General features: G+C 38.9%; 2 protein-coding genes across 6 annotated transcripts in view; both read right to left on the bottom strand.

The window, feature by feature from the left end:
• Nucleotides 1–2,674: 2,674 nt before the first annotated feature.
• tet3 (tet methylcytosine dioxygenase 3) lies at nt 2,675–59,515 on the bottom strand. 4 transcript variants are annotated; one of them, XM_056457432.1, is made up of 11 exons: nt 58,854–59,515; nt 41,576–41,632; nt 18,357–21,240; nt 17,017–17,107; nt 14,939–15,032; nt 13,504–13,712; nt 12,232–12,382; nt 11,213–11,302; nt 9,893–10,030; nt 8,507–8,855; nt 2,675–7,877 (listed from the first exon to the last, which is right to left on the bottom strand). In XM_056457432.1, exons 1-11 carry the CDS (start codon nt 59,217–59,219, stop codon nt 6,157–6,159), a joined length of 6,150 nt encoding a protein of 2,049 aa, XP_056313407.1. In that variant the 5' UTR covers nt 59,220–59,515; the 3' UTR covers nt 2,675–6,156. The 4 variants fall into 4 exon arrangements, with proteins under 4 accessions (XP_056313407.1, XP_056313410.1, XP_056313408.1 ...); XM_056457435.1 differs by lacking the exon at nt 58,854–59,515 and adding an exon at nt 42,021–42,408; XM_056457433.1 differs by lacking the exon at nt 58,854–59,515 and adding an exon at nt 42,017–42,408.
• Nucleotides 59,516–63,891: 4,376 nt separating this feature from the next.
• Nucleotides 63,892–69,774, bottom strand: part of ap3m2 (adaptor related protein complex 3 subunit mu 2) — an 18,983-nt gene continuing 13,100 nt past the window's right edge. For both annotated transcript variants that reach the window (XM_056457438.1, XM_056457441.1), the window contains exon 9: nt 63,892–64,971. In XM_056457438.1, the coding sequence (XP_056313413.1) occupies nt 64,871–64,971 (101 nt within the window). In that variant the 3' untranslated portion in view covers nt 63,892–64,870. The remainder of the gene's footprint in view (nt 64,972–69,774) is intronic.

The raw sequence follows: 69,774 nt of genomic DNA on the forward strand, positions 1-69,774 counted from the left end.
AGTTTATGTGCATCAAGAATAGTTGGATGAAAACATAGCAATGAGGAATGTAGAAAAACATACTAGAGAATTGCTTTGAGTATAAGGCCATAGAGCAGTAATGATTGTTTTTCCATGGGATTGAATATAATTCTTTAACAACTGTTGCTGATTAGTGTGTCATTTGTTATGACCACGCACTAACTGCTTCTTTTAGTGGTAATGATTACCGATCAACAATTTAATGGATGGGGGTTTAGGTACATTCCACTCAAACACACATCTGTGCACTACTAATCCTGATTGCGCGGAGCTTTGTTGCCATCGTGTGGACTTGGAGCAAAGTACAGCTCAGAGAAGGCTACTTCAGAATATCCTGTTCACACAGATAAGACTTTTTAAAATCTTAAATCAGGGGTCACCAAACTTGTTCCTGGAGGGCCGATGTCCTGCAGATTTTAGCTTCAACCCTAATCAAATTACTAGTTATATTTGAAACACCCAGGCAGGTGTTTTGAGGCAAGTTGGAGCTAAACCCTGGAGGAACAGCGGCCCTGCAGGACCGAGTTTGGTGACCCCTGTCTTAAATGATCAAAGTTTAGCCGTGAATAGAGTGTGAATTCCCTGTCAGAAAGGTGTGTGTTATCCCCGCTTTTACACAAACATGTGTCAGAGCACCTTTGAAAATCAGTTCATTCTGAAATATGCATACAACACTGATTGTAAGCCTCATCCACAGAGATGAAAATAATCATGGTCCCATAGTGGATCACTTTGTTCTGTGGTGTGAGGAGTCGAACTAAAGACATGGTTATTGACTTTAGAAGGAATAATATAGCAGCTGAGGCGACTCGTATCACGGGTCAAACAGTAGAACTACAAATATTTGGGTACCATTGACCTTTTTTAAACTTTGAGGTGAACTGTGTGTAAGAAGGGCATCAGCGCCTTTATTATCTCAGGAAACTATCACGTTTTTACATTGGCCCCAATATGCTTACTCTTTTCTATTGTGCTTTTATTGAGTCTATTCTATTCTTTCTCTGGTGGCATGGTTTGGAAGTCTGTCCTTTAGAAACAGCAATAGACTAAGCCAGGCTATTAGGTGGTCTAGCAGGTTGATTGGTGAATCACAGTTGAGTATTGAATCCCTGTATACTGGGCAGCTTTTATGGATTGGCCAGAACATCAGTAGCTGTAGCTCTCATCCTCTGTTTGAGGAGTTTAACCTACTCCCTTTGGGTCGAAGGTTTTTAGATGCTTTTTAGTAGGTCAAAATGTTACAAGAATAGCTTTGTCCCATCATCAGTTGTCACTCTGAATAAATTGTAATATCTTATACAAGTACTTTTTATGTTTACTTTATATGTACATTATATAGAAATAGTTACAGTATATATAAATATATAAAACAGTTCTGTCTGGTTCTTGAATCTGATTAGCTGCTAGTCGTACAAACTCACGTGTTTTGTCATCACTTTAGACATTAGCTAGAGAATCATTTAAATACTGAATGGTGGAAGAAAGTAGTTCCTCATACAAAGGGATTTTTGGATTCTCTCTGTTTGTTTTTCTTTTTTATATACATGATTATGCCATCAAACTGTTGTGTAAATGCAATATCACATGAGCAGCAGTGCGATATTGCTGTATATCATCACTGGTGGGACACTAAGGCACTAGGCCTGTGACCTCATGCTAATGCACACCTCCTACCAGTGCCGATATACCACACTGCTACTTGTGTGATATTGCTCATATATATATATATATATATATATGTATATATATGTGTGTGTGTGTGTGTGTGTGTGTGTGTGTGTGATTAGATTATTTGGATCAAATGTCAAACTTTTCTGCAAAAAATCTACCTGGGTACCAATAAAGTCAACTGAACTGAATTGAATTCCATATTCAAAGCCAACTAAACCTACCAAGTGTTTGTAGTGCTGAAGATGTCTTTAATGATTAGAATTCACTGTTCACAGTGTAACAATGCTCAATGTTGGTCCCTTTGTACAAACTGAACTGAAAGACTATAACCTCTGTATGTTCAGCTATAGCACATTTAATTGATATTTATGTATTCATTTGACTGCATTTAAATTCGATTTGTAATGTATTTAGTGTGTTAGTGCACATGTAGCGATGTCTGTCTTAGTATGTATTTGCATTTTACACACGGTACATTTTTAGATGCTTCATTGAAAGTTGAAAAATAGTTCATTTATTAATTTTCCTTCGGCTTAATCCCTGCATCAATCAGGGGTCACTACAGTGGAATGAACCGCCAACTTATCCAGCATATGTTTTACACAGCGGATACCCTTCCAGCTGCAACCCAGTATTGGGAAACATCCACTCATTCACACACATACACCACGGCCAACTTAGTTTATTCAATTCACCTATAGCGCATGTCTTTGGACTGTGGGGGAAACCCGAGCACCTGGAGGAAACACACGAACATTGGAAGAACATGCAAAAACTGGATGTGATGCGATGGTGCTAACCACTGAGCCACCATGTCGTCCTGAAAATAATTAGTTTAATTAATCATCAATTTAGTTTATGCTGACTGATACTTCACTTACGTCTGAAAGTCTGAAAATATATTGTACAAAGCAGATTTGACAATGTGTAAAGTCTTCTGTGATCATCAAATCAGTGAGGTGACTAAATTAATAAACGCTGCTTCACAATTTCTTAATTGTTTTTTTTATTTTTTCTTAGTTTAGAACATAAAACAGTATTGTGGATCTTTCCACATACACTATGTATTCACATAATACACCATACACTACAAGGAGAGAGACCAAACAAAAGATAACACTTTTTACATACTGCATACTCAACGTGTAAAATAGAACCAAGAACAATCTTCAACTCAAAGGAATGTAGCTGCCAGTTTTTTTTTCTTTCTTTTTCCTCTTTAGACATTTTGATGTAGAAAACTGGGCATGACTGATACTCTTAAAGGTGAGTGCTGATAAATGGGGCAGATTAGTGTGTGTATGTGAGAAAGTGTTGTGTTTGTGTGTGTGTGTGTGTGTGTGTTTGTATGTGACAGTGTTGCCGAAAGGCAGATGTGAGTAAATAAAAAGAACGAGTATATTCAAAAAAACTCAATTCAGAATGAGTGAAAACGCATCTCTGGGCAGTTCAGCTAGCACCAGAATATTAAAATAACAGTCTATTCACATCAAAAGCATGAGAGTACCTATTTCTCTACCTGCCATCATGATCTTCAAGTACCATCATATAAGGTGATAGCTAAAAAGAGAAACTGGATCAGTTGGAGTGCTTTTTGTTATTGTGATCATCTGAAATGACTAAGTAAATCTTTTATTTTAAATGATCAGCACCATATGTAAGTTTCCTCTCAAAACAAGTTCACATGTCAATTTAAGAGCTCAAAGAACTGCAACAGTGTTTGCCAAGAGTCATTTCCACAGTGAACTCTAGGGGGTAGCACCATGGTTCAAAAGCCATTTAGGTTGAATAAAACTCCGCTGGGCTTCAAGAGTACTCTTAAAACACCACTATTTAAACTTCAGGGGAAAGTCTTGTATCTCCAAGAACAAGTGACAGTGGAGGATAACAACGTCAGTGCAGACTCAGAGTTCTTTCAGACTCACCCCTTGCTATATTTCATGAAATAAAAAGAAGCATTACATTAGTAATGCCACCTAGACTTCTGAACTGAAAGCAGCCACGATTCAAACTGCAAGGTATTCTTTCACGTCTATGGCCAATTTCATGTTAAAATAAAAGATCTTCCAATCCCTTTGAAAACTAATGTTAGTCCTGAATCCTTATGATCTGTATTGGTCAACATGGTCACATTCTTTGTTCTCCATTTGTTAATGGTTTATAAATGTGGATCAGATGCAGGAAAAGGAAGCCGGTGACAATGGTAGCACAGAGGTATTGGTGTAAGTACAGTACTCACAATAGGAAGGACAGCAGTATCTTGAGTTGCCACAAAGCATCCTGCTTTGCGGTCTGTTGTTGACGGCTGGACATACAGACAACTAAAAATTCAGGAATCATTCATGATTAGGCCATCATCCCTCACCAGTTAAATTATCTTACCTAAATATTTAACTATTTACATTTCTATCTCTCCCAATAAAATTCCATTAAAACAAAAACTAGGCTTCAAGTTGTCAATAATCCGTTCTTATTTTTTTTTCCATCATCCTCATTAAAATCAAGATTAAAAGTGCTTTTATAAAATCCTCTCTTCAATATTTACAATTTTTCTAAAATGAACAAACCAAAAAAGAAAGAAAGACAGCAATCACAATAACAATAATCATCATCATTATCATATAATAAATAATAATTACGAGTGTGGATGTAGGCAGCAAGCCTGCAGTATGTAGCGCCCGTGTGTTTGTAGCATGTTGTGACTGGGACCAGTGTCTGTACAACATGAGGTAAAGAGCTTTAGGACCACTTAATGAGCACCAGAATCTGTCCTCTGTGAGTGTCAAGCATCTTACAGCCCTGTGTAAACCAGTGGCAGCCCTGCATTGCTCCCTGTACATTGCTCACAGACAGCCATCACATACATTCTGACCAGGATGCGTGCTAGTTTTGGAATCAAAACACACGCACACGCACACACACACACACACAGCTGAAACTATACAATGCCATTCAGCACCATGAATTCCAGGTGTGGGTGATCTCTGAGGGCAAGAGGGGAGAAAGAGGGCTGCTTACAACAATGAGGGGGTCAACTTTACAGGAGTATAGACTCATAGTAGCACCAACTCCAAAAAAATGTGCTCTGTCCATTAGGCTGGCGAGTTTAACCAGCAGTGGGTGAGAATAGATCCCCAAAATAATAACTTTATCAGTCATACGGGTATATCAGGACATGGAAGACATGTTCAGTTTACACAGGGCCAGTTATTTTGAGAATCCCATTCAAGCACCCTGTGTACACACAAGTCATATTTAAATATCTCTGCAGCTCAACGTCCAACAGTGACCTGAACATATCTAGGGTGATTTAAGCAGAGACTGCAGAATTCCAAGCCAATACAAACTGGTTGATTTTAGAACTCCCTATTTGAGCTTTGAGTCTGGACTGTCTACATGAAAATCACAAGCTTAAGACCCATGGTGGGTTGTCTTGCAGCTTTTTAGGGCAGCTGTATTAAGGTGAATTTTTGATAGCACGATCAGCACCTTAAAGAAGTTTGTTTACATGGTGTCACATGGGTAAAGAAGAATGGCTGCAAATGAGTCAGCACCAATCAGATGACACGATGAAAGGCTAAGCCAATCACAGGGACGTTGAGGTCCCCATCGCTGAACATGACTGACATCTGCTGCTAAAGAGCACCCAAGTCCAGCACCTGCCTCGATATTGTGAAGGCAAAATCAGAGACACTTGAGACTGAAAAAAGCACCATTTGAAGGGATGAGAGACTTTACAGAGTTTTCATTAGAGTGGCACCAAACAGAAAGGCCTAAGTTGGTGTCAGGTCCTTTCTTTCTTGGTCACATGTTCCGTGACTAGCACAATGAGCAAATACTCTATATAGAGTTGCTTTAATGCAGTCACATAAATGTGACTCGCAATGATGTGAAGGTGCATCATTAATTGAAAGGCTGGAGAGGCGAAAAGCGCAACAAAAATGCTGATTAGCTTGTTTTCATTTTCATAATGAACAAGCGAGAATGAAGAAAGGAAGTCCCTCTTAGTAAGAGGAAAAAAATCATAACGTTAAAAACAATGATAAAAAAACAATAACATTCAAATAAAAATAGTCATCTTCATAATATAATAACAATACCTGTAATATCAACATTAACAGTAACAATAGCAATTGTAATAATATTGATAATAGAGCAATAATAATTAGAATCATCAAATTCACTTAAGGAGGGGTAGCTATGGAAATCCCTCCCGCGTTGGAGAGAGAAAGAGCACCATAGACAGCGTGTCCGTTTGGGGAACTCCCAAACTGCTGCCAAAATTTGAGGTAAAAGAAATAAAAGTGAAAAAAGTGCCCCTTCCTCTATTCTCCCTCCCTTGTGGTGGCCAGACAAAGGTCTTGGAGCTAGAAGAAGGTAAGCAAATGGTAAAGGAGTAAGATTCATGATCCTTATCATTTCTATTCCCACCTCTGGCTCCAGGGGGCAACAGTCTACAAGAGTTCACACGAATCGACTGTAAGGACCAGTAAGGTGTGTGGACGGGTAAGGTGAAACTGTGACTATGGTGGTGCTATGCTGTGTTGGGGCCATCCGTGTCACTACACCCTCCCGTTTGTCCTTAGTTTGTCCAGGGGACGGGCTTGCTGACCCAGCCGCCCATTTGCGCTTTTTCCCGTAGGCCTTAATTTCTTCCTGTGAGAGACCCAAAAGAGCAGCTTCTTGTTGCCGTTGTCGCGCTCGCTCTGCCAGGATTTTCATCTTGGATTCCCACAAAGCCAGACCATGGCAGGGCTGGTTCAGGTTCTTGTGCTGGTAGAAGACCAGGGATATGCGGCTTGGGTGAGTGCGGTCAGGCTTTTTAAGCGGTGTGGTGGCATGGAGCTCTCGACGGGCACACTCAATCAAGACACAACCATGAGCAGGTGCAACTGCTACTCCTCCGATGTTGGGATCCAAGAAGTTGTGTTCACTGTCAGACCACACCTCGTCCTCTTCAGGATCTCGTTCACTCTGTGTCTCTGCTCCACTGTCCCAACATGCCTGGCTGTCTGACCTTTGCAGTGCATCGGGAAACAATCGCCCCTCAGGAGCTGGAGATGGCGTGCTACCTGCTGCTGACCCACCACCAGACTTCCAGGCTTTCTCCTGGAGTCCAAGAGGTGCAGAGCCACAATTTACACCTGCCTGGGAAAGCATTTTATCAGGGAAAGCACCAGCAGGGTTGCCTTGCCTGATAACACCAGCACCATAACCCATGGGACCGTATGGACCCCATGCTTTAGGTTGTGGACTAGGGGCAGGGCTTCCCCACTGTCTTGGGGTGGACGGGTGTGGAGAGGGTGCAGGTGATAGGCCTGCTTTTAGGGATGGGGACGGAGATGGGGCAGGAGATGCCATTGGAGTGTTTGGGCAGGAATAGGAATTCCACTGTTGCTGCTGTGGATACTGAGGATGTTCGTGTTGGTGTGGGTGTTGCTGGTGGAGCCTCTGCTTATCTGGTGTGAAGGGTGAATTATTTGAGGCTGCTCTGATGTTTCCATCCCAGCCTTTAGAGACTAGACCGCCGTTTGGTTTGTGCCCAGGCCATCCTTCAGGTTTTGGTGTTGTACTGGGAGTGGTAGGGCAGCTCGGCGCTTGACCATCTGATCTGGCTTTGTACAATGGCACATCCATGGGCTCCTGTTTGACTATGGGTGTTGAGCGGTGTGTCTGCTCAAGAGACATAGATGAAGTACGAGACTGCGAAACATCAGAAGGTTGTGGGTAGCCTTGAATAGATGCATCAGCCATTTGTGCCTGAGACTGCCCATGATGGGGGGGATACGCCTGTGCCAGATTGGCTTGGAGACACTGAACATCCGGCTTCTGTTCAAATGCTGTGGCAGAGGGTTCTCCGTTTTTGGGCCAGGCTCCTTTATCATATCTCAAGAGCTCAGGAGAGAAAAGTGCACTGGAAGGGTAGTTGTAATAACCATACCGTATATCTTGGAGGTTAGGGTGAAAGCCATTGATAGGGCTCTGTGCAGGAGGATGACTGTTGCTAGGGATGCGACCTCTTGCATAGTTACCAGGGTAGGAAAACGAACTGTTCATGTTATGGGGATCAGGGTTTGTCTTGCCATTCCCTAGTGCATGGTAACCATGTATGGCTCCATTGAAGGGCTGGAAGTGGTCGACAGGCTCTTTTTTAATGGTTGGTTTCACCTCCTGTTTTGGAATAGCTACATGACAAAAAACAAAACAGTATTTTAAAACAATTAGTTCATAGTTAATAACTTTTGAATATAGTTCATTCCTACATTTTCATTTCAGCTTAGTCCCTTTATTAATCTGTGGTGGCCACAGCAGAATGATGCAGCAATTTTATGCAGCGGATGCCCTTCCAGCTGCAACCCAACACTGGGAAACATCCACACACACTCATTCACACACATACACTATGGACAATTTTAGCTTACCCAATTCACCTATACCTATATCTTTGGACTTGTGGGGGAAACCGGAGCACCCGGAGGAAACCCACACAAACACGGGGAGAAAATGCAAACTCCACACAGAAATGCCAACTGACCCAGCCTAGGCTTGAACCAGCAACCTTCTTGCTGTGAGGCGATCATGTTACCCACTACCCCACCATGACGCCCCATTGGAACATAGTTCAAAACTTTTTTGTAAAAGCAAATTCCATTTTTAATGTTACCCCAATGTCCAAAGACCACATCTCTAAAATGCCCCTACTCATGGTAGATTAATGATTTGTTGTTTATCGACCAGTAGTTTAAAGAACTCCCTTTGTTCAGAATTGTATATCTGCTGCTTATCATATGAGTAAAATGATTTAACCAATAACCTTTATTGCCTTGCTGAATGTGGGGTGACTCTGCATGGCGTATCTCCATCTTGACAGTCTTCTCTGGAGTTTCTACAAGCTGCAATTTCCTGTTCTTTTTCTCTGATGCAGCCTTTTTGGCCTCCAATCGACGCTGGCGGCATGATTTTGCAGGTTCTGGAAGTTTTCTAACCTCTCGACGGAAGTTAGCGAGCACCTGGATGGCTCCTGTCTGCATTTTGAGACGCTGGTTCTCCTCACTACCAAACTCATCAGTTGTAGCGATCTTGTAGAGCGGAAGCACATGCAGCTGCTCATCTTCTGGGATTGTGCCCACTGTGCGATTGTCCTCTTTCGTGAGAGTGCACACCTATTAGAAAAGAAAAAAAATGAGTGGTGTTGGGCAAGCAACTTGAAAAATGTAGTGAGCTAAGCTATTAGCTACACTAATTAAAATGTAGCTTAACTAAACTAAAAGCTACACCCTGGGAAATGTAGCAAGCTAAGCTAAAAGCTACTTTGCAGAAGTAGCTTAGCTACATTTAAGCTATTTTTGCCATTTTCATTTTTAAATCGAAGCAACTTAAATTATTCATTTCTTAGTGATCACTAAACCTGTCAGTGAATCATGTGAGGCAGAATTGTTCAGTTCAGTAATTTACTGTAAATAATATTGTACCAAACAGAAACAAATGATAGTAAAATCCAATAAAATCATTATAATAAAGAGAAATATTTACGAATAAGCATTAAATTACACTAACTTGCGAGAGGTGGTAGTAACGCACTAAAAAGTTTGTTGTCAACCATCGTAAAACAGGTAGAAGAAGAAATTGTTATTCTCGCCATCATATGGATTTACCTTCATCGGCTAGCTCTGTGAATGTTGGTGCTGTCACTTATTGAACTGCGATCGGTAATTGTAACTTGTGTGGACGCTACTGCGCTACTTGACTAAAAAAATAACTTTGCTACTGAAAAGCTATTGGTTTTATAAAGTAGCAACGTCACCACCATGCTACTGAGAAATGTAGTTAAGCTAGCAAGTAGCGACGTCACTGCCCAACACTGAAAATGAGGAAGTTGAAGGCTAAAGTAACTACTTCAACCATTCTGATCTCTAACATCTACTGCACACAGAAACGTTCACAAAAAATTTTAATCTAAACTCGACAAATGAATCATTTAGTGAATGACATTTATTTGTACAGGAACAATTCACAATGCATGTATTACAGCTGACATTGTCATGCAGTGATCACAGCACATTCTTGCATAATTGTTTGTATGACAAGAAAAACACCTGCTCTTCATTACATAAGATTTTTACAATTGGCTTAACAGAGAAAATATATAACTCTTTATAGCCACATTTTTATGCACATGCATGTACACAAAGTAACTTACCACAGTGCAGCCATTGTGGAGGTTATGCTGGTCTTTGTGAGCATGAGCACAGAAATCCATGCATGCAGTGATTCCTGAAAATGGACGTCCTTCCTTCAATCCCAACCGACAGTCTGAAGCAATATCCTCATGTAAACACTAAATAAAACAGAAAAAAAATTACAAATTCAGTATTTGTTAACACTTTCAGAATGCATTATCCTCTGTATATTTATAACATACTCAAACAGGATAATTCTAAGCATCCTAATTACATAAAACTCCAACAAACCTTCAAGTCAACATTCCAGTTAGAGGTTTAAATCTGAAAGTAGTGTTTAAAACTATTGATTCTTTAACGAAATAGTCGACTCAGAGTCAAATAAATGAATCGTGTTGGGTTTGGATCTTTTGCTTGAATGCATCAAGGTTGATACGGTACATCAACAAATATGAAGTGTCGGTTCCGGTAAAAACGTGAACGCGCCTTTCCCCTTAGACACTAGCCAAGCGCAAGGGGTCACAGGACTGATCATGACAAGAAAATGACAATCACTGACAGATAGAGACTCGGTTGTGGGGTATAAAGGGTTAAAGTTCATTTTCACATCAATACCACAGTATAGCCAACCGCGGACTGTGTTTGTTCCTGTCATTTTCAGGTTTTTAATACATTGCACCTATGCTGCAATGCAGGATTTGCCGGCCGTTTGCTTTTAAAGGAAGGAGCAGCAGAGACTATTATGTATGGGACTTTGTCAGAGTTTGACAGGGACTTTGTCAGTAACTGTTACAGTTCATATGCACCTGTTTCTTCTTCCTCGGGATCATAACATGTAAGTGTAATTAAAATTGTTGCCTCATTTTGTGTAGTTTGCAAAATATGTGTTTAATTGTGTGTTATAGGTTGTATTCGCCCTGCGCGGTTTGTAATCATTTATCTATTACATTCCTGGATTGGGCTCTCACATACTCTGTGTGATGCTACATAGCTGTGGTGGGCGTTTCTCTCTGTCTCGCGCTGAACCAATCACACCAGACTGGGTCATTAGACCAATCGACGCAGATTAGCTTTGCGATAAGGAGTGGTTTAGGATCAAATGAATCGCTGAACAAATCATATGGCAGTTGCTGGGATAATTAGGTAAAAATAATCGCATATTATGAGACATTGAAAGTGTTGTTTTTTTTTTTACCATGCATGCATATCAGCCTGTTGTTAAAGACCCCCAAAACCAAAATAGGACCATTTATAATGCTAAATAGGGGCTCTTAAATGTGCCTGAATGGTCTAAAATCAGTTTAGTGACTATACTGACCACTTTTAATAATAAAACAAACCTGGTTGCTGTAGGCCTGGGGAGCTAGTTTCTTATAGAGAGGGGCCACATGTGTGGCCAAGTTTTGGAAGTTATCCCTGAGATTGTCCTCCTATACAAAAAAAAAGGAATTGTAAATAGCATGCACAGTAAATGGCTGTTTACACAGTAAATGGTTGTGACTGACACATTTATCTACTAACATTTGTGACAAAATTGTCCTGTTCAAGCAACAGCTTAGTTCACACTGCACAATTTTCCACCTAATTATTCTCTCGCAGACAGGTTTTTGTGAAATTTCTGACAAACGCCTGAAATCCGAACCAAATTGGTGCTTGTTAATATGAGTGAGAGTCACAGAGAGTGAATTATCAAAGATGTGATCAGAAAGACTTGCTTACGTGCCACTGACACATGTGAAAAATTTGGCATGCTAAACATCTGAACCTGTCTGTGATTCACAGTCCTGCTGTGTGAAAAGAGTTCTGATGAAAAAACACATTGCAGCTGACCTACAGCCAATAAGAGAGTAAGATACAGGGGAGCAGGGAGTTCAGAGAGGAGTATAAGACCACGAGTTCAGGAAACATGGCTTCAGTTATATTCTGGACCAGATAAATGGAGGACAGTTTGGGAAAAGGATTAAGGCTAAGCTTATTAGCTGCATTTTGTTTTTAAATCATTTAGCAGTGTGAACTCCGCATAACATGGATGAAACAGATAACTAAAGTCAGAAACTCAAACAGGTTTGAAACAAGTGAAGGGTGCATATATAGTATCCATTTAAACAGCACAATGTTATTTATCTGTCAATTAATAATAACAGAAACTCATATCTCATTCAGTAACCAAATTGCAACACAATATGTTTAATTATATATCATTAATTCATCAATGTAGTTTGGAATGGTTTCCTTCACATTTCAATATTTATTTTTTTTGCTAGTTAGGGTAATGTAAAAATATATTTGAGTATTTGATTTAGTTTATTAAAAAAACACAAGTAAAATTAAAGTATGCCTTTATTTATATGTAACTAACCTCTTTGGGGTGGTCTCCCTGCAGTCTGAACTTACGAGGGATCTTGCTTCGAGCATACTTGCATCCATTGAAATACATGCTCCAGGAACAGCCAAAAGAGAATGAAGCTCCACAGGTCTCTGGGTCCTTCCCTTGACATGCACAGGTTCGACTGCAAAATGCATCCAACATGGATTTAATTAGAGGTCACAATAAATGCAGACAACGAGTTGATCTGACAAACTAAGAATTGAAAGTGTAACGAAACATGATTTAAGAGATTGAACATGGCATGGTTGTTGGTGGCAATGGCTAGAGGGTTTATTTAAAATACTTTAAGATCACTGGAATATTGACATGCATAGATCAATAGGGTTTACAGAAAACCTGAAAATGGGGAATTATCTAATGAAGATCAGTTCTGTGGGCAAAAAAATGTCTTGTTGATCCCAGAGGGGAAAGGAGAGTGTACAAACTGGTTTGAGGTTATAGACAAGGCAAAAGTAACTGAAATATCTGCAGAACAGCATTTTTAATGGACACAATTCAATTCATCTTTATTTCTATAGCGCTTTTACAATGTAGATTGTGTCAAAGCAGCTTAACATAGAAGTTAAGTAAAGCTAGTAAATTGAAACTGTCAGTCCAGTTTTCAGAGTTGAAGTTCAGTTTAGTTCAGTTCAGAGTGGTTTTAAATGTCACTGCTGAGAGTCCAAACACAAGAGCAAATCCATCAATGCGCAGCTCCACAAGTCCCAAACCAAGCAAGCCAGTGGTGACAGTGGCGAGGAACAAACTTCACCAATTGACGAAAGTTAAGGAAACACGACATATCAAACTTTGAAGTAGATGAGCTTTAGCAGCAGAGCTGGGTGCCACTCCTATCAGTAACATCCTGTGATGGCTATTTCCAGCAGACTTAATTGAATTACATCTTTTGGATGTGGATTCTTGAATATGACACTGAGTTCATCAAACTCAAATGGTCTCACTGTTACCAGATCCCAGTCCAACAGAGCACTTTTGCAATGTGGTGAAACATGATATTTGTATCACAGATGTGCAAACAACTCATTTGCATGCTTTATGGTCAGCACTGATGTAAATCTCTGAAGAATATTTACAGCATCTTGTTGAATCTAGGCCACGAAGATTAAAGGAGTTCTGTGGATAAAACTGTGTCTAACCTGGTACTAGGAAGGTGTTCCTCAAAGTTGTTGGCTAGTGTCATTTCATGTCAGCTTTTTATTATTTAACCTTCAAGGACAACTATCTGTTGTGTTCAAAACTTACTCCTCATTGAGTCCACAGCGACGGCTGGTGGGATTGCCATATTTGGTGATGGTTTCTGTGACTTCTCTGTACAGTTTATCGCCAAGACCACGGGGCACACCTTCCCAGGCCAGGATGACAATGATGATGACAGTGTTGGCACAGTGGTGCCCAGGCCGTTGCTTGACAACACACAACACTTTCTCCTTTTCACTGCTGCGACGTAACACCTATGAAGAGAACATTACAGTCTGTAATGATGAAGGCATACGAGTGATCTTAAAGGTGCAGTATGTACGTTTGATACCCAGTGGTTGAACTAGGTATTGCACTCCTGGGTCAAAATAAACCCAAGCACAGGTTGCCAGATTGAGGACAGGAGCGAGTGATTTAAACCGTGTTCTAAATAAAAGCAACAGCACGCTATAGAAGGAATATTTTCCATATTAAAAGGAGTTTTTGTCCTAACCAACACCTTGAATTGATTTCTTAGAAACAGCTTCTATTTCTTACAGGTGAACAACAGAAAACTGACAATGATCACCTCAGGTACACATCATGTCTTTTATTCAGTGTTAAATGCTAAAAATGTGAGTTTGAATGGCATTTTACATGACATATATTGCCATATACTGAAAGCAGCAGCAGATAGTTCACCTCTGATCTTGAAAATAAACCATTTGAAATTGAACTTTAGAACTAAAGACATATCAGTGATTCTGCATGTACATTTAATAATGTTAAAGAGGTTTAATATGTATTAAAATTTCTGTCGTGTTTCATCTGGCGCAAACAGCCAAATTCCTTATCACTGTGTATCTCGCCATGAAGCATGTTGTTAGGACACACTGTTACAATGCAATCTGCTCACCTAATGTTTACGCTCATAATATTTATATCGTTTGCTAATTAATAACCTAATGTGGAAAAGTGTGGAGTCTGCTACTGTCCACTGGAGGTCGCATTTCGGTCACGGATGCATGCTTTCAGAGCCTTTCTGAATGAATGGATGGAATATGCAGTTTTCCACCAAGGCAACACGGGGTGCTGAAACATAGTTGACCAAACTGGCATTGGGCAGGTGAAACTGACCAGAACAAAGACAGCGTTCCGGCACAGAAAACACATTTTCAAAGCAGAATATCTGACTTCAGCATTGTTTTCCAGATAAACAAGTATGTTTACTTGGCATGTTTCTTAAATATCTACAAACATATTATGGCATTTTTATGATTTAGAAGAGTCAAAAACGTACATACAGCACATTTAAGTTGTAGGTGTGTTTAAGTTCCAAAATATCCTACAGTCTAATCCAACTAGCTCTTAGGAAACATGTTTGGGTAAACTGAACTCTACATCTGCCTAATTATGAAGAACTTGAGCTTGATTATTCATCTGATCATTCAGGTAAGCATGCGACTAACTGATTTTAGATATGTGTAGATTGCAAACTTACCCACTTAGCAATAGGACATCCCTGAGAGCTCTTTCCTTCTCGCCCTGTGTAAACCACCTTTTCAATGCGAACGGCTTCCCCCTTTTCCCCATACCTATAAAAATGAGGGACAAAACTTGAGCAACACACTTAAATTGCAAAGTTTACATGAATATGACAGCCCACCTCAATTCTAAAGAAGACACAGAGCGCAAGTCTTTTTAACAATTACATATATATGCAATGCGATGTATAGCATGTATTAAAGTAGCTTATTATATACTCAGTTTGGAGTTTACACATATTCGTGTGTGATGACATGTACTCTGTCAACAATTGCTTGTCTCCTCAAATGAAACTAACATGACAACATGTGGTAAGTAGAAGTACCTGTTCAGTTATAACTGCACAGTCAGGCGGAGAAGCCTGAAAAATCCACAGGGGTGGGCTATGAGGTCAAAGGCCACAAAAGGGTCAGCTTTAGGCTTAAGAAGGCTATAGTCAGTGTCTGACAGACAAACAAAGGGGAGGTTCTTCCTCTACCCACCAGCTCCCCCTTTATCTCTCAGGAGATGACACAGGCTATAGAAATACAAGCACTTTACCCCCAAATCACTCTCTAATAAAGCAATGAGAGTGGACAAGTGTAACAGAGGTCCGCAAAGGTGGAGATACCCTATCCAAACTGTGTGCTTACAGGGTAAAGGTGGGGGCAAAAGCCTGTGGAGCTGTTCATATTCTTTCTTACATCGAACAAATCACAGGATCAAGAAATACCCAGTAAATACGGTTTCCAACCTTGATTTACTTCAAATTAGATTGGAGATTTTGGAGATACAGACCCTACATGACATCACTGCTGTAAAGCAATGCTTGTACCTTTAAAAAAAAGCTATAGTATACTCATTGCTTAAATCTTTAATATGTTTCTTTTATATATGCCCCAACCTTCTCCTCACTTTAGCTCGTGCTTCAATTCTACTTTAATTTCCTTTAAATTCTTTCTCTCATCCCTTAAGTTTCATTGTCTTGGTCTCCTTGTCTTTCCCTTATGTGGATCTGCTGATGCCAATATTTCCTGTTACTCCTGTTGGATTCTGGGTCAGGATTACCCTGGGGACAAGATCATAGAGAAGGAAGGTGGGAGGAAGGGGTGAAGGGAGAGCAAACTGCAGAAAAAAAGAGATGCTTATCCTCAGCTGGTTGAGAATCTGTTGCCAGGATCCAACCGCCAGAGCTTTTTCTTGCAGAACAATGACAGGGTCACTATGAAACTCTTAAAGCAAATGACATGGGGTCAGCAGTATTCTTCTGTGGTCTCTTAAGTAACCTTCCATTTTAAACAAGAAAAACGTAATTCAATCTATAAATGGAAATTAATTTAGATTAACTGATATTTATTAAATGTGTATGAGAAAACACTACTCCATCTACTATTTTTGGTAATGTTAGAGGACACTAGAGAAAAGGCAGATGCTAAATAAAATGCAAGCATACTGACCTTTCAGTTCAACCTTAAAAATGTTCTCCAGGTAATGATATTGTTTTAAGAAAGCAAGAAGCATGGAGTTATTTTTTGACTTCCCAAAATTAAACGCTTTCAGGGTAGTATTTTAATGTATGATCCCACATTAACCTTTTATTTGTTGTCGGTTGACATGCTCACAAAATAAATTGTGGCATGTTCACAAAAAAATTGTCAAATGAAGTCATTATGGATTGCATTCATTCATTTTCCTTCAGCTTAGTCTCTTTTTCCATCAGGGGTCGCCACAGCAGAATAAACCACCAACTTATCCAGCTGCAACCCAGTACTGGGAAACACACATATACACTCATACACTATGGCCATTTTCATTTATTCAATTCACTTTTAGCGCATTTCTTCGGACTGTGGGGGAAACCAGAGCACCCAGATGAAACCCACGCCAACACGGGGAAAACATGCTAACTCCACACACAAATGGCAACTGACCCAGTCGGGACACAAACCAGCAACCTTCTTGCTGTGAGGTGACAGTGCTTACAACTGAGCCATGTCGCCATTATGGATTACAATTTGAGTCAATTATTATTTTGAAATCTGCCTGGCATCTCACCTCTCTTCCATCAGTTGTCTGACTGAAGGTATGTCTCGTCCAGATCCCAAATGATTGTAATATGGACCTTCATCCTTTTCAAGAACTTGGTCTAAGGGAGTCAGAGAGAAAAAAAGAATGCAGGTTAAAGCATTGACACACTCTTATACAATAATGGCTAATTTAGACTGTTGATGCGTAATAAATGATAGTATGAATCAGTCGTGTGTGGGCTAGCAAAAAAAAAAGGAAATGGACGGAGAGCTTTTCTGTAGAAGAGGCAATCTAAGGTCACTTTCTGCTCAGGGTGTACTCAGGGATATGGGCATGACTAAAGTCAGGAAATTGTTTGTGGGAACTTCCTACACAAGTCTTGTGTGAGAAAAAATAATAATCTACTAGCTGCTTTCCACCTATCCTAACATTATGACCGTAGATCTGCTAAATTTACCTCATAGAGACTATCAAATGACAATGGGTGTTCTCTGTGGCATTGACAGAATGATATACTATGGATTCACTATGGAAATCTTCCTTCTATTGTCCACTTCTATTGTAGCAGTCAAGCTCCAACAAGTGTTTGGCAGTTTACTACACTTCAATTAACACTTTATTTATTTTATTTCATATTTGCCAAACAAATACTGACTTTTCCAGATCAGTATCCATAGGACAAATAGAGGACACCTTATTAGAATACCTTCTAACAAGGTTAAAATGCAATCATACAATGTAACTGTTTCTCACACTTCACAACCTCTAAAATGACAAAATAAGAGCTATGAGGGCTGAGCTGAAAGGTTGCAGTCCATCCCTTCTCACCCTGTCCTCCCTATTCCCTCCCTTCTTTGATGTCTGGCCACAGTATAGCTTATGATATATGAGCAGCCTCTATTCATTGTGACTGCCTCCTTTGCAGAAACTATCTGTACTCACTGTGCCAAGAATCTGAACATAGACAGAAGTTGTTGCACTGCACTAGCCCAAAGAGCTACAATGGGCTCCTTTCTTCAAAACAATTGTTCCTCCGCAACAGACACAGAGAACGGCTACAGAGCAATGCACAGGCCCCTGGTAGAACATGCATTCTCAGACATGGCCCAACACTACCCTGTGAAATGTGCTGATGCAGAAATTATGTGATGAAAGAGAAACACAGGAGCCTTGAATTCAGTCTATACTATAATGGTTGGTTAATAAACAAAGAAGTTCCGTTGTCTAATTAGTAGAATGTTAGGGGATGCTGGGTGGTGTGCTGTGTGATATTGTTACAAAATCCCAATGTCAGTTTATCTTCTTTTTATTCTGTATTGCTATTGTGAATGATATTGTATTTTGCTATTTTGTATTATCTCACTTACCTACGCAATCACAGATTGGAAAATCAGGCTGAGCATCTTTCCCAGGTGTATCAAGCAGGTTCTTGGTGGGAGTGTCCAGGTAGAGCAATGGGGACTCAAGAAAACCTTTAAGTGAAGGTGAAGAGGGAAAGACATCCTTGGTGGGAGTATTGAAATCATCACCCTCCCTGTCTGCAGAGAAACATGCAGTTGTGGAGAGCACGGTCACACCATTAGATGATTCAATCTTTATACGCTTATTTGGAGGAGAAAAAGGTGCAACGAAGGGGTTCTGTTGCTTCAGAAATCCAGACAGGAGCTCCCCTGAAGGTTTCACATCCAATGCACATTCCTCACTTTCCTGTTTGACAGTACAGAGATCCTCAGGTGGCAATGGTGTTTTTTCCTTCTGTCTTTCAGCTATGTCCTTTTGACCTTCGTTCATGGGCTCAGACTCATTTGTGGGAACAGGAGGGCAGTTGTTTGGCTGCTTTAGGGATGGCGACTCGAGTCTCGTTTGTCCTGAGTTTGGGTGCGACTCAGTCACCACTGGTTGAACAGGGCCATTCTCTGGGGTCTCTGCTGCAGAAGCTGCAGTGTCCCCAAACTCCTCCTCAAACTGCCGAATCAGCTCTTCAAATTTTGGATCTAGGTTACTGAGGCCAGCCAGTGAAGGAGATGGCTGTGTTGTAGATGTTTGAGGTGTGATACTGGTTGTTGGGATGCTGTCATTTGACCCAGCTGGGCCTGGGCATGCTATTACCTTCTGGGTTGATGGTGCTAGGACTGACACAGGGTTAGTAGAAGAATGACTATTTTCAGAGATGGGTGCACTACTGCAATTAATAATGGATTCCTGAGATTGAGCTGGAGCTGGGTGGCTCTCAGCCACCTGAGTGGAGGGAAGCCCAGCATCCATGCCTGGCAGAGATGGAACAAGCTGAGCTAGGGATGGTGCATAACCTGGAGAAATGAGAGGTGGTTTTGATATTGTAATCTGGATCTGTGGTAGAAAAGTTGGCTGGGAAGCTTTTTGTTTATGCTTCTTGATAACAATCGGTTTGGGTTTTGGAAGAGGTGTACCCAGTGGACCAAACGGCCGACCAGCTGGCTGCTTTAGAAGAGGAGAACTTTGAGCACCCTTTTTCTTTTTAGGTTCCTTGTGCTCCTGTTTGATGTTAACGAGATTCTCTGGAATAGTCTGAGGCCACCATTTACGAAGGTTCTGACAAGCCATGTGGGCTAATGGACCATATGTTGGGGAATTAGAGAAGAGATTACGTTTATGATGAAGGTGCTGCTGTAGTGCTGCCTGAGTTGAGTGCCTAATGGTGGTGGATAACTGCTGACCATTTAGCATCCCTTCCTGGCCCATGACTGAGCATTCTGATTCCAGGTATTCTTTTGTTTCGACCTCCTGCTTTATGTGAGGCACCCCAGTAAAGCTGCCCTTATGAACATCCTGTAAGCTGGGGTGAGGGAATGAGAACTTGAATGGGTGTTTTTCACCAGTGTCTCCAAGAAGTTGCTTCAGCTCAGACACTGGGTCACTGCTCTCATGGGATGGCTTTGCAAAATGTTGTTTAGAGTCTGTGTTTGCCATCATCCATGCATTGCGAGGGGAGTTTTTCTCACAGCTACCAGCTGTGCCCTGGTTCCACTGCTGAGGTCGAAGATTGGGGATTGATGCGTGCATATTTGTAAATGGGGGCTTGGAAGATGGGTATGAGGAAGCATAATGAGAAGAGCCAGGCAAAATGTTCGGTGTAGGGGCCTCACCCTGAGAATGAGGTCTCTGTTGCTCCCAAGATGTAAGCTCTTGTTGAGGGTAATGGTTTGACTGTGGAATAGCAGAGGTGGCAGAGGAGGACAACAGAGGACCAGGTGATGAAGAAACAACTTGTGGCATGCTCTGGTGGTAGGAGGTTGGCAGATGCTGATGGTGATTTGCAGGTGAAGACTCACCTGGAGGTACAACAGTTTGTGGGACAGTGGCAGACAACTGGGTCAGAGCCTCAATTGCAATGGCTGTTTGCAAACTAACATTTCTTTCCTTGGCTATGGACAGAACACTAGGGGAGCAGGGAATAGGTGCTGGTGGGCCAAAGGGTCGAGGAGTAGAAGGCTGGTTAACAAGGGGCTGTGAATTTGTGTCTTGCACACACAATGGTTTACCTCCACATTGTTGAGGTTGGGATTGGGAATAATGATGCTGTTCAAGTGGCTGTTGAGCAGTAGCCGAAAGCTTACAGGAAGTTTTATTCTGACAGTTAGTCACCAATTTTATTTGCTTCTCCAGCCACTCCAGATAATCAGGGCAGTCTGGGCCATCACAATCACAATTAGGTGGCTTGTGGCCATGACGGGCCTTGCTCAGTGCTGCCTGAAGAGTGTTTAGATCTTCAGGGGGGCAAAACACGCCATCAACAGCTTTCTTTCTGGCCTGCTCACCTCCATTAGACATTTCCTGATTGAATCTTTCATACAGCTGAGCTGTAGGGGTCGGTGAAGGTTGGTGGTTGGTGTAAGGTGGCAGTGAGCCAACAGAAAAGGCCACCAGAGTTTGTGCATCCTCCATATCCACATCATTTACTGTTGTGCTGGCATTTTGACCACTCCAAACACCTTGTTGAGATTCAGGATTTGACAACTTCCCGGTATGCTCAAGGACCCAGCCTGGTGTCTGGGAAATACTTCCAGCCCCCTCATGATAGTTATGCTGGTGTTGCTCCTTGGTTGCATCTCTGTCTTCGTTATCACAAACATTTTCTTCATTAGATGCATGTTTGCTAAGCCCATTAGAGAGTTCCTGGTTTAACACGCCTTCTTCCAGGCATTCATGGGACCCAATTTCCATCTGGCCTTTTCCTCTGGGGCCATCCACTGAACCCACCACAGAAACAGTCTGTAGAAGAGCAGAAGAAAACATACGAATTACTTCACAATGGTTTGGCAAAGTTACAGTTTAAATGCATGATTTCAGTCATTATATTTGTAGCTGTGATTTGATGCATTTATTACACCATACAAAAATAATGGGCAAATACTATAATACTGCATTAATTACAGGCTAATTCAAACAAACATTGTTATAAAATTTTCTCCAGAAACAAAGAGATACTGTTGACCTCTACTAACTAACATCAATGGCAGTTTTGGAAAACTTAACACATTAGCTGATGGATAAATCTTAAGTCATCTTATATTCTGCTTGATTTCAGTCTGTCCACTCAAGCAAAAACATTCCATGATGACAGCATAATAGGGCTACTGGTTATCATGTTGTCACGTGTCTAATTTATATGATAATGGAGAGATACTAACTCTGAATATAATCAAACTAAAATAATCTTAACCTCTACCTGTACATTTTTAAGAGTACAATGGAGAACCAATTGGAACCAGTTCAACTGTCCCATGCCAGTACAAACCCATATTTACAATTATAATACAACTCGCAATGCCCAAGCAAACATACTAAAAATCACTTCCTGGTTCCCAGTTTTCAAAAATCATCTTGGCTGTTCTTTGCAATCAAGTGCTTAGCCAAGGGCTTTTTTAGGCAAAAGACTTAGACTTCAGGAAACTGTGAACTGGTACCAGATTAATGTGAAAGGTCAATAGCTACATGAGTCTTTCTGGCATATACAATGATGCATCTTTAACATAAAAAAATATATAACCATATGCTGATGTAAGTGAAGACTTTATTCGTCTTCTCTGCAAAGAATGGATAAAAACCTCTTTGCTCTTCACAAGACAAATACAAGGCCATGTCCATGATGAGGACATTTTACAAAAGAGGACCTTGTGGTTTCATCATGTTCACCTTATAGGAGGAAACCACTCCTTTAAAAGTAGTATGCATAACTCTTATCTACTCAGATATTTAAGCAGTAACAAAGTGTCTTCAATATTATAACATACACTATGTGACAAAAGTCTTATCGCCTATCCAAGTTTTAGGAACAACAAATAATAACTTTACTTCTAGTTGATCATTTGGTATCAGAAGTGGCTTATATGAAAGGCAAAGGCCTCCAGATTACGCTTATTTTACCAAAATAAAATATGATCATGCCTTGATTTTTAATTATTTAATTAGGACAGTAAGGTCTGACTTTGCTTAGACAAAAGTCTTGTCCCTTAACAGAATTAATGTACAGTATAGAATATAAAGTCATGCTGCAGTGGGAAAAGAATGAATATTGTGTATAACTCCCATGAGCTTAGAGGACTGCATCCTTACATCTCTGCAATGACTCAAATAACTTATTAATAAAGTCATCTGGGATGGCAAAGAAAGCGTTCTTGCAGGAGACTTCATCAAGATTCTTTGGATTCATCTTCAATGCCTCATTCTTCATCTTACCCCACACATGCTCAATAATGTTAATTTCTGGTGACTGGGCTGGCCAATCTTGGAGCACCTTGACCTTCTTTGCTTTCAGGAATTTGATGTGGAGGCTGATGTGCTTTCAGCAACTTTGATGTGGAGACTTTAGTCAGGTAGTGTAGTATAAGAACTCTTCTGCGTAAACCCAAAGTTGTTAAGACACCCAAGACAATATGCACATGTTGAAGAGTACCTAACTAACCCAAAAGCATTGCAACTGAATGACTGTTATTGTGCCTTCATTGGGATGGGTTATTGAGCTTATTCTTCACGAACAAGTGGATTGGACAGCCATTGGAATCTTTTTGGCACAAGACTGCCGGTCTCACTTCCATTGATTTCTAGATGTTGAAAACAGCTTGAATGTTGCTTGATGTTGCAAACGGATATTTTCTTATAGTATTATTCTACTGTATAGTCATTAGCACACTTGTTTGTAGAGTTAGTAGTTTGACCGTTTTCAGCCATTTATTATTCCTAGTCATTTCTCTTATAGGCAAGTGAATTGAAAGTTCTAAAACAATCGCAAAAAAACGAGCGCCCTTTTGCATCGCAGAATAAGAACAATACTAATGGGCAAATTGTCCAGACACTTTGAATTCATCTTCTGTGTTGGTGTCTGGTTAGACCCCCAATGGGGGTGTGTGCCAGCCACAGAGCAGACTAATTGTGTGTGTATGTATGTTTCAAAACATGCGTCAGACAATGAATGTGAGCTTACACTCTACTTGCCAACACAGGTCACACTTCAACTCTTCAAAAAAGCTGAACCACACAGTTGTTAGAACAGGAGCCTTTTTCCTCTTTTCAGTGATGCAATAAAAACTCACGTGCACCCCGTCACGCAGAAAACTTTCACAATACAGTCTCAGTGTCACCACTGGGATCAGAAAAATTCCAAACACATGCAAAAAAAAACACTTGACAGTTTGTATTCCAAACCTTTGAAAGCGTTCATGTGCCATGCAAGACAGCTATCAGATCAGTGACACACACACACATATATATATATCCTCTACACCTGCAAATAAATACCTGTCTGACAGCAGAAACACGTGCTTGGGCAATTATCTGAGGCGTGCCAGAGCTTTCATTGCTGCCAAAACTCTCCCCCTCTTTATACATACACACAGCTACTACTACTACTACAGCACATTAACACACCCAACCAGAATAGACTGTAAAACCGGTTTAACTCTGTATTATAAGGTGCCCTTTAAACTCAGGCTATAATATGCCTCAGAAATAATAGACAATTAACAGTCTTCTCAGAGGTTGACAGCACAAAGCAATAGATAAAAGAAACTGCAGATTGGGTTAAAAGCTTAGTAGTAGACAGCTGAACATGGTGAGACCCCCCCCCCCCCCCAGTACTCCTGTATCTACCACCATCAAAATACAAAGCATACAGAGAGAAATTAACAGAACGGTGTCTACTCACAGTGGTCTAGCTGTCCCAATAACGTTGCTGAAGAGACAAAGGTGGGAAATGTGGGCAGGAAAGTGCATGGAATACAGCGTTTACAAAAAGTGCCTAATAATAAAAAAAGAAGCCAGCAGGTGAAAAAATCCACTATGGGTTCCTTTCTCGTCTCTTTCTTTCTCTCTCTCTCTCTTTCTCCCTCTCTTCTAAGGCAGCCAGGCAGTGCGGCACACGGACGGACGCACACACACTCACGCACGCACGCACACACTCTGTCATACACACCTCCCCCACGCACTCACTGTTTCTCTTCCTATCGCCACTGTCGTTTCTCTCTTTCTCCCTCTTTCATTATGTCTCTCTGCTCCTCCCTTCCCTTTTTCTAAATTCTTCTTTTTCTTTCTGCTTTTCGCATTCGCCGTCTGCTTACAGACCCCCCCTCTCTTTCTCTCGTTCGTTCGCTTACTCCCTCCCCCTCCCTATTTTTCTCCCTCCCTTCATTTTCCTCCTCCCCCTCCTTTTTTCTGTGTGTGCAGAGTGAGAGAGGCCATTATCTGAGCCACACTGGGCACGTACGATGGAATGGTGGAGCGCACAGGAAATACAGCCGCTGCAAAGCATCGAGAGAGAGAGAGAGAGCAATTGGCAGACTGGCTGGCTACTGCGCTAAATAAAGGACTGTATAAACAAAGATCTATGGCTCATATCGCAGCATAGATCCATACAAAACAAAAACGCTCAGCTGTTTGTTTTTTTAAAAGGGTTTGGTGTCATGTTTTGATGTTCAGTCTGGGCTGTGAATTCTGAGACACTCCATAAGATGGAGGCTGCAGCAGTAAATGCAGTCATCTATTGAAACACTAAATGGCAGCTGCAAGAATAACACAAACAAAAAAACAAGGAAATGGAAATGACTGGCTCCGATGTATGCTCATGTCATTGATGTGTTTCTTGGACAGTTGGAATCTTTATTGCTGTGCATTTAACATTGTAAACATCATAACATTCTGATTTTGAACAGATGATAGCTAGGACAAGATTCTTACAGGCACAACATGCGCATGTGCTAATACCTAACCGAATCTAGACACTTTGAAAGGAATGGCAGTCGTCTACAATATATATGAAGAATATACATGGGTGTGCTTATAGAGATGTGTGCTTTTGTCTAGCAGCAGAAAAGAGTCTCGAATCCGAGGAACACAGGATGTGAGGGGGAAAGCACAGCAACTCTAAGAAGCAACCACAAGGTACAGCGAGGTTAAGAGGAACCGCAGAGAGAAAGGAAGCACTACGTTTTGAGGGAAAATACAGCAAATAAAACAACACATGTGCATTTATGCTAGTCTGACTTGTCGATGACGTTTGTTCTGTTCGCAAGCGAAGCAGGGCAACAAGGTGGTTGTGCATTGGTACAGAAGAGCCGATGTTTGAGTGAGGGACTCCAGGGTAGGGAATAGCAGAAGACAGAGACCACGATGGTAAGCAACTGTTCAATCTGAAGGAGAAATTCGTGATCGTTCTCGTAGTCCTAATCATTTTCTGCTTTGGCATTTCTCCGCTTTCTTTCCTGCTTAAAGACTTTATTTAATGCCAACCCATCTCTTCGAAGCTTCTCAGCTGGGTCTCGCATACTCGCTCTTTTGTTGCCATCTTTTCTATCTCTAGCTCTCCCTTTTCTCAATGAGCTTATTTTTGTACTTGCCCTGTTCAGTAAGTGCGATGGCAATCTTCTTTGATAGTTGCTGGAAAGCCCCTCTGTAGAATCATTTTAGCATTATGAGGATGTGATCGCAGACTGCATAATGCGCAATTTGTATAAACCCACATAACCTCTTGTCATCTTCGCGACTCTTGTCGTCTTTCCGTCTGATCAGTGTTTTTCTCTCCCGCTCGCTCTCTCTGTTGAGTCCTGCCAGTTGGATCACCACCGTCAACACAGGGAAGGCAAGGCAACCCCACGGACTAAGCACACAGAACCAAAGCCTGAGCAGCGAGGTAAAGTGCACTGTCACTGGCGGAGAAACGAGTGAATGAGAGCGAGGGAGAATGGAGAGTGGGAACCGTTATGACGTTGCAGTTACGTCACCACAGTCATTTAATGCTCTCGGTTGGCGATAGACGGCCAGGCAGATGTGTCATAACACATATTGTGGATGTGCCTCCCCTTACACACATTCGCACTGGCACTGAAGTGTGGTCCCTCACTCATTAGAGCATGATGCAGCAGTTCTTGTGCCCTGTAGTTACCTCACCCGTCTGTTGCAAGTTACGGCACATAAAAGCTAAGACGAGTGAAACCAGGGTGCTAACAAAATATGCAGCAATGCGAAGCTGACATAACGCCAGTTACAATAAAGGAATACCACGAGACGTCTTTTGTTCAGAAGGTGACTTATGGACATTACATTTGACAATATTAACGAACAATACACCTTAAATACCACAGCTCAGAAGCAATAGACCTCACTACTTCCCAGTGAATTAACAACAATAACAACAACAAAAGACAGAATTGAATATATTAGGTATGCTGTACCTTAAAAAAACTCTCTAGCAAAACGACACTAGGTAGTTGCTAATACTAGAAGACAAAATGTATACATACCTGGTCTATATAATCAGTCCTAGCAAGCCATACAAGAAACTCTTGATTCACGTATATGAACAGGAGATCTGAGATGTCTTGTGTCTTTTTTCTTAATTCTCAGACATTTTAACCAAAGGAGTCACAAGCATCCTCAATGTCACACAACACTAAAGAAAGTGGGGATGTGAAACTGAACAGGTCTCAGAAAGACCTCTGTAATGGAAAGATTTGGCATTTGAAAACCACCCCAAAGGTCAACACCAAATGCTCTTCTAATCATGTTATAACTCATCAGATTTGTTGCACTTTGAACTACTCTTAAAAGACATGCAAGGTCATGCTTGAGATTTCAAAGCTGTTGACCAACTACTACTAGACAGGAAAGAAATTGAAATTTGATGCGAGGCAGATATAACTAGCTGAGACACTTCCCCTGTAAAAACCATGGACAGCCACTGTGTGACTGTAACACAACTGGGACTAGTGACATGAGTGGTATATATTGATTTACTGACCAGGTTTTGGAGAATATTGACCGGTAATAGTTACAAGTTTGCATTCCATTTAAAATTCCAGTCTTAAATGTGCAATAGGTGATTGTCATCAGAAACTTTTTGTTATGCTGGTTGTAAGTCACTTCTTGATAGCATTGATTACATTAAGTGGTCCAAATGATTTTTTATGTATTTTAAAATTCTGTGGAAGGTGTAGGATTAAGAAAAGTTTGTCCAAACAAAATGTTCAGTCTGAACATTATGATGGGCGATGCGGTGGCACAGTAGGTAGTGCTGTCGCCTCACAGCAAGAAGGTCGCTGGTTTGAGCCTCGGCTGGGTCAGCTGGCATTTCTGTGTGGAGTTTGCATGTTCTCCCCGTGTTTACGTGGATTTCCTCCGGGTGCTCCGGTTTACCCCACAAGCCAAAAGAAATGTGGTAGAAAGGTGTATTAGGTAAGCTAAATTGTCTTTATTGTATATGTGTGAATGAGAGTGCATGGGTGTTTCCCATTGATGAGTTGCAGCTGAAAGGGCATCCGCTGCATAAAACATGTGCTGGATGAGTTGGCGGTTCTTTCCGCTGTGGCGACCCCAGATAAACAGGGACTAAAAAGGGACTAAGCCGAAAAGAAAATGAATGAACATTACAATAGGTTGTCCTACCTGCCAGTCAAAATATATAATTGCATACCTCTGCGCACCCTGTTTGCACGGAAAGTATTATATCATTGGTGCATTTACAGACAGAAAATGGCAGGCAAACAACCAACAACCAACCTTCTAACATTAGTATTGTAATTACTAACTATACCAGGGGTTCTCAAACTCGGTCCTGGAGGTCTGGTGTTCTGCAGATTTTAGCTCCTACTTGCCTCAACACACCTGCAAGGAGGTTTCTAGAAAGCCTAGTACAGGGGTGCCCAAACTCGGTCCTGGAGGGCCGATGTCCTGTGGATTTTAATACCAACTTGCCTCAAAACACCTGCAAGGAGGTTTCTAGAAAGCCTAGTAAGAGCTTGATTAGCTAACCAGGGTGTGTCTGATTGGGGTTGAAACTAAACTTTGCACCGGCCCTCCAGGACTGAGTTTGGGCACCCCTGGCCTAGTAAGAGCTTGATTCGCTTGCCCAGGTATGTCTGATTGAGGTTGGAGCTAAAATCTGCTAGACACCAGACTTTTGGGAGATTGAGAACCCCTGAAGTATACTATACATTTTTCCTACTGATGAATGTTATGTGACTTATTGTAGTGATGTTGTCTAGTCCGCGGTCATGCATGGCTTTGGATGCTGATTTGCAGTATGGGACATAAGCTTCCAATGCATTCAAGCTGAAGTTAGTGTTTTCCAAAGATATCCTATATTCAACTTTTAATACAAAAATTATTAATAGTTTTAAGATGCCATGTAAATTACTTAATCTGACTGAAATGGTACTGGGCGTCACGGTGGCTCAGTGATTAGCACTGTTGCCATACAGCAAGATGATCGCTGGTTCGAGTCCCCGTTGGCATTTCTGTGTGGAGTTTGCATGTTCTCTTCGTGTTGGCATGGGTTTCCTCCGGGTGCTGTGGTTTCCCCCATAGTCCAAAGACATGCGCTATAGGTGAATTGAATAAACTAAATTGGCAGTAGTGTATGTGTGTGTGTGTGTGTGTGTGTGTGTGTGTGTGTGTGTGTGTGTGTGTGTGTGTGTGAATGAGTGTGTATGGATGGTTCATTCCACTGTTGCGGGACTAAGGGACTAAGCCAAAAGAAAATGAATGAATTAAATGATAATTAGTTAATGAATAAAATGATACAGTATGTTTCAAATGTATAATCTGACTACATTTCATAGATGACACACAACCTTAATAGGGTTGTCAAAATTAATTGTTTCTTCGGTGCACCACGATGCAGACGTGGACAATTCAGTACTGGTTCAGTAATAATCCTAACCGGTTATTATGTACTGGCATCGTTTATCTCACATGCGCTATGTCTCCATAGCTTACTATGGCGAGGGAGGCAAGCGCAAGTATTTACAACACTACAACGCAGAAACTGTGCATAATTTCACTGAGTGTGTGTTTGCTGGACAGTCTTTCACTGACACAGCAGAAGCCCCTTTTTCACTGCGTTTGAGAGAATGAAAGTAAACTCTATTTCTCTCTCTCACTATAGCCCATTTGACAGTGTTACAGACACAAGTGCGTGTCTACAGAGCGAGTTATGGATCAGCTGTGATCGCTGCTGCCATTTATCAGTGTCACTCCTTGATGAACAGCGCCAGAGCATTAGAGCCACTCGCAGCCCTTTCTGTTGAGCGCGTGACCAATCAAAGGGGTGACAGAAAGCGCATGGGATATTTATATTTGTTTATTTGCTATAAATGCTCATGTTGCTCTGTACTTGAGTTTTTAAAGGTACAATTAATATATCTGACTGTTTGTATTAAATGACAAAATTGTATTGCAAATAGTTTATAAAAATATTTATACATTTTAATACAAGAATTGCTAGGCTGTGAAGAAAATATAAAACTGTGTATGGAAAGCATCGTCAATGCACCGTGATGCACCAAGATATCGAATTGAACCAAATTGATGGCATGATAATCGGAACCGAACCGTGAAACCAGTATAGGTTTACACCTCTACACCTTAATATATTGTGCATTTGTCGTGATCACTCTACACTGTTTGATTAAGAACTCTCATTATTAGAATTTTACTTCTCAGGTTCACAAATTCAGAGAAAAACTGTGTCAGTCACGGATTTGATTTTTCTTCTTCTTCTGGTTAATCACTGTTGTGCGATTCATTGGTTGCTCATCTCAATTCTCAAACACCCACAAAAAAGCCCCCACCCACACAAAAACAGAAAGCTAAACAGAAAAAAAGCCATTGGAATCATGTGAATGCATAAACACTAAAGAAATAACTCATCAGAGGTAAAACATATGATAAGATGAACAATTCTAGTGGAATGCATAGATTTTAAACACAGAGTTTTATATAACCCATATAGTGTGCATTTTAAACAGCTTTAATGTTTTTCCTACATGAAACTACAATCTACACCCCATAATTATGAAGCAAAAAAAAAACTGATTTGTTAGAAAGGAAAAACTTAATTTCATTACACAATTAGACCTACAGCCTGATAATTTTTAGGTTTGCCATGACAAGCTTTGCAAATGTTCTCAAGTTTCTCGCAATCAGGGACTTTTGTTTTGTTCAAACGGGTTTTTAAAATTCCAAATTGGTTTTATGTGTCTTCACTCATAACAAATATGATCATGGACCTTGACCAGAGTGACCAATAATTACTTAATTTCACTTACTAAGGCTTTTTCTCAGTTTGGCTTGGAGGCCAGCTCTAGTTTTGCTTGTTTGAAAAGTCTTCAATTCAGGATTTGGAGTTCACATGCTCTTGTGTTCCTTCAATGCAGCAGCAATGTTTGTGGTGCACCCCAAAAACTATTAAGACTGGGGTCTATGAAATGTACATTTATGTGTGGGAGGAAGTAATTTGAAGCAGTTTAACAATGTGAAGAAAATAATGGTATAAATATAAATAATAAATATACAATAAATTAATATAAATATTAATAAATAATGTGCAAAGCTTAATATATAGTGAACAAACAGCAGGAGAACATAAAGAAAATATGAATCCTGACAGTTTAGATTGTGATTAATTTAAATGCAATGTTTAAAAAAAATGAAGAACATTTCACTAATCCTAATAAGTTATTTACTTCGAATAATGTATTTTAGCTTTGAAAAATGAAGATGCAGGCAGTGGAATGGGAATAAAAGTTATATGAGATTAATTAAAATTCTTTGAACTCTAAAATGTGTAATACTGAGAAACTGAAAATCCTGAGAAACATGAACGCAACGAACAAACATATCTGTCAATTGCATGTTTACATATAAACAGACCTACTTTATACTAAATATTTAATGTTTGCATGATGACAGCATGCTGAATGGTGTCATTTTTTGTTTAGTTTTAACAAACACTACCTGACAAAAGTCTTGTCGTGGACCCCAGTTGTAAGAGCAAAAAAATAATAATAATAAAATAGTTGATTATTTGGAAAAGTGGCAGAAGGTAGATTTTTCAGATGAATCATCACAAATACTGCAGAAGACCTACTGGAACCCACATGGACCCAAGATTCTCACAGGATCAGTCAAGTTTGCTGAAGAAAAAAATCATGGTTTGGGGTTACATTCAGTATGGGGGCGCGCGAGAGATCTGCAGAGTGGATGGGAACATCAATACCCTGAGGTATCAAGACATTTGTGCTGCCCATTACATTACAAACCACAGGAGAGGGCAAATTCTCCAGCAGGATAGCACGCCTTCTCATACTTCAGCCTCCACATCAAAGTTCCTGAAAGCAAAAAAGGTCAAGGTGCTCCAGGATTGGCCAGCCCAGTGACCAGACATGAACATTATTGAGCATGTCTGGGGTAAGACGGAGGAGGAGGCATTGAAGATGAATCCAAAGAGTCTTGATGAACTCTGGGAGTCCTGCTAGAACAGTTTCTTTGCCATTCTAGATGACTTTATTAATAAGTCATTGCAGAGATGTATGGATGCAGTCCTCCAAGCTCATGGGAGTCATACACAATATTCATTCTGTTTCCACTGCACCATGACTTTATATTCTCTACTGTACATTATTTCTGTTGTTTACTGACAAGACTTTTATCTAAGCAAGGTCAGACCTTACTGTCCTAATTAAATAATTAATAATCAAGGCATGATCATATTTTATTTTGGTAAAATAAGCGTAATCTAGAGGTCTTTGCCTTTCATATACTCCACTTCTGATACCAAATGATCAACTAGAAGTTATTATTTGTTGTCCCCAAAAATTGGATTCACAAGTCATTTGTTTTACATTCATGACCACATTTTATGACCACAGCACTTGGAATAGTACTAACCAGAACTTAGACACAGCTGTCTTTCTTCCTATTACAAGTCAGTCCACACTACATTTTTATCTCTCTCCCACCCTCCCTTTCATTCTCTATATCTGTTTACCGAACCTCTCCCTTCAGTCCAGAGCCGAAACACTTTCACATGTACAGATAAAACAACCGTCCTCTGAACTAGGGACCCAACAACAGGCTAAACCCCAAACTTGCTTTCTAAGAAGTGTATACGGCTGCGTGTATGGGCACACGCACACACTGATGCAAATAAGCCTGGGTCACTGAGTGCATTAGGTCTGGGGCACATCATGAATGGTGCAGACAGTCATTGAGACTATCAAGACATCCAGTTTCACCCATTTTCTCTGTAATCCTCATATCTCTAGTTGAACAATTACCCTTTATTTTGCCACATTTTACTTACAACCTCTCTCCTTCCAAACCTGGTCCTCTTTCTTTTTGCTTGCAGCTTATTTTTGGCATCTCCTAAACTAATGCTTCTTACTTTATGGCAATGTGTGTAGGTCTGTGTGTGTGGTGTAGGATTTCGAGTGTAAATGTCTGTGTGTGCGTGTCATAATTCGTCCTTGCCTGACACATGGCACATGCAAGTCACCACGCACAACTCAGCTGAGAGCCCCCTCCTCATTTTAACCCAGCAACACTCACAAAGAGAAAGGGAGAGACAGACCAAGGGAAAGAGACAGAGAGAAAGTGAGGGGAAGCAAAGCAGAAAAGACATAAGGAAAGAGGGGGAAGGGAAGGGAAGGGAAGGGAGGAGCGACCCTCATCACTCAATAAGATGGTGGGAAAGGAGGAGGTATGAGACGGAGGAATAACACAACTAAAAGAGTGGTCTTTGTGCAAGAAGTTTTGGAGAAGGAGAAAAAAGAACTGGTGAAATTTGACAAGGGGGATACGAGAGAGGTTAGCAAAAAATAGCCTACTGATAAAGAGATGAAGGCTTGAAAGAGAAGAAGGACAGAGAATTGAAAGACAATCGTGTTAAAAGAGTAAATGGATGACACCATACAGATCCTTTTCAAAACTGGAAGAAACCTGATACACATTGGCCACTTTTGGTTGGTTATATACTATAATATGGCTGGCAAATAATCCTTTAGGTAATGATGTACACATCTCAAAACTGGGGGAAAAACTGCCACTGATAACCCAAAAACCTTATTCTGTATAACTTCTAAGACAAAAGAAGCCATCAGAGAGAGCGAGAGAGGATACCATCTCTCTAGTTCTGCACAGTGGCTGGTTGCCAGCCTTGTTTCTCTCAGGAGTAAGGCTAAGATTAGCTCCCCATATGTTCAAGTCAGGCGTAGCTGCTCTTAAAGGGCCATGGTCTCTTTAAAAATGGTACAAAGTACACTGCAGCAGTGTATGCATGGTTGTCTTTCTTTTACAAACAGTTGCAATTCAATGAGCAAACACATCTTTATGTAATAGCCAATCGTCTTTCATGCATTTACACTAAAATTTAGATGAAATTGTTGATTAAATGTTAAGTGCAGGGGTGGCCAAATAACAAATGTGTGTTTACACTCACCAGCCACTTTATTTGGTACACCTGTCCAGCTGCTAGTTAACTCGAATTTTTAATCAGCTAATCACATAGCAGCAACTCAATGTATTAGGCATGTAGACATGGTTAAGACAATCTGCTGCAGTTCAAACCAAGCATCAGAATGGAGAAGAAAGGTGATATATGTGACTTTGAATGTAGCATGGTTGTTGGTGCCAGACGGGCTGGTCTGAGTATTTCAGAAACTGCAGATCTACAGGGATTTTCAGGCACAACCATCTCTAAGGTTTATAGAGAATGGTCTGAAAAAGATAAGATATCCAGTTAGTGGCAGTTCTGTGGAAGCAGGTCAGAGGAGAACGGCCGGACTGGTTTGAGCTGATAGAAAGGCAACCGTAACTCAAATAACCAAATAACCACTCATTACAACCGAGGTGTGTAGAAGAGCATCTCTGATCACATCCAACCTTGAGGCAGATGGGTTACACTCCTGTCAGCTAAGAACAGGAAACTGAGGCTACAATTCGCACAGGCTCACCACAATTGGACAATAGAAGATTAGAAAAACGTTGCATGGTCTGATGAGTCTTGATTTCTTCTGACATTCGGATGGTAGGGTCAGAATTTGGCATTTACCACATGAAAGCATGGATCCATCCTGCCTTGTATCAATGGTTCAGGCTGATGGTGGTGATTTAATGGTGTGGGGGATATTTTCTTGGCACACTTTAGGTCCATTAGTACCAATTGAGCATCATGTCAACGCCACAGCCTACCTGAGTATTGTTGCTGACCATGTCCATCCCTTTATGACCACAGTGTACCCATCTTCTGATGGCTACTTCCTAAAGCGCTTTGACTGTCATAAAGCACAAATCATCTCAGATTGGTTTCTTGAACATGACAATGAGTTCACTGTACTCAAACGGCCTCCACAGTCACCATATCTCAATCCAATAGGGCACCTTTGGGATGTGGTGGAATAGGAGATTAGCATCATGGATGTGCAGCTGATGCGTGATGCTATTATGTCAATATGGACCAAATGCTCTGGGGAATATTTCCAGTACCTTGTTGAATCTATGCCATGAAGGATCTGAAGGCAAAAGGGGGTCCAACCTGGTACTAGTATGGTGTACCTAATAAATTTTAGTTGAAGCCAAACTAAAAGAAATTAGTCTCTCTAGAAACAAGTTCATAGGAACTGCTGTGAAAATTTCCTTGCTCTTTTAAACATCACTAAAAATGTTTGAAAACGTAAACAAATTTCACAGGAGGGCTAATGATTTTTGCATACATGCAAGAATATAGCAATTTCCTTGCTTTACTATACACAATCACTTGTGAAAATGTAAGTAGAGGACACCAAACACTGATATGCTTTTGGTCTCTATATTCATTTATATATAAGTGAAAATACAACTCATTGGGGCTAAGAGGTAAGATGAACAGAGAGAGATAATACACCATTATTGAGCTAGTTCTCAGCTGACGTGCCACGGTACATCCTGTCCATTCATTTTTCATTAACTGCAGTAGTGCAGTCATCTATTTCACAGGGGAGGTAGCGCCACAAGCCAAAGTCAAGAGCAAAACATGTGAATGCATCTCAAATTGGCTTTACCAGGCAACAGACTGAGACACACTGGGTGCAAGGACTCTGAAAGAGCTTATTTATTTCAGCTAACGAATGTATTAGATCACCAAGCAATTTTCTAGCCCAGGGCTTTATTGTGTTTTTATCCTCGACAGTTTTTATTTCAAAATGTATGGGATACTAGTACAGCTTGTCTAAAATCTGTCAAATTAAATTAAATTCAATCTCATATCATGCACTATTTCCTAACCCTGTAGAACAACTAACATTTTAGTAGAGACGTTATTTCTTTGCCACAAGTGTGACCAAAAGAAATGACTGTTTTCAAGCAGGTTTTCTTGAACACTCCATCAATCTTTCATTATCTTTCAGAAATGGATTTTCTCTCTGCAGGTTTGCCTCTGGATAAATCAAAACAAGTGATGAAACCAGCATATATATATATATATATATATATATATATATATATATATTTTTTTTTTTTTTTTTTTTTTTTTTTTTTTTTTGACAAATCAACCTGTGAATTGTTTCCGAAAGATTTCTCTGCATATTAACCTGGGAGATTATTTTATCATAAATTAAAATTCGCCATTTCAGTCTTTTACTATACAGGTTACATTGGTTAGTGAATGATCTTAAATGCATCTGCACACACCTGCAAGTTTAGGTAACACTTTAGTTTAGATCATAATTCATGCTATTAACTACTGGCTTTTTACCTTTCTATTATTAAGACACTAACTGTTCATTAGTAGTTATAAAGTATGATCTTATTCTGCATCCCTAATCCTAAACAAAACCTAAACCCAACTTCTACCTAACTAACTATTAATAAACAGCTAAATAGTAGTTTATTAAGCTAGTAGTGTTAGTTAATGGTTTGTTAATACTGTGAATTGGGACCTAAAGTGTTACCCAAGTTTTCAGTGGCTTCATAATGGTTCAACACAGAGAAGTCTCTTTACAAAAACAGACAAAGATCTGCAAGTGTTTATTTTTGCTGTCTGACATTGAACAAGCTAGTTGAAAGTGTATTAAGGATCATCTAAACTAGGACTGCACAATATATAATTTCAGCATCGATATCTCAATGTGCGCATAAAATGATTTCACTTCACAAAAATCTCTTTTGTTTTCAACTAAACAATATTTTTAATTGATCTAAGAATTTTATATATATATATATATGGACTAGAAACCAGACAAAACAAAGTAAGAAAAGCAGTTTCATGGCATTGTGATTATTCAATTTCTGTACCCGAATATGGTTAGACTCCCCAGAAAACCGATCTTCTGTAACTATATTCATACCACAGAAGAAAAAAAAAACATCGCAAAATATGATTTTTCCAATATCGTGCAGCCCATATTAAACATGTTTAACCTCCTGGATGAAGAATCCTGCATACGTTACGTTCAAAGTAAATATAATTCTCACACAACCAATCTTCCTGAGTCTAATACAAACACAAACCACACAAATACACATCCACAAACCAGCTCTACTTGACATTTAAAAATGCAAAACAGGATGCATGGTCTGTTGAAGTGTGCCATTTTGTTTAAGTTAAAACACTTTGCTATGCCAGGTTAATATGTTAAAACAACTATATAAGCCATTTGTAGGCTGACTTCCTCAAAAGGTACAGTATACTTGCATCAAAACACTACTTAGTTTTTATTGTGTTTGTTTGTATTGCTTTGGCACTAGGGCTGCACAATGTATCATTTCAGCATTGATATTGCAATGTGCGCATCTGCAGTAGTCACATCGCAGGATGTGAGTTGGGTTTATGGTTGACCAGGAGCCTTAGTTTTTTAAGTCTGCCTCTATCTGCCTGTGTTTTTAAGGTCTGTGACTGTATGAACATTTCAAGTTTAAAGCATTCAGGCACAAGAAATTGTACCATTTGTAACTTTAATAAAGACACATTTGATTTTTTATTTAGAAAACAAAGACGATGCAGTGTTATTTTACATTCGACTTTGCCCATTTCTGTAGCTGAATACTGTTTGACGAAACCATATAGCAACTTTTGCTTGCTTGTAGTTTGTTTATTATATTTATGCATGATTCAATCCCCTATAGCAATCAATCTGAGTTAATGAACACTTTCCAAATAGACTTATTGAAGGCATCTGATAAAACTATTCATATCGCAATATTCATCGCAGAAAAATGTAATATTGCAATGTCAGATTTATCCAATATCGCTCATCCCTATTTAGCAGATACAGAGCTTAATTATGTGATAATTAGCTGGTGGACCAATCAGCAATCTCCATTATGCTTGCCTTGTTTACTGTTGGTTACTAGGTTACAACACTACAGTCAGCCACTCTATAAACTTGATGGAAATGCAACTAATTTACATTTAGGTTATTTATATGTATTTGCAAACTTTAATTTTCAAATGTTTGATGAGGTTAAGGGATCTTGTGTTGCATGGCTATATTTTTGCAATATTCTAATGATTTTTGGCATAAAAATATATCATTTTAAGCAAAGATCATATGGTTTTGTGATCCAGTGTAGGGCTGCGCGATATTGGAAAAATCTGACACTGTTATATTTATTTGTCTGCGTTATATATAGCGATATGATTATGATTTAAGCAGATGGCTTGAAACTATCGTTAATTTAGATTGATTGGGATAATTTTGAAGTAAAGTGAATCAAACAAATTGCAAGCATAAGTAAACAAAATTCAATTGAAATAAGTAGTGCTTTATGGTTTCTAAAGAGTCCAACAGTACTAGTCAGATATTCATGTACAGTAATTGAATAATCAAATGTGATATAAAATGTCAAATAATACCGTACAGTCTTCATTGCTGATCAACTATAATCCCACCGATAAACGATATATCGAATCACAATAAAATGTATGTCAATAACAATGATAAGCTCTGGACTTTTTACTCTATATTACTCTATAATTTATCAACCGAAAATATGTTATGTCATTTAATAGACGCTTTAAGTTTTGTGGCTTCAGTCATTGTTGGGGTACTCTTTTAAATCTGGAAGCAACAACTTGTATTGTAATATATATCGTTATCATTTAACATGGAAAATAATTATCAATATTGCATTTTTGCCATATCGCCCAGCCCTAATCCCACCTCAACATTGCGGACACTGTGATGTGACTATTGCGAATGCACACATCGCGATATTGATGCTGAAACAATATATTGTGAAGCCCTAATCCAGCCACATATTATTTTTTGACCTTGAATGGATGTAAAGCTGTTGCAGTTGACCTCTGAAAACAAAGTTAGAAAATAGCATTAAAAAGAGCATGCATGAACATGCATAATCATTTGGTAAATGTTACAGACTTCAAAAGGTACAGCAGATCACAAATGACCCAGTTACTGCTGAAAAACACCAAAACAATGAAAAAGGTCACAATCACTGTGAAAAATGGTTAATGCGAATAATTGGAAATGGAAACACATTTCCAAATAAACTCTAGCCGACATTAAACCCACTAGCCAACATTAAACCTATACTGACCTAGGAGCAACTCACACTGCAGAAATGTGCAACAATGGGAATCTAAAAGTGTGTTGATATAAGAGATGTACCGAATTTTAGGCCACCAAAAATGTATCACCGAAAATATGTTATGTCATTTCATGAACCCTCAAATTTATGTGGCTTCAGTCATTGTTGGGGTACTCTTTTAAATCTGGAAGCAACAACTTAAATTAAAATATATATCGTTATCGCTCAATATGAAAAATAATTATCGAGATTGCATTTTTGCCATATCGCCCGGCCCTAATCCCACCTCAACATTGCGGATATGACTATTGCGAATGCACACATTGCGATATCATTGCTGAAACAATATATTGTGCAGGCCTAATCAAGTCACTTCTTTTTTTTTTACCTTGAATGGATTTAAAGCTTTTGCGGGAGAACTCTGAAATAAAGTTAGAAAATAGCATTAAAAAGAGCATGCATGAACATACAGCAGATCACAAATGACCCAGTTACTGCTGAAAAACACTAAAACAATGAAAAAGTTGAGAACTATAAATAGTTTAACTCAACAAACTGGTTTTGTAAATACCAGTTTAGTGAAATGAATCATGTTTTTCTAGTCCTAGCATGTACTACTGAAGAGAGTCTTTTCAAGTTCACCCACTGGACTTTGGAATATTTGTTTAGGACGGTCGGCAGACAACGAAAACACAGACCTAACGATGTTACATAAACTGTGCTTTGAATACAGTTCAATCATTTATTTTATTCAAGAAACTAGTCATGTGGTGAGAGATGATAGCATACAGTATCAGCTAACTAAAAAAACTTTACAGCAATTTTACCATCCTGTTTTCTCAAAAGTCAACTTCGGTCTCAGTTATAACAATCACAACCCGTCTGTTTTGGAAGTAATATTTTTGTAACAGTAATTCAGTAGCAGGATGAAATAAAAACAAGGCTTCCTGTCTTTTGCTTCACCTTTAAAGCTCAAGCTCACCAACCATTTCCCCACAGAGGCACAGTTCACATATACATACACACACACACAAACACCACATCACGTGAGAAGCCGCATGGGCGGGTCTGAACTATAATTACAGCCGTGATGTCATCTGCCACTCACTGTTGCCGCAAAAATCTAGGTCACTATTAACCCTTTCCTGTCAAGTCAGGGGATTCCGCACACTTCGAAACAAACCATTACTACAGACTTTCCATGAGCGCTTTAATGTGGTACAGACTCCCATGCAAATTTTGGAGCCTGTTAAAGGACTACACTAGGGTGATGACATGCATTTACCCAACCAATCAAACATCGGAGCTTTTACAGGCAGAGTTTCTCATGTTATGATTGTTCTCATGTTATGACAGTACATTACGTCAAATGGAAGCCAAGCCAAAGGAAAGACACACTACAGAGAAATGACACCTCTTCAAGTCTGCTTCGAAGTACTACTCACAAATTTCTGGGTAGAGCTGAGTAATTATACACCAACAGAACTTAACGTCACCACATGGTGAGTGTCGCATCACAGCAAAATGCTTGACAATGCTAATCCAGTCATCCGAATACAAAGTATTTTGAGAGCAAATGAGCACGTGAAGCAAGCCATCTTCTCACACAGCAAACTGGCAATTTGTGGCCGGACAACAGCTAAGCATGGCAGATGGGGGTTTGTTGGACGACTGGTAAGCCGCACAAGCTAAATTTACAGACAATACTTTCAGGCGAGCAAAATTTAGCCATTCTTTAACAGAACGCATCCGCGTGAGGTTATATAAGACTTGTGAGTGTGTGTGTGTGGAATTTAGTGACACAGAATTTGATCATACGAACCAAAATAGCCAGTTCCAAATGAACAGGCACAGATTATTCATTCTAGATCAATTTAAACAAGAACGAAGCTGAAGTTAGACCCGCCGTGGTGTGGTCTGAGCGCACAAAGGAGCGCTGACACCACCGGTGCTCTACTCCTACATCTAACTCAGCATATTCGCTGAGTATCATTCACCGCAAACTCTCACGCTCAAGACTCGTCAAGTCTCTCTACCTCTGACGCTACGATGTTACTCTAGTCCATAAACACTTGGCCACGTGCTCGCTCACATGGACACACACAAATACCAGCAACGTCAGTGCGCATGCGTTCGTGACCCACTAACTTTTACTCCCTTTACCTCAGATGACTGGAAACTTTTGGCAGTCCCGCCTGCCACTCTTTTCTCTGCTCCCTGGCTTGACACAGAGCGCAGAGAAAAAGGAAGACAGACAGACTGACAGACTAAACGAGAAAGAGAAAGTGTGAGAGAGAGTGAGGCCACCTCCTCCGCCTCCTCTCTTTGCCAGGCGAAGCTCACGCCTACGTCTCATCCAATGAGCGCAAAGCCCGCGTCTCTTTAAACCAGGGCCTAGTCCACGCAACCATCCTCTCGCTGCGTTCTGGCTTGAGAAGACACACTAAAAACACACTGCTGCCAAACGGACCATGGCGCAGCACTAGGATCAGAAACCGAGGCCACAAACACCAAAGTCACACCTGCAGCAGACAGGTGGATGCCTGAACGCAGCTGTCGCTTCAAGCCGAACTACATCTGGGCACGCATTGGGCCTGTTGAGTCATGCAAAAAGCACAAATCATCAAATGCAGCTCAGATTTTTACACCGTTTCTGATTCATACCCATCAAAACATCAGGAAGCAAGAGGGACATTAAAGACAGTTGACATTTGCAGTAACAAGACAGCTGGCCAATGGTTATTTAGCTCACCTCTTTAGCCAGGTTTGGGATTACAGACTGGGTTTTTATGTCTTCAAAATATTCCACCTTCCAGGGCAATCATGGAGGGAAAAAAGAAAGAAGGATAATAGATTAAGAAAAATCATCTATCCAAATCTTCATGATCCAAAATAATTCAAGACAACAAACCATAAATCAATCTTTTTCTACCTTGAGTCATAAATGTTTTAATTATTACAGAACAGAACAAGTTAAACACATGCTCAAATTTTGGCATTTATAATAATAGATTTCAGCAAATGTTGATGGAAAGCACACCTGCATAGAATAAACAGACATTCAACTGTGAGCTAGTTGTTTCAGACCCCTATATTTTCTATAAACCGGTGCCGTTCAGAGTCCCCCCACCACCTCCCCCTCCCATCTGCCATTACTGTCCGTCATTTTTTCCCTGTGCTAATAAATATTTACCTACTCAGCCTCGCTGCCTTCGTCTGTTACTCGTCGATGGCAAGAGGTATCCCCATCAGAAGACTCAGAAGAAGCATTTTCTCTGCGTCCCCCCCACCTCTTTCTTGCTCTCTTTCTGTCCGTCTTTCTTTATCTTTCTTTTCTTCTCCCTCTCTCTTCTGGTCTCTGTCCATTCAGGAAGCCATCTTGTGTTCTTAATCCTGTTTTACATTAGCTCTCGTACGCTCTTTCGTTCTCGCCCTCCCTGCCTCTCTCTCTTTCTCTCTCTCACTTCCTCCAATTCATAGCTCGACCACATGCACACGGGAGCTTTTTTTTTTTTAAAAGGCAGTGTGATCGCTATCACTGCTGCACTATAGCCTCCTCCTTCTCTTTCTTTTTCCTCTACCCCCCTTCCCCCCTCTCCAAACGAAAAAGCTAACAGAATACGTGATGTGAATACTCCCCCCCACCACCACCGCCTCCTTTCCGACCTACACACACTCATAAATGCACGCATGGCAACGTCACGCCACCGATAGCTCACAAAGAGCGGCCATCGGCCAATCAGAGCTGAGCACGGCCACTGCTGCTAGGGTGAAACAGACAAGAGGAGAGAGAGAGAATGAGCAAGAGACATAGAGAGAGTGCGGACGAGGGCGGGATGTGCTTGATAAAGAAAGAGAAGGGGGCGCGTGCTGTGAACAATGCGTGTGCATGTGCGTCTGTGCATTTCAGACTGGGGGGAAGGGTTTCTCTCTTGCGCGCTGTGGCTGTCAATTATCTAACCCGGCTTGCCTTCCCTAAACAATGGCTCTGGAATGTGCTATCACTGAAGACCATCTGTGTCTCGGCTGCCTGCAACAACTGGACTGGACTGCACACGTGCATTTGCACGCTGTATGTTTAGTACCACAACATGGGCGAACAATGTCACTGACAGAAACACAAATGTCTGAGCCTCTTTATGAAGCCGGTGACACCCGATCAGCTGTTGCTGGGAAAAGGACACAAGCTAATTTTTGCAGTTGTGTCAAGCAGAAATGTATCCCATTATGAAATCTATATCAGAAAGCGACATTTGTCTGATATTATATGCAACTGGCATTGCAGCTGTCATTCAGGATTGACTGGCTGTGCGAAGCATGTGTGCATACCTCAAATACCACTATAAATACTTGAATCATTTCAAGTCTAAAAAGTATGCAAGGTAGACTACAACCTCTGCTGGCCAGACGTACAAACGCCTGCTAGATGGAAATGTGAGCGAGTAGTTAGGTTATTTCAAGTGCAAGAAAACTGGCGTTGAAGTGTAAGCAGCATGCGCGCTTCCATTCATGAAAAAGACAACAACTCCAATTGACATGAAAATGTCAACAAAGACTGAAAATGTCAACAAACATATAACCATTCAACTTTAAAATCCTCAGGATTTGTCTGTATTTTCTGTAAGCACAATGTAACCGGGAGCATAGCTAACAGAAGAGACATGTGGAGGACAAAACTGGAGGAAAGCGCATGCTCAAGCTTTCGAAGAATGAGCGGACATTTGGTGACGCAGCAGTTGTGATGAGAGTGGATTACGCAGCGTGGGAGTTCCAGTAACACCATGTTCATACGCGTGCGTGTGCGTGTGTGCGTGTGTGTGTGATGGCTTGCAGTAACAAAAAGACTTGGGAAGGTTGCGCTGCGGCACCAAATTTCTGTTAAACTTTTCATGTTTCTAGCATCACAAGAAACGACGTCGACGCAATTGTTGTGGTTTTTGCACAATGGAATCAGCAAAGCATGGAGAGGGTTGCAGCGCACATGAATTCGGAATGACTGCTGCCTTCCTGATGTTATCTCATCTGTTTGCTTTGATAATGGTTGAATCACCTGGATCGTCACTAAAGTCAAAGTACCTAAGCGGTCATTAATCTCCCTTCGAGCACTCGTGTGACAGGCCAGGTTATTCAGGCTGAATCAAAGCAAATCCCCTTTAGGCTGTCTGAAAATTGTGGTAATCCTACCTGTGACCCTCAGACCTACTTTCACATGCACTCACGTGGCCTTCTCGTGGTAGGAGGAGTGAGGCTGCAGAAACATCGTTAGGGCTTCATTGTCAACAAATTGCAAAGGTCTATGTGTGTGCAATGATGGGTTAAGACATCGTTGCAATAACAGAAGGATTAACAATCCTAATTAACCCTCTCCTCCCCCTTTTCTCAAACAATGGCCAGCCTAAATTTAACTAATTCACATTGAGTTTCTAAGACCTTACTTCAATACACAACACACACACACACAAACACTTACAGTTCCATACAAGCTCTGGGCTGGTACTGCACACTACTTGCGAGTTTTAAACTGTGTTACATTGTCAGTTCAAATCCAAATCTCACGAAACTTGCAAGAATTTGTCTAGACCATATTTTAGCTCAATCTACAGAAAGACAAAAAATGTGATGCATAAAGAAGTGTATTATGCATGTATTAGGCATCATTTTTAGAAACATTTACCCACAGTGAATTACTGCAGTGCAGAATGAGCAGAAGGAAGATGATTATAGAATGACAATTATACTAAAACAAAGAAATCAATACAATATTCATTAATTCATTTTCCTTCGGCTTAGTCCCTTATTTATCAGGGGTCGCCGCAATGAAATGAATCACCAATAATAAATGCATACTGCTTAAGAATTATAATTAAGTAATAATTTATTTGTACATGTGTATGTATGTTTGTGTATTGAACTATCTAACACTGTCCCCACAATGTTAGTAAAACCTGATGTTTTTGACATTGTAAGGGCTGCCTTGGAGTCCTCACATGGGAGGAAAATAAAACTACTACATGATGCTTATCTGAAAATGCTTTCCATTAGGTGAAAAATATTGTTACATCAGTATATAAAAAATAAAGTCCATGTGTATGTATGTGTGTGTATATTACTTGCTTGCTTACTTTTTTCCAGGGCCGTTTATATCGAAGTTGATATTTAGCCGCACCAAGTTGGTGTTTAGTAACTTTCCTAATTTTTTAAGAGGTGGGTCATTAGCCCAAGGCTCAATTCTCAACCTGGAGGACCAGGACATACACACATACACTACAGACAATTTAGCTTACCTAATTCACCTATAGCGCATGTCTTTGAAATGTGGGGGAAACCAGAGCACATGGAGGAAACCCATGTGAACACGAGGAGAACAAACTCCACACAGAAATGCCAACTGACCCAGCTGGGGCTCGAACCAGCAACCTTCTTGCTGTGAGGCGACAGCGCTGCCCACTGAGTCACCGTGCCATCCATAAAAGACATATTCCAGTATATAAAATCCCAAATTAAATAAAAAGTGCTCAGGGGTAGCTTAATTAACATGTTGATGCACTTTGGGAAAGGGATTAATTGGTATAAATAGCAAAAGTAAGTCCAAGGCACTCGAAAAATGAGGAAAAAATATTAAAAAGCCTTTATTGACATGGCTATTCCTTAAAGCGGTGGTCTACTATGATATCATGTTTTAAACTTTAGTTGATGTGCAATGTAGCTGTGTGAGCACAAACATCTCTGAATGTAAAATGCTCAAAGTTCAATGCAAAGATAGACTTGGCTTTTACACAGTTAGCTTAGCAAAGCCTACAGCGAACGATTTCTTATTGAGATCACAAACGCTTCAGGGTATGCGCATTCACCACGTGCACGAGCAAAGGGGCGTGGCCAGAGGCACTGTAATGTTATAGCAGAGAAAGCTAAAATGCCGTCCAAAAGCTGCTATTTCCACAGAGCTTCTTCTGTTTCTGTATTTGGGCTTCCAAAGGAAGTGCTTACAATTAAATTTAATTAAATTTTAATTAAATTTTAATTATGTTCCAGAGAATTATAAAAAAAGATATAGGTAGCATTTGACAAAGGACAGCTTCCAGAATCACTCCCAGTTCAGTGCTAGATTCAGCTAAAACTCCTCAAACAAGGAGCATCTCCAACCATAAATGGCGAAATTATGGATTGTGAGCCACAACGTGTAAGTATTTTTATTTGTTAAAATCGATCAATTACATTCAAAGTTTCTAGCGTTAACCGTGTGTTGTAGCGAGGTCGTAAACAGGGATGTTAACAATAGGAAATGCTGTTTGGCATCACTAACAATTTAACTACAAATTCATATTCATCCTTCAAACCCCTGTAAACACCCAAAATCTTCACCTTCATCTTCAGTGTCTCTCTATGCTGCCATTATCTGTGTTCTACATCTCAAATAACAAACTATCAAAAGATATGTCAACGTTTAATATTACTTACACATGCTTGTTCGGAATATATGTGAAAGATACTTGTCAGATTTCATTTTAGAGCGCAGGCGTGAGGTTCAGCTGTCCTCTATGTCATTTTCTGTCTGATTCAGGCCCAAACTGATAGGGCTAACAGTTACACTGACTGACAGTGTTAATACAGCGCAAAAGAGCGTGCTTCTAGTGGTGTGTTTTTCTAGTGACGTGGAGCCGATCTGCGAATCACAGCACATCATGTTAGCTGACCAATCAGAGCCTCTTGAGGGCGGGCCTTTTAGAGGAACTAGGACATATGACAGCCATTTTCATCTTAGCCGAGTAGCAGTATATAATCAAAATAATAGATATGAATAAAATCACGTGATTTTCTACAAGTGAAGCATGAGCACACATTACTTTGCATCTTATAAACACAACCAAGCCTTATAAATACACTCTGGACCACCCCTTTAAAACTGCGCCAACGTGTTTCGGCAAACACTTGCCTTCATCAGGGTAACAGTTACAGTATGACAATCTTTTTGTATTTTTATTTTATTGCAATACAGCAATTAATAATGAATTATTAAGAATTATCATTGAGGATAGCATAAAAATATTTATTTAAGCTAAATATCATTTGTTAATGTCATTTTTAAATAATAATAAACTCATGCAAAGAGATAAATATATGACAGTGAGGAAAAAAAAGTGTATTTTTAAATATGGAATTATTTTTTATAACACACTCCAAAGTGTACTCAGATTCAAGCAGTAATGCATGACAGATGCAGCAGCTCTGTGTCGATCTCTATATGCTGTAGCCCTGACATACTGCAGTGAACCAATCAATAAATGGGCTGTGATGGTCATTCGTGAAAAGCATATTCAGATTGCATTCTTTAACTCAGCCATTCATTTTAAAAGCCATTGTACATCTACATCAAATATAATGTGGATTTAATTCTAAGATGCTTAATGCTGCTCTTCTCTGTAATCCACCGATAACCAAACAGCTTCGGTAATAATTCTCTTTTAGTTACTGGTTGGGGTTTATTAGCATTATTGAGTGCTGCTACCTGTCATGCACGCTGGGTCTGCATTCATTCTGACTCGGATCCCAACTCTGATTGGTGGAGAGGGCTATAATGTGATTTGGTTGCCAGGCAATAGTGAAGTCAGCTGGTGGTATAGTGCAGAGGTCAGCTCAATGAAATATGGTCAGTTTGGACACTGTAGCACTGCAAGGTTTGCTGTTCAAGCACTCTGCAGACAACCATCATTGCAATTTCAATCTCAAATGTGTATTCAAACAAACACACAGTCAACAAGGCAGCTTTTGTGCACACATGTGCAAATGTCAACATTCTGAATCCATGCTATTGTGCTTTTCATTCATTGATTTTATTAATGAATGTTATGCTGCACATGAGACTTTGATGGGCAGATTCTGAAGCCGTGCTCAGTGAAGTGATTAGGAGGGGAAAAGGGTGGGGGAGATGAAGGGGGATGGGTGACCCTGACAAACACACAGACAACATTTAAATCTAATCCACCTGATCCTTTGTCTAATCTTTGCTAGTAAACAAAAAGGCAAGCTGCACTAAAAATATATATTAGTAAAAAAAAACAGCATTATCAGAAACATGTTTAACTCTAGAACCGCCAGGGGTCATTGTAAACCTAAAACCGCCAGAGTGTGTCATTTTTTTAACCATGCACAAATTCTGTTTAGAATTGGCAACAAAAAAAATCACTGTTGTATACCCCTGTTTTAACAAAGAACTGTCTAGACTCATGAAATGATTATGTCTAGTCATCAACTATATTTTTGTCCTGATGTTTTAATCACTTTCAAAACGGTAGACTATAAGCTAAAAAAGTCTGCACTGACAATGAGAATTAGAAGTACATACATTCACTCACCGGCCACTTTATTAGGTACACTTCACAAGTACCAGGTTTACCCGCTTTTGCCTTCAAAACTGCCATAGAACTTCATGGCATAGATTCAACAAGGTACTGGAAATATTTCCCAGAGATTTTGGTCCATATTGACATGATAGCATCACACAGTTTCTGCAGATTTGTCAGCTGCACATCCATGATGTGAATTTCCCGTTCCACCACATCCCAAACTGATCAACACCTCTGATTGGCCACTGTGCTAATAAGCTCAAAAGAAACCTGATTGGTTAGTATTCTCTTCATTTACTACTGAGATGGAGGTTTGGATTGATCAAATAGATCTTTCAATGAATTATAATTGATGAATGAGTCTTGAATTGATATGGTAAAATCATCACCATCATTACGGTCTAATGTGTGCAGTTAATAAAGGGTTAGTTCACCCAAAGATAAAAATTCTGTTATTTCTTACTTGTCCTCATGTCATTACAGTCCCCTGAGACCTTCGTTCATCTTCAGAACACAAGTTAAAATATTTTAGATGAAATTTAAGAGCTCACTTATCCTCCATCAATGATCCCGAGATGTTCAAAGTCCATAAGAGGAATCAAAACATACAGTACCTTGTGATTCAGTTGTTCAACTGTAATCATACACAACTCCAAGAACACTTTTGTGCAGCAAAAAAAAAAAAAAAAAAACGACTTTGATTGGCAACGTCTTCTCCTCCTCATCGGGTTTTGCATTTATTAAAGGCAGCACAACATATTGCCATTAGAGTCAGCAGAGCAAAACACAAGTGTTATATTGCCCATAGAAAAACACTGATGAACTGAGGGAAGACATTGGTGAACAATTTTTTTAAGTGTTTTTGGAGCTTTGTATGATTACTGTAGTCACTGGAATATTTTGATAGTGTTTTTGGATCCTTTTCTGGACGTTGAATGTCCATTGCTCTAAAAATAATGTCACATTTCATCTAAAATATTTTCATTTATCTTCAGCTGAGGTCTCAGGGGTTTGGAACATCAAATAACAAATAGTTAATAAATAGCAGAAGTAAATTTTTTGGGTGAACTAACGCAAGTAAAACCTTCAGAGCTGAAACCCAAACATGGTAATTGGGTTTTATTTCTGGCAATTTGCTGTAAACGGTTGACCAGTCGCAATAAACTGAGCCATCAGACCAGAAGACGATGTTTTTACAAAGCAGAATAAGTAAGAACAAATCTTTCAAACAAACAGTTTGATGCTCTTTCAGAAAACAGATGATGTGAAAAGTGTATTGTACATAAAATATTCTATTCAAGTCATGTTTATTTCTATAGCGCTTTTACAATGTAGATTGTGACAAAGCAGCTTAACATAGAAGTTCTAGTAAAGTCCAGATTTCAGAGTTTAGTTCAGTGTGGTTTGAATTTAAATATTGCATACTATCAATAAATAACTGATTATAAATAAATAATAAATAAATGGGTGTTTTCCTGAACACCAAATCAGCATATTAGAATGATTTTTGAAGGATAGTGTGACACTGAAGTCTAGTGTATTGGCATGTGCTTTACACACACAAGGAATTTGAAATACACATAAACTGAAGTCTTGTTGTCAATCCCAGTTGTAAAGGCAACAAACAATAACTTTACTTCTACTTTACTTCATTTTTCAGATGAATCATCTGTTGAACTGCATCCCAATCATCACAAATACTGCAGAAGACCTATTGGAACCTGCATAGACCCAAAGATTCTCTATAAATCAGTCAAGTCAACATCAACAGCCTGAGGTTTCAAGACATTTATGCTGCCCATTACATTACAAAACCACAGTAGAGGGCAAATTCTTCAGCAAGATAGAGCTCCTCATACTTCAGCCTCCACATGAAAGTTCCTGAAAGCAAAGAAGGAGAAGGTCCTCCAGGAATGGCCCGCCCTGTCACCAGATATGAACATTTTTAAGCATGTCTGGGGTAAGGTAAAGGAGGAGGCATTGAAGATGAATCCAAAGAATCTTGATGAACTCTGAGAGTCCTGCAAGAACACTTTCTTTGCCATCCCAGATGACTTTATTAATAAGTTATTTGAGTCATTGCAGATGTATGGATGCAGTCCTCCAAGCTCATGGGAGTCATGCACAATATTTATTCTGTTTCCACTGCACCATGACTTTATATTCTATACTGTATATTAATTCTTTAAGGAGACAAGACTTTTGTCTAAGCAAGGTCAAACCTTTCTGTCCTAATTAAATAATTACAAATCAAGGCATGATCATATTTCATTTTGTTAAAATAAGCGTAATCTAGAGGCCTTTGCCTTTCATATAAGCCACTTCTAATACCAAATGATCAACTAGAAGTCAAGTTATTATTTGCTGTTCCTAAACTTGGATAGGTGACGAGACTTTGGTAAAGAAATTTGGTAAAGCACTTGCAATAATCTGCTTGCAGCAAAACATCATTCTTTTTGTGTGAACTGAAGCGACTGAAAGGATTTTGCAGTCTGTGGAGTTAAAGAGCCAGTGTATATAACTAGTGCCACTTTTTTCCTCAATTCAAAGGTCTTGCATTTCCTGCCTTGAATCATTTTTTTTTCCATAGTTTGAAGAAAAAATGAGGACTAGTGAGGGGAGAGTGTGAGAAAGAGGGAGTATTGTTGTTTCCTGTCCTCGAATCAAAGGTCTAATTCTGTCCATTTCCCACAGCCGCACAAAAAGACACAGATACCTTTCCTTCAATTGTCCTCCCTGACCCCCCTTGCGCTCTTAGCTCTTCCTGTTGATCTGCATTTCTCTTTTACCTTTTCCACCGTTTCTCTTTTTTCTTGGGCTTTCAGTATTTCTCATCTCGTCTTTCTGGTTTTCTTTTTCCCTCTCTATCCCTCCCCCATTCTCCTTTCTTTTATTTGGCCACAGGTCAGCCCCCGTGCCTCCAGCGGTCAAAGGTCGGAGAGCAGAGTATATAAAGTAAGCAAAAGGAATTCTCAGCGCACAGACTCTAAACCTGCTCAAACACAGATACACACACACCTGGAGCCCATGTGAGTGAGCTGACCCTGACAGAAAGATTGAAAAAGTTCCTACACACTTTAAGCTGCAGCAGATGAAGAACAAACTAAATGTTTAAACTGCAAAAAATGAAAATGTGCATTTAGAAATCTATAAAAAGACAAAAAACACATCAAAAAATAATATTTTAGTATAATGTTATCTGACAACTTCCTGATCCCAGAGCTATGCATGCCGTATATACAGGTTAATAAACGTTTAAAGCGATGTGTTTGCTACTTTTGTACTACTTGTCTCAAGTAAAATCACTGTCCATTGAAACAATCCCCTTTTCCTTTTCTTCGATGTGTTCAAAATAATCAACACATTCTCTCATTGGCTGAGTGATTCATTGTGACTCTTTAAATGTAATTCAGCTATTTATTTTTAAAAGCTAATTAAGTCAACTAAAAGTAACTCGCATTACATTTTCAAAAAAGTAACTCAAATATTATTACTTATTTTTTATAAGTAATGCATTACTTTACTCATTACTTAGAAAAGTAATAATATTACGTAACTTGCGTAACCTCCAACACTGTTGATGAATGATGTCACACTCAACAGAAGTTGTCTTGTGTGTCTGTTTTTGTTGTGTCAAGATTGTCATGCATGTCAAATGCAGAGTTGAGTGTAAAGCGTTCCACAAGAAAGCGTTACTGTATGCAGGAATGCAGTAATGTAACGAATTACATTTTAAATTTGTGTAACTTGATTACTAATACTAAAGTCAGAGTAATTGCATTATTTAGGTTACAAATATAGTTTTTAGAAGAAAAAACTGCTTGTTATAAATAACGTTTTCTGCTGCAACATCAGTTAATAAGCATGTGCTTTTGAACTGCTGGAGAACATGAGCCGAAATGGTTGCTGTCAACAGTGGTTGCTTCTTCAAGTGGGAATACAATTACAGTCTGCCCAGTCCCTAAAGAACTTTCGACTGCCTTTAACTTGACCAGCAACTTGTTCAAGCACTTGAACAGAAAGCCTTCTACGACAATACTCGTCACTAAGGAGGACACTGGCGCCCAAAAACATGGCGGTCCATCTCAGCCTAAACTGGCTAAATTGGATTTTTGTGCAGGATCAGGATTGAAGGTATCTTCTGAATGTGAAGAAAAGTGTAGCTGCTTATGGGGCCATTCACATATCACATCTTTTGTATATGCAAGTTCATTATTTCTAATGGAGGCGCTCGGCTTGTGCATACATATTCGAGGTGCATATTGCACGCACTTGTATTTTCCAGGCACACCAGTTGAAAACTGCAACAAGAACTGACCGATCAGCTTCATGCTAAGTATTGAATGTAATGTAATGTGTATTTATATAGCGCATTTATTGTGTATGGCCATACACTCAAAGTGCTTCACAATTATGAGGGGGGTATTTCCACACCACCATCAGTGTGCAGCATAACCTTGGATGATGCGACGGCAGTGATAGAGCCAATTCGGTACATGGGAATGATTGGGAGGCCATAATCGTAAGGGCCGATTGGGGGACTTTGACCAGGACACCGGGGTTACACCCCTGCTTTTTACGAGAAGTGCCATGGGATTTTTAATGACCACAGAGAGTCAGGACCTCAGTTTAACATCTCATCTGAAAGATGGCACCCACTGACAGTATAGTGTCCCATTCACTTTTACTGGGGCATTAGGACTCACACAGACCACAGGTTGAGCGCCCCCTGCTGGCCTCATTAACACCACTTCTAACAGCAACCTAGTTTTTCCCATGTGGTCGCCCATCCAGGCACTGACCAGGCTCAGCCCTGCTTAGCTTCAGTGAGTAACCAGTCTTGGGCTGCAAGGTGATATAGCTGTGGCATATGTGGAACATACACATTTCGGTAGACTAATTACCTCAGACAAACACAGAGCACCCAAACACTGCAGTGCTTTTGCATACTATGGATGTCAATGGTTACAGATAGAACAGAACAGATAGACAGAACAGGTTTGGAACAAGTGAATGATGAGAGAATTTTAAGTTTCGGGCAAACCCTTTAAGTCTTTTGAATACGTCAAGCTGCGGTGATCAACTCATTGTAATGTTTTTCGGTGAATATTAAATTATTAAATTACTGAAAGAGCTGCAGAATATTTAGCATTTTTTAGGTATATTTAATATGTTTTAAAAGTAACTTAAAAGTAAAGTAATTAGTAATCTGATTACTTTTTTAAAATAAGTAATTAATAAATGTAATCAGATTACAATTCTCCAGTAGCAGTCATTAATTTGTAATCTATTACTTTTTTTAAAGTAACTTACCCAACACTGGTCAAATGTGACATGGGGATTTTTTTATACAGTCTGACAAGCTACAAACATAAAATGGTTATTAAAAAAATCTAAGTGTAAGCACTGCTGTGAGCATGGACAAGATCTGGAAAATGCTAGACACTTGTGAAGACTCTTGTAATTATCAACCTAGCAACCACCCAACTGTAAAACTACCTGGCAACCACCAACAACAACCCTATCAAGATAAAGCCACATTTGCATGGGCAAACACACACACTTGTTTCACACATTTTGTTTTTGTAAGAATATGAGACTTTTAGACAGCTGCTCCATGAAAAAAAAGTATGATTAGCCACTCTTATTTGTAATCATTGAGGAGAAAGGACACACTACGGCAGCTGCGTCTAAAAAGCACTTTGTAAACAATTAAACAAAGAGAGGCTCATTTTGTTAAGCTGTTGAGAGGGAGTTTTACTGTGGGCAGCTGAGCGATTCTTCAACGCTTTTCAGTCTCTTTGGTCTGATTTCCATACGTTAACTTACCTCCTAAAGTGATATGCAAACACAAACATACTGCTTAAAGGGATAGTTCACTCAAACATGAAACTTTACCCACTATATACTCTATCTTAAGTGGTTCCTGACCTGTTTGAGTTTCTTTCTTCTGTTGAACACAAGTGAAATCGTATACACTGGAAGTAAATGCTTATAGGCTTCCACCTTTCTTCAAAATAGTAATTATATAGATTAAATCAACTTAATAGTTCCGATATACACTGGTTTTACTTACTTTAAGTAAAGTCAATGGGTTTACACACTTTAAGTAAAGTAAACAGTGTAAGTGACCATTCAATATCCAACTTTCCTCAAAATATATTCTTTTGTGTTTAACAGATGAAAGAAACTCAAACAGGTTTGGAGCAAGTAATTAAATCTCAATTACATATTATAATGAATGTAATTATTCTATTTCAAAATCAATATCATTGTTGGTAATATACAAAGAGCTGGATTTAAAACTCTTCAAGAAATCAGTCACATTGTCAGGTCATTTCAATCTAGGCAAGAATGGAGGGATGGATGGTGGCATGTCAAGACAGGACAGGTGAGGAATGCATCTAGGTGGACCAATAACAGGTAATAAACAGGATGGTGATGGCTGTAGACCCACCTTTGAGAGTTAAATTTTGCAAATGTCACATGCAAACAACATAAGGGTTTCTGCAGGTTTTGGGAAAGGACATTTAAGAGCCCTTTTTAAGACCAATTTTAAAAAAAATGTCAGTGTCAGTGTCCTCTAAATGCACATTTTCATGTAAAAAATCATGTATTAACAACACTTCAGAGCTAATAGATACACTTTTTACAAAAAAAAGACAAAATTATAACCTAAATCTTCCAACTAATGGAAAATGTAAATAATGTTTACTGCACCTTCAGATTAAGCTGCACAAATAAACCACAGATCTCCTTATATTTGTCTGGTTTTCAAGTGCAAATGTCTAAAGACTGGCTCAGATGTACTGTAAAGTTCTTGTTTGTTTTACAATTTTAGATATATCAGGATGTTTGAAATATGTTAACTATTATAATAGTTATAATGTAATACTGAAATAGGTGCTGCGTTCTTTTCTCTCAAAAACTAATAATAATTAACATAAAAAAGGGTGAGGGTGGGAGAGAAAACAGCAGTTAAGAAAGCATTAAATTGTGTGGATGCTTGAAGGAGCTCCACAAATCAGTAGTCCTGTGATGTCATAACACTTTTATACAAAAGTTTTTTTCAGGTCACTTTCAATATAGATCACATTTTCAGTTTCTTTCTTAGGCTGTGTACATTAGCGCATTTTCTTTTTAAAACGCTCCTCATTCAGACTGCACCTTTCTTTACTATGTTTCAGAAAAAAGATCTCGAAAAGAGCCTGAAAAACATGATATGTGACTATGATATGCAACAGTTCAGAAGACTAATCAGACAGTAGCTACGTTTTAATCCAAAAATGCGAACTAAATTTATGCGCAAAACTGTATTCTCGCATAAAAGACATACGAATAAAGCAGTGTTTCCATCCAACAAGTCAAAGAGAACAAAATCATCACTTCCTGATAAACTGGCACCAAATACCAAAAGTAAAAACAGAATTTGCTGCTGTAGGAGAAGCTGGGGGAATCTTTTCTTCATTTAATAAATGACTTGTGCCTCAGAAGGCAATTCTGACACGCAGTGAGCGCGTGGTGGCGTTTGAAGGCGTGAGACGTGGAGCACAGACACTGTTGATTTGGAGGTCATTAATAATATATTAACACTAATACTGAAATGGTTTTAGAATGACCAAAACAACATTTCAGATATTTTACGATGTGCTCAGCCACTGGTTTGGTCATTCACACACATTTTATCATCAATCACATGACCTCTTATTGTTATATCACATGACTTTTATTAACTCACATACTGGAATTTGTTCAGTATAAGTGTTTCAATCGCAGTCTATGCACATCTTTTCTTACTGAATAAAAAGTTTATCCTACTCAGTTATGCACATACAGTTTTTATGCCCATTTTCAACATTTATTCTTATCTTGGCATTTCCATCAACCGTTTTTTATGCACATAAAAATATGAGGATGGAAACGTAGCTAGTGACAGCAGTCCCTCCATTTTCAAATTTTTCATTGCTGTTTGTCTACACTTAAACAGAGCAATAGTGTTTCCAAAATTAATCAGGGTCTTTAGCATTTTCAAAATTCACTTTTCGGGGGTTAAAAATGCCGGAGTAGTGAGGACACCAGACATAACATAACAAAAAAAACGTATCTTTTTGACATTAGACCAGTTTAGTTTCGATTTCAAATGAGAAAAAAAAAAAAAAAAAAAAAAAATCACCTAAATTTGTTGATTTTCCATTTGCATCTCAGTTAAATGCATTGAGAAAAAGATGCTTAGATAGTATATTATAAAAAATGACAAGAGTAATTTAAAGCAGTGCAATATTTGACTATGAGTATAAATTTGAAACCATCTGCTCTTATTTAAGACCCTTATAAATGGATAGTTTATCCTTTACTCACCCTTTTAATTGTTTCATACTTTAAACACAAAAGATATTTTGAGGAGTGCTGAAAACCTGAAACCTTTGGTTTTCATACTATTTGTTTTTCCTGCTATTGAAGTCAATAACTATGTTTTCATCGACCCATTTTTATAGGCAATTTGGGTATGTGCACAAAAATATCGATTGATGGAAATAGCAAGATGTATGCGCATAACTGAGTAGGATGAACTTTTTATTTGATAAGAAAAGATGCGCATAAACTATAATAGAAACACTTTTACCAAACAAATTCTCGTATGTGAGTTAATAAAAGTCATGTGATTTGTTAAAAGAGGTCATGTGATGATAAAAATGTGTGTGAATGGACAAACCAGCGGCTGAGCACATTGTAAAATATCTGAAATGTTGTTTTGGTCATTCCAAATCGCCTTAACCATTTCAATATTAGTCTTATTTTATTATTAAATACCTCCAGGACTGTAAAGAGCGTCTGTGCTCTGCGTCTTCAAATGCCACCATGCATTCAATTACGTGTCGGCATGAGTCTCATATCATTTATTAAATAAGGAAAAGATTCACGCAGCTTCTCCTACCACAGCAAATTCTGTTTTTACTGTTGATATTTGGTGCCAGTTTATCAGGAAGTGACGATTTTGTTCTCTTTGACTCTTTAGAGAGAAATGCTGCTTTATTCGCACGCCTTTTATGCAATATTTCAGTTTTGCGCATATATTTAATTAGCATTTTTGGAGAGGTGTGAACTTACACTAGTCTCACGGTTCGGTTACAATTATCATGCCATCAATTCGGTTCAATTCGATATCTCGGTGCATCACGGTGCATTGACAATGCTTTCCATACACAAATTTATATTTTCTTTACAGCACAGCAATTCTTGTATTAAAACCTATAAATATATTTATATTTATATACTATTTGTAATACAATTTTGTCCTTAAATACAAACAGTCAGACATATGAACTGTATCTTTAAAAACTCAAGTACAGAGCAACATGAGCATTTATAGCAAATAAACAAATATAAATACCCTACTCGCTTTCTAAGCATTGACAAGTGAGTCCTTTCTTACACTCCTTTCATTGGTCACAGGCTCAACAGAAAGGGCTGCGATTGGCTCTAACGCTCTGGCGCTGTTCACCAACGAGTGACACTGATAAACGGCAGCAGCGATCACAGCTGATCCGTGATAGACGTGGTGGAGAAAACTCGCTCTGCAGACACGCTCGTGTCTATATCCATAAGTATCGCTGTAACAGCCGAGAGGAAAAGTCACACCAGCAGGTCAAATGGGCCACAGAGACAGAGAGAAATAGAGTTTACTTTCATTTTCAATCGCAGTGAAATAGGGGCTTCTGCTGTAAGTGTCAGTGAAAGACTGCCCAGCAAACACACACTCAGTGAAATTGTGCACAGTTTTCTGCGTAAGTAGTTGGAGGTGTTAATCAGGCAAGTTATTGTATAACGATGGTTTGTTCTGTAGACTGTCGAAAAAAACTATTGCTTACAGGGGCCTAAATTGTTTTTTATAAAATTAAAAACTGCTTTTATTCTAGCTGAAATAAAACAAATAAGACTTTCTCCAGAAGAAAAAATATCATCAGACATACTGTGAAAATGTCCTTGCTCTGTTAAACATAATTTGGGAAATATTTTAACTCTGACTTCAACTGTACATGTTTTAATCTTGTAATTATTATAATTATTTGACATATTGTCTGTTTTTATTCCTTTTCTTTGTCATTTATTTCTCATTTGCTGTATATTTCTTAATTTGATGATGTCAATATATACATATTTTTAAACATCTAAAATGACACCAAAATGCCAATAAAGCAACCTGTACTTGAATATGAGATAGAGAGAAGCAGATTTTACATGTCAGTGGGTGCACATGGCTCTGAAATAGCATAAAAGTAAGAGAAATTGTGGATTTCTTTTCTAATTTAACAGTCTTTTTAAACTTTGACCCACTGAAAAGAAACAGTTTACAACAGTTTATTAATAAATAAAAATATTATATATATATATATATATATATATATATATATATATATATATATATATATATATATATATATATATATATATATATATATATATATTTCAAACTTGTGGGAAGCACTGCAGGTATTCAGCTTTTATTTATGTTAAATCTCAAAAGTTTGGAGCCACACGAGGGAAAGTAAATATGGAGTAAATTTTCATTTTTGTGTAAACTATCTCTTTAAAGCCTTAATTTTTGAAATGGAGAATTAAATTAATAATAAAAGTCCTGCAGTAACCCTGAAAGCATGCTTTCTATGTACAAAAAAAAATATTTACCTCCCACGTGCTCTTCCTCCTCTTCAACTCATCACACTTTCTCAGTTTGCAGATCTGGTGTCCAATCTTTCGGTTCAGGCAGTTGCTGCAGGTCCCGCAGTTCTCCTTCCTCATGCAAGGCCCACAAATCCCGCATCTCTTTCTCTTCTTTTTTTGGGGTGCCACAGGCTCTACTGGTTCCTGGTCCTCCATCTGTGACAAGGAAAACATCCCTGCTTGCTCATGCTCGGACCTGATGTAGTCGTCCGCAGGCGAAACCACCCTTGCGCTCCTAGCCCCGAGGAAAACTTTAGGGTCCTCCTCGTCCAGAGAGAATTCATAAATGTCCTGGACGGGAGGGCCAGGGCCTCCCCTAAGCTTGTGCATACTGAGGGTCCCACTCTCTTCAAGGACAAGAGAGTGGTAAAAGTGGCCAGATTCAAAATGTAAAGAATGAAAAAGTACGGTTCTTTACAGCACACCGCAGACCTGTCCATAAAGTGTGTGTGCTGTGTAGTGGCCACAGGGGAGAACTATTGCACAGACGTTTAAAGGGTGGACACGAGACGGGCTCCTTACTGTGAGGAGATGCTGGGCATGATGTCATTCACCTGCAGGTGTGTTGGGAATACGGCCACGGGTGATGGGGATCATCTCTCTTGATGTCATATGGATGTAAACTGAACAATCAGTGCCACTTAAGGCAGTTTGGAGACTGTGTGAAGAAAAAGAGAGATTGTGGTTTAGATATAATTCAGTTTTGGTGAAACAGATTATAATGTTAATAAACCAGAATATATTGATTGTATGCATATCCATAGAGTGAATTATCTGTAATCAACAACAATTTATTACAATATAATAAAAAAATGATGAAAAGGTCTATGAAGTCCATGTCAACATCAATTTATCGTAACAAGAATGTTTGTTTTACTTATTTTCAGTTATGTAATGACAAAAATCCTTTTATTAAACTTTGATTAATAATTCTATTCAAACTTAATTTAATTATAACACACTAGAACATTTATGAAGACGCATCTATCTATCTATCTATCTATCCGTTACATGTATATCCATATTTACCTATGCAGTAATATAAATATGCATGTATTATAAGATTTCTTCATAAACTCCATAATAATGTCTATAAGGCAAATAATGGCACAAATTCTTCTATTAAACTTCTTTTAATCATTCTACTTAAACGTAAATGTAATTATAACACACCAGAACATTTGTGAAGATGCATCTATCTGTCTGTCTGTCTGTCTGTCTGTCCATCCGTCCGTCCGTCTATCCATCCATCCATCCATCCATCCATCCAGTTACACATACAGTTGAAGTCGGAATTATTAGCCCCCGTTTATTTTTCCCCTGATTTCTGTTTAACGGAAAGAAGACTTTTTTTCAGCACATTTCTAAACATAATAGTTTTAAAAACTTCTAATAACTGATTTATTTTATCTTTGCCATGATGACAGTAAATAATATTTTACCAGATATTTTTCAAGATACTTCTGTACAGCTTAAAGTGACATTTAAAGGCTTAACTGGGTTAATTAGGTTAACTGGGCAGGTTAGGGTAATTAGGGAAATTACTGTATAATGATGCTTTGTTCTGTAGACTGTCGAAAAAAATATAGCTTAAAGGGGCTAATAATTTTGATCTATCTATCTAACCAGTTACACATATCCATATTTACCTATGCAGTAATATAAAAATGGATGTAATATAAAGTTTCTTCTAATATATAGTCTGTCTGTCTGTCTATCTATTTGTCTAGTTACACATGCATTATGTCAATATTTACCTATGCAGTAATATAAAAGATGTAATATAAAATTTCTTCTAATATATAGTCTGTCTGTCCGTCTATCTATTTGTCTAGTTACACATGCATTATGTCAATATTTACCTATGCAGTAATATAAATATGCATGTAATAGGCTATAAAGTTTCTTCATAAGCTCCATAACAATGTTCATAAGGCAGAAGACATTTACTGTAACTGCCTGAACTCGGAAATATTTTTTTGTAATCTCCTACACTGATGTACAAAGGGGGGAACAGACCAGACAAAAAAAAACTGAATCACGGAAGGTACTACGTGCGAAATGTGAGAAAATGTTTGGTTAGAATGGCGAATCCCCATTAGACAGCTCTCCATTGCTCTTTGTTTGTCCTCTGAGTCTCAATGCAGGACTTTCGCTCGACGCTCTTTGTTTAGCGCCAGGGGACCGTCAATAAACTCAAATATTTAACGGTAACTACGGGTCACGCAGTCCACGTATTGTGTATTGTTAAGATATTGTATAGTTAAGATACTCGTCGGTGGTGCATCGTTAACGATACGTTTTGATTCGCAATGTATTGTTTGATACAGTAGGCTAGGCTATTGTGAAAGGTAAAAGGGTTTAAATGAGTTCCCTCTATAGCTGCTTCGAAAAGTTAATAATTATAACATGTTAAGACGCGCACTGTATTTAACAAAAAAAAAAAGATGGAGGTCAACCACTCTTCTTTTAATAAGGCGAGTATTACTTCTTAAATATTAGGTTAGCCTAAGTTATAGCCTAAGTTTTAGAGTCTAGCATGAGCAAACTACCTTTTCCTCGTCGTATTTGACCTAAATATAGGCAGATTATTACTTTATAACAACAGTGACACGAGCTTCACTAGGGAAAATGTAAATGCTGTAGTCAGATTTTTTATTTGTGCGCTTTCCTCCAGCACGTCATTAAACTTTTGATATATAGTTATTACTTTGTTATTATTTAATTGGTTATCAATTTAAATAATATCGACATATAGCCTAGACTGTAGCTTTAAACTGTGTAAACATAGAAACACGACCAATACAACATGCGTACTGGTATTTTTAACTCTATTATCTTAGATTTATTTGGAATATCTTTGCTCAAGTACGCTGGAAAATTGCCAGAAGCTTCTCTGATCTCGTGTTTGTTCTTTCTTTAAGCTAGTATAAAAATTTTATCCGTGATTACATCAAATGAAGGAAAATAATCTGCTGATTCAGATGAAACCAGATCTTTCTTTCATTAGCTGCACCACAAATTAGACTTAAAGGGACAGTTCACCCCCCCAAAAAAGACAGTTTACCATTTACCCACCCTCAAGTGACTCAAAACCTGTAAATTTATATCGTGTTCAACATAAAAAGAAAAATAATAAACTAAAACAGGTCTGTGAGAAGTGAAATTGAGTAATTAATGACAGATTTGTTTGTTTTGGGTGAAACTATTCTTTTAAACTCGTGGATGAACAACGTTTTCTTCCAAATCTATCTATCTATCTATCTATCTATCTATCTATCTATCTATCTATCTATCTATCTATACGCATATATGCAGTAACATAAATATGGATGTAATATAAAGTTTCTTCTAATATAAAGTATATCTATTTAGATAGATAGATAGATAGATAGATAGATAGATAGATAGATAGATAGATAGATAGATAGATAGATAGATAGATAGATAGATAGATAGAAAAAAAACGATAGACAAAACGTATAATTTAATTATTGCACGGGCGTAATTGCAATATTATCACGAACTATCCCATTTTTAGGTTGTATGGTTAACAATACAAAGGATTAAGAAGACAAAACATTGTTTATCTGCGAGTTTAAACGAATAGTTCATCCAAAACAAACAAATATGTCATTAATTTATACGTGCTTAACGAACAGTTTTGCAACTATAAACTATTTACGGTTATTTGCGAACATGTAACCGACTTTGAATAACAACACAGATCACATAATCACAGTGTAAAAGCAAACAAACCAGCATTAGAATGATGAAGTGAAACTTTATCCCGCCATAAGGAATCCTGCACTATAGTTTAAATGGCCCAGATATTAAAACCTGCCCAGTCAAGTGTCTCGCACGCGCACTTGAGCACGTGGCTCTTCACTTTGCCGGGCGCTTTAACTGGCGGCAAAAAAAAGTAGAGGTGTAAAAACCTGCAATGGTCGTTTAAACTGCAGCACATACAATTCCGTATTAGCTTTTCCGATTTATCTTGACAAACAAGTGACAGTTTTCCTTGAAAGGGTGAGAAAAACGACACATCATCAAGGCCCCCTCTGAATAAAGAAAACAACACCCTGGGGCGCGTGTTACAGCTCTGCCGGGCGCGATTTGTTACAAAGAAACACAATTTAAGTTCTGAATAAACAGAATATTCCGTTTAGAACGTGTTCGATACAGTGTAACAAAGGCAGTTCGAAAGCTTTAAGCTGTTGTTACATTGATCGTTCCAATTATTACCTCACATAGCCTACAACAGTGGAAAAAGTTATCAGTAATCGATGTGTATTGCGCTAATCGCCTCATTAGCAACTCAAAAACTTAAACAAGGGAATACACATACTTCATTAAAGCTAAATAAGCCAGTTTCTAACACATTTTTTGATATTTTCAATTATAAAAAGTTTCCAGATGTGTAGTAGTAACGTTAGTAGTAATATGCAGGACTTACCAAGTGGTGGAAACGTTCCAAGTGTCTTGTCAAAGCCCATTTAGATTGAAATGACGGTTTACTCATAAACAGTACATGCATGTGCAATTACACATTATTAGAAATGACTAAAACGTCATTAATTTACCGTAAAAGCAGTGCAAATAAGAGAAACGTGTAAAGTTAATTTGCTACAACGGGTTAAAAGAAATGCTACAAGTCTTGGCTTGACATGGCGAATTGTACGAGGAGGGAAAAAAAGGTAATTTCATTAGGAATAAGACCCTTTAACTTTTCTTCGCCTCGTCTATGTACTTCAGGGAAGTTTTAGAGTTAAAAGACGATGAGGAGGAGGAAGGAGAGCCTGTGAGAGACTGAAGTAAGTTGTGGAGTGGAGTTCAGAGAGTGCCACGGACTGAGGGGGTTAAAATTACGTCATCAAGAGTACCTCATGTCATGAACAGAATTTAAAGGAAGCAAAATGATAAACATACGAATGAAAGCAGCTTACTAAAACATCTTCAACACATTTTAATCACAAATTCATTTGCACAAAGCCAGATAGAATGTTTTTTTGTATATTTATTATTTCATAGTACTGTAAACAGTTTGTTTTTATCTGAAAAACAGCATGGAGGAAAGAAAAAAAACATCTATAGTAGCTACAAATCAAAACATGTTTATATTTTAATATTTTATTCAGTAACCATAAGTAAACAAATCATATTATATTGTCTAAAAACTACACTTTACATGACTGGACAGGTGTAGTACTTGGCTTCAAGTCCATCTTTTTTAAAAGCATGTTGCACTCTGGTGTAAAACAACTGACACGGGACAATCAAGTATCATGTACAGCGTTTGTTTTGGTCAGTTATGCTTCAAATAGTTTGGGTATGGTCAGGTATGCAATAATAAATACCATAAGGAAAATCTTCAAAAACATTCAAACAAACCAGAGTTATACTGTCAAAATACTACAGTAAACAAGCACTCAAAGCTTCAGTGTTAAACCATTTGAAAACAGTTTACTTTGCACACAATCATTAGGGACGGAGACCAAAAGTCTGTAATGGTAATATATGATGATAAGTCTGTCCTGCCCACCTCACATCTCAGAGGAGGACAGCACAGATCAATACACAACAGTAGAGTTCAATCCTATGAAGAAACGGGACTTAAGTGTTGCAGATTGAGAAAACTGACAATAAAAAGGTATGGTCAAAACAGCAAATTAGAAATTGAGGTTTGTAATCCAAAGAAGCTGCAAATAAAATGGACACAAAGTAAAAAAAAAAGACGTAGAAACAGTTACTGTCGCTTTAAACCTGGGGCGGACATGTAACAGCACATCTGATAGTGTTAATAACAATAATTTACCTCACCAGGAGTTGTACTCTCCCAGTAAAGGAGGACAGTCTTAACATTTATTTCCTGAATTAATCCTGAAATGCATCCCAAAGGACATTACTCAAACCTGTTCCCTCTTTCTTCGTTGTCCCCAACCAATAATATCAACTATGGAATGGAAGCTGAAAGACGTCGTCTAGGTTCGGACTTGAAATTTGCCCGCCTTGGTCATGTATTTGATGCCTTTGAAAGGTTTGTACTTCTCGCCGTACATGTCCAACCTATTTACTTTCAGACCTGTTGGGTGAGAAGGCAGAAAGCAAACATGTCAGGTGCAAAGCATACACAGTGGGGGAAAACTGTATCGAGCATGTCACGTTTTTCTTTCTCTTAAGTTTCCTTGGCTGTGTTTTGGATCATTGTCTTGCTGAAATGTCCACCCTGGTTTCATCTTCATCATCCTGTTAATGTAGATGTTGGACTGAAGCAGCTAATATTCATTTACAATGAGGAAGGGCAAAGGATTGCTGAATAACTACTGAGAGATTTCAGCTGCTGTCTGGTCTTTCCATGTCTTTCTACACCTCCCTTTCTTCATGTGTTCAATACTTTTTCCCTGTGTCATTTCATTTTATTACACAATTTGTAAAGTAATAAGATTTGTTTTCTTTACATATATGGATTTCTTTCGTTGTTACGAACATCCAGTGAAAATTTCAAGACAATAGCACCTTCAGAAATATGTTTTCTGAGAAAAATGGTGATGTGTTCAATACTTATTTCCCCCAGTGTATGTTTATGGCACGACATAGCCTTTGGGGAAGGGCTGTGACTGCAGTGAATCAATGAACAGTCTAGATGCTCTGTCTCAGTGCCATGTTACAGGCGCAGCTGTTTAAACCATCTGTTTAACAATACAAGCAGCTCCACCTGCTGGCCAGTTCATGCAATTGTTCTCAGATGCTCATTTATTTATATGCACAATTGTTCTATATTACATCCCCTGTGGGAGATTAAAGAAACAACTTGCACTGAAGGTCATCTGTGAAATATTACACGTTCACATTTATTTTACCATAACAAACTCTCCAAGGTGCCTGAAAAAATATGACATTTTAATGAAAATAATGAGATACTTGACTGCAAGGAATTTTATATCCCCGGTGGCGAATTCTACAATAATACAATAAACACCCACAATTATATTTGAACTAAAAGCAATTGCATATTTTCTCATGAATAACTTCCTGTCTGACTACAATTAAGCTGGGCACACACACCACAAGATGTTCACAGGTTGATTTTGAGCCAATGTCTCCCCTTCTGACAATTGTCTTGGTGGTTCTAAAGACGATCTTATCAGATTTTCCTGTGAAGTGAGGTGTGTTAACAGTAAATTCATTTTTTTTCTGAAGAATGTGTGAAATATTTGTGATGATCAGAACCTGATGTGTGAGGGAAACTCGGAAGACAAATATATGTCACCAAGCCAGTGATTACCATGTGAAACTAAACAATATATAATCAGAATGGTGACAGAAGAATAACATGAAAGGTCATGGCGTAGCCAAAAATGAAACGGATTTAGAAAGCAGAAATGAAGGATCATTTACATCTAGCAGACACTTGTATCCAAAGCACTTCAAGTCACTAGAGAGCAGTGATAGATAAATACCATGAAGTTTGTTTAGCCTATTTTTTGATGGAGGACAGTCATTTTTGGCAACAGCCCGAATGTTTATTTGTTTTGTTCATCTGCCATGTTTATTCTCAAGTCTTGAAACATTTTGTGAGATTTTCTTCACATATTCGGACTGAAAATCTGTGTGTGTGGTTGGTGTGCTGTCTTTATGAACGATAAAGCCCATGTGATTGCCAAGCGCATTACTCTAAGAAGCCTTCTCTGTATTTATCTTTGAATATCCAGCACGTGTGTTCAGCTAGAACAGCATTTACTACACAAAGCCTTAGTTCTCTGTCGAGGTATGCAAAATATCGCAGGCGATATCATCATGCTATAGTCAAATAATCATTCTGAGATTCTGACAGTTGTTTGCATAGTTTCTCATTGAACTATGGCCTTTTGTAGTAAATGTTACTAATGTCAAGCCTAAAAGGATGTGCAAATACCACATACTGCTAGGTCTATAAATATTTGGACATCGACACAATTCAAAAATTTTGGCTCTATACACTAACACAACAGATATGAAATTAAACGAACAACATTTAATTTGAAGGTATTCACATCTAAATCAGGTAAACACTGTAGGAATTACAACAGTTTGCATATGTGCCTCCCACTTGTTAAGGGTCCAAAAGTAATTAAACTATTGGCTGCTCAGGCGTTCCATTGCCAGGTGTGTATTATTCCCTCATTATCCCAATTACAATGAGCAGAAAAAAGGTCCAGAGTTCAGGTGTGCTATTTGCATTTGGAATCTGTTACTGTCAATTCTCAAGATGAGATCCATAAAGCTGTCACTATCAGTCAAGCAAGCCATCATTAGGCTGAAAAAAACAAACCCATCAGAGAGAGAGTTAAAACATTAGGTGTGGCCAAAACAACTGTTTGGAACATTCTTAAAAAGAAAGAATGCTCCAGTGAATTCAGCAACACCAAAAAACCTGGAAGACCATGGAAACAACTATGGTGGATGACACAACAGTTGGCCAGATCAAGAACACTCTATTTGCAACCAAGTACTAAAAAGTGAAAGTTTGATTCATGATTATTATTCTGTCCAATTATTTTTGGACCCTTAACAAGTGGGAGGCACATATGCAAATTGTTGTAATTTCTACAGAGTTAACTTGATTTGGATGCAAATACCCTCAAATTAAAGCTGACAGTCTGCAGTTTGTTTCGTTTCAAATCCATTGTGTTAGTGTATAGAGCTAAAATGTTAGAATTGTGTCGATGTCCAAATATTTATAGACCTAACTGTATAATGACATTTTTTTCAAAACTTACTCCAAATAGCTTCAGTGAAATGTTTGAATGAAGTCTTTTCTGTGAAATGATGTGGCTTCTTACACAGTATATTCAGAATAGCATTTTAAGCAGTGACAAAGACATTGCATGATTAGGTACTTTTTTTAATCAGGAAAATTATAATAAGAACTCAGATAAACCATATGTAAGGTATTTAAAAACCACATGCATTAATAAGTCGTGGTCATGTGTTTATTAATCTCGTTGAATTAAAAAGAAAGCAGGATTTCCCACATTACAAGTATTTACATTAGACTAGTATTTTCTGGGTTTCTTTGGGACATATTTGGTTGTTCTGTGAGACTCGAGAGGATCTTTGGAGAAAATAGAGGAAGACGTACTACTGATCACATCACCGTACTTTCCTCACATGATGTACAAGACAATCATAGCTTTTGCTAAATCGCAAATACAATTTTAAGTAGCGATATACCGTTCTGCCCTACAACATATACTATACAAACAAAATAGTCAAATCAAGCATTTATTGTGCTCATGTTTGTGGTTTTTAACATTTAAAAAAATCTTATAAAGCCCTGCTCACACTATGGGATTTCAGTCACCATTTAGTCTTCTGAGACATATTTGGGAAACCCTAATGGCCCGTTTCCACTGAGTGATAAAATATGGTATGGTACAGGTCACCTTTATCAGGCTTGCGTTTCTACTGCCAAAAAGGTACCAATGGTAACCAATGGTGGGCATGGTGTATGACAGAAAGTTTCAGTCAACGTCATTCTCGCTCAAGGAAATGTCAAAGTAAAACTATACGGGTCGTTCACATATCATATGAGAAGCATGTCTTTCAAAACAGAGGCTTTATACACATAAATACTTGTATGAATGTTCATTACTAACATTTCTATGAACATGATTTAATTAAAAATGCAGATCAATGACAGTGCAAAATAGCCCACTGTAACATCTGCGTTTATATAAAGTAAATAAATAAATGCAACATATATGAACACATACAGACCCTTACAATCCCCGATATGTTACCAAGTACAGACAAACTACACACAACAGACATTTAGTCATTATTTGGATTCAAAAACAACACGCAACATATAGCCCAGTCAGCGCAAACCTCTCATCTGCATCTTTAATCTTCACCAGCACATGCAACCTCTTATTGCTGCACGTCTTGCTCCGCCTTTAGGCACACTTGTGTTGGGCTAGATACCCTTCCCAAAGGGTACCCAAAAAGTGGTATGGTACAGTTCGCTTTTTGGCCATAACAGATTCCTGAAATTCTGGGCTAAATTCGGATCTTTGATTGCTTGTTTGACATGTTCACCGACAGCCGTTTAATGGCAGTTGCGATCAGATTTTCCCTCAGAAGTTCTGGCAGTGTCAGAAAATTTTAGACATGTTCTTGCAATTTGACAATATTTACGATAAGTGTCAAACCAAGAACCAATAGCACTGAATCTGATGGCGCAATTCATGTGACAACTTTAAACCACTGTGGGGAACTGTCAAAACATTTTTTTTTCTTCCTGCTGCTATTTTTTGAGGCACGCTGTGTGCTAAACTACTGATATAGATTGTTTACGTTTACAGTCGAGGAATTATTTCAGACTGTGGGATAGTGAAATTGTCATGGAAGGATGATGTCAAACTACAGGTAAGTTTTTTTCTGTGTTTGACGTCGCCTTTGTCGTTCAGTCTGACATTATGACAGCTGATATCTTACAGTGTATATATTGGCCCGTTTCCACTGGGTGGTACGGTACAATATGGTTTGGTATGCTTTTGGGTACCTTTTGACAGTGGAAACACCCATAAAAGTGAATCGTACCATACAAATTTTTGGGTACCCTTTGCAAAGGGTACCTAACACGGCAAAAGGGTACCAAAAGGCAAAGCTAGATGCGCAGCTGAACGCTATTGGTTTACAGAGATACTTCACTCGCTCTGCAACTAGCCAAAATCAAAACAAAGGAACCACCATATTTTCAATACACAGCCGAGACATTACACCGTAATAATATACACATATAATAACGAGCGATGGTCGTCCCAAGCTTAAACAAACCTCATCTTGATGAACAGCCACAAAGCCAAGAAGAAGAGCAAATACTATCCTGTATCCTGTAGAT

The sequence above is a fragment of the Danio aesculapii genome, chromosome 5 (assembly GCF_903798145.1).
Source record: "Danio aesculapii chromosome 5, fDanAes4.1, whole genome shotgun sequence".
NCBI classification, from domain to species: domain Eukaryota; kingdom Metazoa; phylum Chordata; class Actinopteri; order Cypriniformes; family Danionidae; genus Danio; species Danio aesculapii.

Bases quoted from the DNA above. Each gene is read 5' to 3' on its own strand.
- tet3 (XM_056457432.1), bottom strand. From the start codon at position 59,219: ATGCACAAGCTTAGGGGAGGCCCTGGCCCTCCCGTCCAGGACATTTAT. The intron at 15,033-17,016 runs GTGAGATGCCAG...TCATTTTTATAG, and splicing joins AGACAACTGATGGAAGAGAG to GTATGGGGAAAAGGGGGAAG. The intron at 12,383-13,503 runs GTAAGTTTTGAA...TGCATTTTGCAG, and splicing joins CGCTGTGGACTCAATGAGGA to TCGAACCTGTGCATGTCAAG.